This window comes from Schistocerca serialis, chromosome 2 (assembly GCF_023864345.2).
Source record: "Schistocerca serialis cubense isolate TAMUIC-IGC-003099 chromosome 2, iqSchSeri2.2, whole genome shotgun sequence".
NCBI lineage: Eukaryota > Metazoa > Arthropoda > Insecta > Orthoptera > Acrididae > Schistocerca > Schistocerca serialis.
In genome coordinates this window covers 814,785,089-814,857,177 of record NC_064639.1, presented here as the reverse complement: position 1 = coordinate 814,857,177, position 72,089 = coordinate 814,785,089, and the positions used below count along the sequence as shown (strand labels likewise).

At 43.3% G+C, this 72,089-nt stretch overlaps 1 protein-coding gene and 1 non-coding gene across 2 annotated transcripts; one reads left to right on the top strand and one right to left on the bottom strand.

Annotated features, from left to right (window-relative positions):
• Positions 1-26,691: 26,691 nt before the first annotated feature.
• On the top strand, positions 26,692-65,392 carry LOC126455718 (uncharacterized). Its single transcript, XM_050091487.1, has 8 exons — positions 26,692-26,797; positions 42,390-42,530; positions 51,406-51,729; positions 61,176-61,412; positions 63,196-63,291; positions 63,387-63,506; positions 63,674-63,757; positions 64,907-65,392. The coding sequence occupies exons 2-8, from the start codon at positions 42,423-42,425 to the stop codon at positions 65,117-65,119; spliced, it is 1,182 nt and encodes a 393-aa protein (XP_049947444.1). The 5' UTR covers positions 26,692-26,797; positions 42,390-42,422; the 3' UTR covers positions 65,120-65,392.
• On the bottom strand, positions 59,387-59,458 carry Trnae-uuc (transfer RNA glutamic acid (anticodon UUC)). Its single transcript has one exon. It is a non-coding gene; the product is annotated as a tRNA-Glu (tRNA).
• Positions 65,393-72,089: the final 6,697 nt, after the last annotated feature.

Genomic DNA, 72,089 nt, shown 5'->3' with positions numbered 1-72,089 from the left:
GAGTATAGATTTAAGTGTCAGGAAGTCGTTTCTGAAAGTATTTGTATGTAGTGTAGCCATGTATGGAAGTGAAACATGGACGATAAATAGTTTGGACAAGAAGAGAATAGAAGCTTTCGAAATGTGGTGCTACAGAAGAATGCTGAAGATTAGATGGGTAGATCACATAACTAATGAGGAGGTATTGAACAGAATTGGGGAGAGGAGGAATTTGTGGCACAAATTGAAGAAGGGATCGGTTGGTAGGACATGTTCTGAGGCATCAAGGGATCACCAATTTAGTATTGGAGGGCAGCGTGGAGGGTAAAAATCATAGAGGGAGACCAAGAGATGAATACACTAAGCAGATTCAGAAGGATGTTAGGCTGCGTTAGGTACTGGGAGATGAAGAAGCTTGCACAGGATAGAATAGCATGGAGAGCTGCATCAAACCATTCACAGGACTGAAGACCACAACAACATCATTTGCATGTGTTATAGAAAATTCTAATTACAGCACTCTATTACATTGATGAAATAATACAGCCGTACCAAGTTTTATGAGTTCAGTGTAAATAGCTATCATTACGACGATTCTTAAAGAGGCAGTTCAGAGGTCATTTTCTACTGCCGGTTGCGTTCTGAAAATTATAGCCAGGAAAGTTTACATTCAGTCGTACTAAAACTCTTTCAGTAAATAAAGCAAGCTTAGCTCTTAATTACAAAAAATTATGAAAACTAAATTGTTACACAATAGAGATATTACTTAATATATGTCCGAGAAAGTGGCCATTTAGATGCTGCTACCTGTGCCTAGAGCGGTGGATTGCAGATGTTCCGTTCCGCGGTCAGCTGCACACCCACATACTGCACACCCACATAGATACAACCAGTGAGGCAGAGAAAGAGGCACTTCACACTGAGGTATCAACCTGTCTTGCGTCAGTCATACGTCTACATACGCTGTGCCTCAGATGATGTCACAGCCAGATAGCTAGCAAAAGTGTTTTCGGTAAAAGCAAGAAGTGGACTCATGAGGAAATCTTTAACACAGTGCAGCGCTTTCTTAATTTCTGAACTCATGAGGACTGTACACTGTCCAGGATCGCTTAGATTTCACAGAAGTAACTGTGTGCCGCCCGTAATGTTGACAAAAATGGTTCAAATGGCTCTGAGCACTATGGGACTTAACTTCTCAGGTCACTAGTCCCCTAGAACTTAGAACTACTTAAACCTAACTAACCTAAGGACATCACACACATCCATGGCGGAGGCAGGATTCGAACCTACGACCGTAACGGTCGCGCGGTTCCAGCCTGTAGCGCCTGGAACCGCTCGGCCACTCCGGCCGGCCAATGTTGACAAAACCGCTTGCGAAGTGGTGAGATTATTTCCCACTTTTAAGGCGAGCAGTTAACTTTGATGATTAGAAGTCTGGGTGATAGACCATTTGACTTGGAACTTCTTGTAGAGATCGCTCTCTGAACTGTTAGTAGTGCTGTTTCCATTAGGTACATTATCATTATTATCAGGAATATTATTATGTTTTGCGTGTGTGAACTTACACTGAATATGTCAATTAGTTAAAACTTCTATTTATTGTCATAGTTTCTGATCCCACTGAGGAAATAGCAAATAGGAAAATTTTCTTTCAGTGAATACAATGAGTAATGTGGACTTGCAGACTGTAAATTATGGTCAGTATGTTCACCGCTTTCTGGCTGACCGCAAAAATAGTTTTTAGGTTCTTATTAAATGGCAAAGATAATTTACCCGCCGCTCCAAACACTAGAGCTCGGGTTAATGGACTGTTTATGGACTTCTAAAAACACTTAGATTTGATTGCACACCGGCGCCTAGTAAACAAAATACCGTCATACGATATACCCGGACAGCTCTCTGATCAAAAATGTCCAGACACCCATGTCATGCGGGATTGATCAGTAGATGTCATGAGACCAGCCAGCATAAAAGGAGGTGGAGATCACTCTGTTGTCAGTAGAATGGGTTGGTCAGAAGAGCTCAGTGACTTTGAACGGAGAATAGTCATTGGAACAACAGATCTATCAGGGATATATCAACTCTCCTAAAGCTTTCTAAAGTGCACTGTTCGCGATGTGACAGTGAAGTGCAAACGTGAAGGAATAACCACAGCTAAATCAAGGCCAGGAAGACCTCATGTACTGACGGACACGGACAAACAAGCATTGCACAGGGTGTTGTAAAAATTCGCACGAAATCAGCGGAAGGAATTACTCGTGAGTTTCAAAGTGCTCCCAGCACTTCAGCTTGCACAATTTCTGTGCGTTTGGCGATAAAAAGAATGGGGTACGATGGTCGGGCAGGTCCTCACGAGCCACTCATTTCTGCAGTCTGTGCTAAGTGTCCATCAAGATGGTATAAATAGTGGTGTCGCTGGACAGTGGATGGCTGGAAACAAGTGATTTTTAGTGACGAATCACGCCAAACCTTTTGATGTGGGTTTGGATTTGGAGAATGCTTGGAAAACGTGCAGTTGAAGTACCAACAGAGAAGTACAAAGGAGGTGGTGTTACCGTATGGAGTTGTTTTTCATGGTTAAGGTATGGTCGCCTTACTGCATTTAAGAAACGCTAAATGCAGAAAAACATGAACGCTTTTGACAGCACTGTGTGCTGCGTACAGGAGAGGAACAGGTTGGCGACAATTATTGTTTGTGCCAGCAGGACAATGCACCCTGTCAAAGTAGCATCTGTGAGGCAATGGTGGACAATGGCATTCCTGAAATGGACTGGTCTGCCCAGAGTCCCAACCAAAACCCCATGGAATCTCTCTAGGATGAGTCAGAATATCGATTCCATTCTAGTCACCACCGTCCAACTTCACTAACTTCTCTAGTGGGCTGCCATTCCTCCACAGTCATTCAGACGCAGCATTGAAGGTGTCTCCAGCAGAGTTTGTGAGGCATTGTTCTCTTGAGTCCTCCTCCTCTCATTTATACATCGTCAGATAAACTATATTCGAATTACGCGTTTTTGGTACTAATTTTCATATCAAATTGTTTACTGATCTCGCAGTGGGTGTCTGGGTGACTTAAGTAGTGTAATATTAGTTTGCTCTTTTATTTATTATTTTTTCCTTTAACTTTAATAATTTATTGTGGTGCATGATGTCTTGGGAGCCGTCTTTCCGGGCAGAGGTTCTGCATTTACTCTTGGACTGAACAAGGTGAAGTACGTATCAATAGACCACCGTGAATGGCCTTAACAACAAGGAACGCGAAAGGCCGACAGGTAGCCACAGTGGAGAGATAGAGATCCGTCCATTTGCACTATCAGTGATAGGGCGCCATCTGGCCTCTCCGACGTTTGGGAGATAACAGACAACCCCAGAGTTGACAGTGATATGATCAGACTGGGTCCTAACTTGGGACGTTCGACAGACTGTTGCCAGTGGTCGTCGTCTCGCAAAACAGTTTAATGACTGAAGGAGGCAGACCTCTCAAAACAGCCGCCTTTAACCTCGAACGCCCGGAATCGCCGAAACCATACTTAGAATAATCACCCATCGTGGTAGTGGACACGTCTACGACAGAGCATAGTATGGAGAAAGGAAACGTTTGGAACAGTCACCAGAGTGAATTTCAGTTGGAAATGTCTTCATCATAATGTAGGTGCACTAACAAGTGCTCGAGTTGCGAAAATGGTACAGCTGCAGTACGAATGTGTCTCTTGGACTGTTCGCATGTGGGTTACTGTGTACACTGTGTGTAGTGATATCATGAAGAGAATTCATCCTACGAATGTGGCCCAAATATTAGAGACAAAGCTGCGACGTGCTGAATCTGGAAATGAAATCTGGATCGACGATAGAGAGTTCGTATTAATTCAGAAATACAATTCGGATGACACAGAGATACATGACGTTACGCTAGAAATACCACTGGTTTTGAAGCAGAAGAAGAACCTGAACCTGAAAGCGGCATCTCCAGAGTAACAGGTACAGTCCAGTCAAAGTGAGTACGAAATATCTCCACCCAGTCGACGCCCAGGTATTAGAAGATGCTGATGAGAGCGTATTAGAGAATATTTCTTAAGATTATTACAATCGTGGCTTCAATTCCCATAGCAGACTAATGAGGCGCTATTAGCGCATTAAATGTAAATCAAATTACAGATTAATTCTAAATTATGCGTCTAGCAAAAGGCAAGTAATAGCTCATTTCAAAGGAAACAGGCTATTCATTATTGGCAGCTGCAAATGTGGGTACTAGAAACGCCGAAAATGGTTGGCTTGGCCAATTTCAAATCGTCGACTTCTTTTATCGACAATCTTACGGTTGCATATGGCATTTTATCCAGGCATATTACTACATTTGTTACTCATAAGGGCATAGAGGACGATAACTGTATTCGATAAAGGCATAACAGTTTGTGCAGGAAGTGAACATGTCTATGACGGAGCAGGGTATGGAGAAAGAACATGTTTGTAACAGTGATCAGAGTTATTTCCGGTATGATATATCTTCATCTCACTGTCTCACAGAGGAGAGAAAAGTATAGCTAGCATGTTGCAGTCTGCACATAGCTCCGCCAACAGCTACACAATTGAAGTGGCTTTATCACTGACAGGTAGACTAGCAAATAAGTTGTACATCTTTTTTCAAGACTTCCGTCCCAAATATTTCAAAGAAACTTGAAACAACCCGGCCACGAAACATTCATGTGAAGGAAAGGAAAAGTGGAAAAATAACTAAAGAACACATGAAACGTTTTCCAACTTCAGTTCTTGGCGAACATGTACCAAGTGAAAAGAGCCTATTGCTGTGTGATTCCTGGTTAGGTCACACAGATCGTGCCCTTCTCGATGGAAGTTTTCCAAACGAAGATGTTACTCCGAAGATATTACCACCAAAAACAACAAAATATTGCCAACCCCTTGATGTTTACTTCTTTCGGCGATATAAGGATTGCTGATTTTGTACGACTATAATGTGCCAAACCATAAGGGAAGATACACTCCTGGAAATGGAAAAAAGAACACATTGACACCGGTGTGTCAGACCCACCATACTTGCTCCGGACACTGCGAGAGGGCTGTACAAGCAATGATCACACGCACGGCACAGCGGACACACCAGGAACCGCGGTGTTGGCCGTCGAATGGCGCTAGCTGCGCAGCATTTGTGCACCGCCGCCGTCAGTGTCAGCCAGTTTGCCGTGGCATACGGAGCTCCATCGCAGTCTTTAACACTGGTAGCATGCCGCGACAGCGTGGACGTGAACCGTATGTGCAGTTGACGGACTTTGAGCGAGGGCGTATAGTGGGCATGCGGGAGGCCGGGTGGACGTACCGCCGAATTGCTCAACACGTGGGGCGTGAGGTCTCCACAGTACATCGATGTTGTCGCCAGTGGTCGGCGGAAGGTGCACGTGCCCGTCGACCTGGGACCGGACCGCAGCGACGCACGGATGCACGCCAAGACCGTAGGATCCTACGCAGTGCCGTATGGGACCGCACCGCCACTTCCCAGCAAATTAGGGACACTGTTGCTCCTGGGGTATCGGCGAGGACCATTCGCAACCGTCTCCATGAAGCTGGGCTACGGTCCCGCACACCGTTAGGCCGTCTTCCGCTCACGCCCCAACATCGTGCAGCCCGCCTCCAGTGGTGTCGCGACAGGCGTGAATGGAGGGACGAATGGAGACGTGTCGTCTTCAGCGATGAGAGTCGCTTCTGCCTTGGTGCCAATGATGGTCGTATGCGTGTTTGGCGCCGTGCAGGTGAGCGCCACAATCAGGACTGCATACGACCGAGGCACACAGGGCCAACACCCGGTATCATGGTGTGGGGAGCGATCTCCTACACTGGCCATACACCACTGGTGATCGTCGAGGGGACACTGAATAGTGCACGGTACATCCAAACCGTCATCGAACCCATCGTTCTACCATTCCTAGACCGGCAAGGGAACTTGCTGTTCCAACAGGACAATGCACGTCCGCATGTATCCCGTGCCACCCAACGTGCTCTAGAAGGTGTAAGTCAACTACCCTGGCCAGCAAGATCTCCGGATCTGTCCCCCATTGAGCATGTTTGGGACTGGATGAAGCGTCGTCTCACGCGGTCTGCACGTCCAGCACGAACGCTGGTCCAACTGAGGCGCCAGGTGGAAATGGCATGGCAAGCCGTTCCACAGGACTACATCCAGCATCTCTACGATCGTCTCCATGGGAGAATAGCAGCCTGCATTGCTGCGAAAGGTGGATATACACTGTACTAGTGCCGACATTGTGCATGCTCTGTTGCCTGTGTCTATGTGCCTGTGGTTCTGTCAGTGTGATCATGCGATGTATCTGACCCCAGGAATGTGTCAATAAAGTTTCCCCTTCCTGGGACAATGAATTCACGGTGTTCTTATTTCAATTTCCAGGAGTGTACATTTCATCATCAAACCCACTCTGTGATTTACAATCAATTTTCTGCACCGAGGTATTCGCCTATGTTGCAATACGCTTGGCGGACGGCAGGCTGTGACACTGGCATACCCATATCATCATATGTAAACGTAATTAGTGTGCCTTTTGATTCTGGGCTGCTTCAATGCGAAAGTGATTCTGAATGCAAAAAGTGGCTTTAGCAAGGTGTGAACTTCGTTCTCTTCTACTATTTTAACCACTTCATCGAAATCCTGCATCTGGACTACGAGGAGTAAAATAACCGCTATCAGGTCTGTTTTGTTCTGTTATAATAACTTAAGCGTTGATTGAAAATGTAATGATACACTGTAGTCATTGAATTGCGTGTATTTCGCTCCTAGGGTATTAATTAATATTCTGTTACTTCGTATCTCTCTATTAAAATATCACTTGTGGTAGAATGCAACATTTTGCATCATGGAAATGACGCAACCACTGTTTTTTATGACCGAGTGTATTCTAAGCACGGTTTCGTGCGGTTCCGAGAGTTCGAGGTCAAAGATGTTCCTAGTCAGCCAAATAAATACCATTCCCAGCCATTTTGGTCGCGGATCTGCATTTTCTTAAGGGTCGTCTGATTGGCCCTTCTACGAAAGTCCCACTGGTGGCAGATTAAAAATTGTTACGGAGATTTTGGTTTGGAACTGTATCTGCCATCTGCCCTGCTGCTGATGCTCCGAAGCTACGTGGCTGGCCACAGGTACATTTTGATTTCACTTCGGAATCAGGTTTCTGTAAGTTAACACTTGGTTCTGACAATTCATGTTCGAGCATTTCGAGTTTACGATGAGCTCTAGCTTGCCAGACTTAGAATCAAAGTTAGCTGCTTTCGCTGGGAAGAACAACCGACTTCATCCGGCAGCATCGAGGGTATGCGAAGGTGAACAACATTAGTGAGCGATTTCCATATGTCGCCCATTCCACGATAGTGACGAGGAAAGCACAAATTAATCAGCTGGAAAATGTGCTGTTCAGGACACTGGATATTTGAGATCGGGCGGCATATGCAGTGCGCTGTTGGAGGATGCTGCAATCTGCCGACTGGAAGCTCTAGACTACATATTTCTTCAGGTTTTGTAAGGGAAGAAAGACCATCCTTCCACTCGGTTTTGTAGAAGAATGTCAGGTGCATTTGTTTCACATATGTAAAGGGGCAATATATGTGTCGAACTTGTGTTTTGCTATCGTAAACAATGAGAACTTGACTTAGTATAGTTCTTCCATTTTACCTATTCAATTATTCTGAGTCCCTTGTTTATGAAGACATTAATGTGCGTGCATTAAATGTTATATTCTTGATAGTGAATTCGACCTACAGTAAAGTCGTATTTTATGTAAGCTCAAGTGCTGCAAATATCTGACAACGGTATTCACTAAGAAAGAGATGAAATCAGTAATACATCTCCAAGTAAATACAATTATTGGCTCGAATACTTAAATCAGTTAGCTGCTGAAACGACAGATCTCATTGTTATCCTCGTGGATAGTGGGGTAGTACGCTCTAAGGCGGACCTAGCAATGATTATATAATTTATTCTGCGCTCTCCTCCGTATAGTCCCTCCCCCCAGCTCATCCTATTCTGATGCACCTCGGTACATTAATTTCAATGTTAACAGTGTTTGTCTGTAAACCTTACTTTATGGTATTCAGTCTTCATCTGCAGTCAAAACTTTTGCAGACTTGCGTATTTCGCAATCGTCGAAGTATCAGCTCGTCTTGTTTCACCGATAATATTATTATTCACTTAATAGTATAATTTCATTACGTTGCAGGTTCGCTCTCATTTGAGAAAAAAAGTGTCGAAAGGACGATGTATTCATAAGCAGTTTCATGTTCGCTAAAATTCGTTACTAACAATAAGACAACCAAAGACAATGCTTAGCTCTCTGATTGTTTAGAGGCTTAGTAAAACATGTACATTAATATTTCTAACTGCTGAATCTCACCTGAGTAATGATATGTGAGTCGCCCATGTTACAATTTATTGGGGAGGAATTTTTGGAATGTCAATTACAACATTTGTCCGAAAGACCTTGGACCTCCATTTCAAAGACACAGTAAGGCCTGTATCTAAAACTATGCAGTGTTTCAGTATCTCGCCGACAAATATTGAGCGACAATATATCACGCACTGAGGACAAGCTTTGTTTTGTTAAGGAACGGGTCTTTTAAAACGTATATACATTACGCACATTGGTGAGAGTACATAATACACTCCAGTCAACTAGTATTTGTTACTATTCCAAGCTTTCGGTGGGCCTTAAAATTAGTCGTTGTTTACACGTGAAATTCTGGATATTTTGTAAGGATTACTGTTTGAATTCATGACGTGATTACGTACAGGGTGGTTATAATTTAACTTTCGCTACTTGAGAGGGCCGCCATGAAAAACGAGTAATAGTACAATGAAACTTCGTGGAAACATTTGTGAGGACTTGCAGAAGAGAAATAACAAACAACTGAAAGAAACACATTTTAATTTCCAAATCAGAGGGTAACATTTGTCAACTGTGTACCATGTTTACGTTCCAGGCTACAAACATTGCTCAATGTGTCGACCATCCGCATCCACGACAGCATGGAATCGCACTAGACACTGCTCCACTGCTGCCCGAAACACCTCACGTGTGATGTTGGCTACCACCCTCGCTATGCTCAACTTCAGTCTCCAACGCGTGTTACGGTACCGTGTATAAACCCTGTCCTTCAGGTATCCCACAACCAGAAATCACGAGAGTTCAAATTTAGTCATCTTGGTGACTAAGCAGTGTGGAACAATCGGCCAATGACAGTTTTCTCCAAATGTATTACGGAGTAATAGTGTGATCTCGCGAGCAACGTGCGGTAGAGCTCCGATGTGCAAAACACTTCTCCCCACTGAGCATGGATTACAAAGGCGAAGTGGATCACAGTAATGTGTACCGTTGACGCTGGATGTCCTTGGGGTCTGAGTTTCTCAAAGAAAAAATGGACCAATCATGGAATATACCGTGAAGCCACACCACACAGTGACGCGTTCACTAGGCAGGGAAATTTAATGAATGTTCGTTGGCAGTGACGTTCCCCAAATGCGACAATTGTGAGTGTTCACTGCCCCAGTGTGCATAAGTGTGCTTCCACACTGCACAACATGTCGTCGACCTCAACCCTTGGAAATGTCTACTCGAATATCTGCGTCACATGGCAAAAGCTTGAAAGTAATGTGAAATTTGTGTAGATGCCATTTCACAATAGTTTGCAGAGCTTTTCAAACGGTGGACCATGGAATGACCAGCTGCCGTAACACAGTTGGTGTACTGCTTGAAGATACTTTTTGGCGCAATTGACGCAATTTTTGACGCGCTGGCTTTTTCCCAGGAGTAATTCCCAACTCTCCAGTTAATTCGAACTTCCGAATTATGTTCCTCAACACCGATACGGAAAGAGAACCTTTTCATATTCCTTTAATGCGTATACTCGCGAAGTCAGCGATACAGCTGCTGTTGTTTTCATAAAACAGCTTTACAGATAAAGCCTCGCTCACCTTGTCCAGAAACATCTCTACTGTTTGAAACTGTCGTTCATCCTGATGCTTGTCGCCGTACCAGTTCCGGCGCCTAACGCCACTAACATGGCAAATCCTGCAGCGCACTGTCTGAACATCATTCCTATAAAGTTAGGTACCCATACGACAAATATTTTTCCATCTACACTGCCTCAAGCAGGGAAAGTTTAATTATAATCAACCTGTATTGTGGCGATAGTCGATGCAAGAAACGCTCGCATCCACGCACATCGGTTTTGCAGACATGCACACCACTGTATTTTTTCATGCATTTTATCGACGCCTTCAAGAAACAGGGAAGCCTTGTCCTGAGGACCTAGACCAGTGGTCGCCAAACTGTTCTGCTCTAGAGCCAATACTGACATTGTGGAGGAGCATCTCGGACCGCATGTGTACCGATCTTATTGTTAACTGATAACCTACATAAATTAGTATGTTACGAGCCCCTAAAAAACTAGCTATGATAAGGGCGCGATGAGTTTGCCACCGGTCGCCAAGTACTGATCGCACCTTTCGGAGCACCTCATATCAACTGTTCGCCGCTTCAGATTGTTGCCATCCTCAGCGACCCCAACCTGTGAAACTGTTATTGCCTGATGAAGTGCTCTTAAACTGTCTGCGCGTGCGGCTGATTAACTGATTAATAACAGTAATTGTATTTGTATTTAAATGCATTAAACAACATGACACGCGAGCACAAATGTTTATTAAATGTTTTGAAAATCATTTTTTCTCCTACCTAGTGCATTGTTTTACTATGGCCTCAATTTAATTTCAAATACCTTGATACACTAATTATGTAAGGTATTTGAAGATGACCTTTTTTATAATCTGAATTCGTCACGTCATTTTACTTCCATATGAAATTTATACCACAGCAGTTGATCGTTACGAGGAATACACACGGCCGTGAATTGTCAGCACTGGAAGACAAACTAGAACACATTCCCCTCACATCGCAATGACTGATCCATCTGCCTCTGCACCCAGTTTCGCCTTTGACGTGGCCAGTCAAGTTTATGCGCGCCTGTAATAATTCCTGCAGTACACTTTTGATTCGACGAAAGAATCAGGTACAGCCAACGGCACCAGATGGTAAGTATTTTTTATTCGCCGGTTTCGGATATACGTAAGTCCTTCTTCTTGAGAAGCTTCAATTAAAATTAAGAATTTCTTAAAATATCACTGTCTCTGCAAGGAGGAGGAGGATATTAGTGTTTAACGTCCCGTCGACAACGAGGTCATTAGAGACGGAGCGCAAGCTCGGGTGAGGGAAGGATGGGGAAGGAAATCGGCCGTGCCCTTTCAAAGGAACCATCCCGGCATTTGCCTGAAGCGATTTAGGGAAATCACGGAAAACCTAAATCAGGATGGCCGGAGACGGGATTGAACCGTCGTCCTCCCGAATGCCTCTGCAAGTATTTTCATTTGTTACGGAGCTGGAAATTAATTCTATTAAGAATCTCTTAGCATTAGTTGACGTTTCGAATTCGAAATGGTTCAAATGGCTCTAAGCACTATGGGACTTGACATCTGATGTCGTCAGTCCCCTAGACTTAGAACTACTTAAACCTGACTAACCTAAGGACATCACACTTATCCGTGCCCGAGACAGGATTCGAACCTGCGACCGTAGCAGCAGCGCGGTTCCGGACTCAAGCACCTAGAATCGCTCGGCGACAGCGGCCGGCTTCGAATTCGACTATTAGTTTCTACACGCATATTACTGCTGAGAACTGTGGGCCGCATGAGTATATGATTCGGATTGCAGTTTGACAAACACTGACTGAAGAGGCAAAAGACTCGACGTAAGCACACAGCATACTGATTCTGCTGTGATGCAGAGGTCTAGTAAAGCACCTCTTTCATCCTGTACGCCTGCTGTGGGCGCAGCTCACCTAACCACATGGAATTTCTCTCTCTCTCTCTTTTTGGAGGGCACGAGGGGAGCAGATGGGGGCCGTCGGTCATCGCAGCAGAACATTGCACCAGTCTCATCTGAGAGTAGGACCTACACCCAATTCTGAGATGTTGAAACTTCCCGGTAGATTCAAACTGTGTGCCGGACCAGGACTCGAATACAGAATGTTGCCTTTCGCGGACAATGCTCTATCGTCTGAAGTATCCACTTACGACTCACAGTTTCACTTCCGCCAATTCCTCTCGGCACAGGCTGCTTACTTGTAGGAGGGTAACAACAGTTTCTGCAAACAAAAGGTAAACATCGGGAACAGTATGTCTGCTATGACGAGCAACCTCTGCTTACAGGATGATGGAGCTCACAGGTACACCCTTGCAGATGCGCGAACACAGCTAATCATTGACTATGGATGTCGTTGGATGGGACGAGCAGTAACCATTGCGAAGGCGGCGCTTTCGTCTGATTTGATGCAGGGTTATATTTTTCTTTCGAATTGGGGGGGAGAGGGGTTTCAAATGGGTGGTACACAAAAGCACATTTTCCAACAGAGCTGAGCTAACGACCGAACTAACACGAAACAGTATCCCTCCATTGTTGATTGAGTTGGTCTGTCATTGTTAAAAAGACATCGATAATTTAATGAGGCTCAGGGAACACTGTTTTAACATTTCATAAATTTCCTGAATTTATTCAACCCTATCTTTAATTAAACGTAATTTGTTTGAATCACTTTTATTCAGTGTCAAAAATTTCAGCGAGAGAAATTTCAGAAGGGCATCCCGTACCTAGGGCCACGTTTAACGATGTTTCTATAAATGAAACGTCAGGGGAACAACAAATACAATTATCACTCTGCTGTCACTAAGAAATTAACTCACTGAGACCACCGATAGCTGAAGCATACTGCATGAACCAGTTGTGAGATCCTTGTCAGCTGCTGCAAATGCATTCCGTTGCAGCTCATGTACAGCTGTATGTGACAGGAAGATTGAAATTTCATTGTCGTGCTTTAGTCCGTAAGGCTCTGTTCCGAAAAAGGAAAGTGATTGTGAGAATCATCTCGCTGTCGTCTCTCACAGCGTCAATAGACGATCCACACAGGCTCCATCTCTGATTATGCACACCGTCCACAATGTGCTCCACAGAGAGCTGAAAAATGACATGTGTCTACGGGTTAATCATCACCGGCCATGAGGTCCTTTCCAAAACGATGCCTGACCCACATGCGTTTTAAATGATAGCGAAAACATTATGACCGCTGCCCACAGTGACGTTCGATGCTGCCTGGTGGCGTTGCGGGCACATTACGCGGTAACGAAAGTATGTAAGCGAAGAAGACTCAGACAGGGTATCACCGCAGCGAAGATAGGGCTGCAAATGGGGAAAATCCATTAGATAAGCTACTTTGCCAAAGGGCAGAGCATCTTGAAAACGGCGAAGCTGGTCGATTGTTCACACGCTACTGTCGTCAGCGTCTGTGGAAAGAGGCAGAAGGACAGTGGAATTGTCACTTGCGCTAAAAGGTTGGACGTTCACGATTCATCACAGAACGTGGGCTTCGGAGGCTTGGCTGCTGGATGAAGTAGGACAGATGGTGATCTGTGGCAAAAGAACACAAAGCTGATACACGCACAAATGTTTCGGAGTACACCGTTCCTCATACATTGTTGAACACGGAGCTTCGCGGCAGAGCACCTCTACGTGTTCACATGCTGACACAACGACATCGTCAGTTATGATTGGAGTGGGTACGGGACCATCGGGATTCGACCGTCGATCAACGGAAACATGTCGGCTCTTCGGGTGAATCACATTTTTGCAACACTAGGTCGATGTTCGTCTCTACAAACGCCGTTCTCGAAGTGAATTGTGGCTCGAAACGCGCAGCGCGCCATGAACGCAGACTGGTGGGAGCTGTATTTGCAATGGGAGACATTCTCCTGTGCTTGCATGGAACCTTTGGCAGTAATCGAAGACACGGTGACAACTGCGAACTATCTGCATCCCTTCACGCTTGATGTCTTCCCCATCGGCGATGCGATGCCACCTTTCAACAGTAAAATTGTCCGTGTCTCGGAACTAGAACCGTGCAACAGGGGTTTGAGGAATATTAAAGTGAACTCACGTTGATGCCTCGGCGACCAAATTCGCCTAATGTAATTCCTATGGAAGCCATATAGGTCGCTGACGGGCACTGTCACCGTGTACGCAAATCAGTGGCCTGTTATTTACGCGAATTACGTGACCTATGCGTACACATCTAATGGCACATACCTCCACAAACTAACAAACTATCAGATCCCTCAGACACAGAGTCAGTGCAATATTTCGTTCCAAAGACGGACTAACAAGCTATTAACCAGGTGGTCAAAATGTTTTGGCTCTACATCTACATCTACGTGATTACTCTGCTATTCATAATAAAGTGCCTGGCAGAGGGTTCAATGAACCACCTTCAAGCTGTCTCTCTCTACGGTTCCACTCTCGAACGGCGCGCGGGAAAAACGAGCACTTAAATTTTTCTGTGGGAGCTCTGATTTCTCTTATTTTATCATGATGACGCATTTCTCCCTATGTAGGTGGATGCCAACAGAATGTTTTCGCAATCGGAGGAGAAAACTGGTGATTGAAATATGAGAATATCCCGTCGCAACGAAAAACGCCTTTGTTTTAATGATAGCCACTCTAAATCACGCATCATATCTGTGGCACTATCTCCCCTACTTCGTGATATTACAAAACGAGCTGCCCTTCTTTGTACTTTTTGATGTCATCCTTCAGTCCCAGCTGATGCGGATCCCACACTGCACAGAAATACTCCAAAACAGGGCGGACAAGCGTGGTGTATGCAGTCTCTTTAGTAGACCTGTTGCATCTTCTAAGTGTTTTGCCAATTAATCGCAATCATTTATGCACAACAGTGTATAAACACAGCAACATACTGATTCAAGGGCAGTCTTCATCTACTCAAGTGGAAAAGGGTAGTTTCGTGGCTAAAACTGTCGTTAGACGGGAAAAGTTAGAGCACCGTTCACGTGGTGCTCTAAGACTTTTGTGAAGTCACTTCCCGCTATTTCATGTGAAGAGCCATTTCCTCGCGTAAAACACAAAATAAGTCCTGCGATACTTCACCGACGTGCCACCTAGAGCAGAACCAATAGGAAGCAAGAACGCTCCCTACATCACAAGCAGAAAAGGAGATGCTATATTATACTTGTCGTGTTCTGTAGAAAGCCATAATCGGTGGGTTTTATGTTATACCTTACACTGTATGAATATCTGCTGTTTCTAAGCACCAGCACATTGATTGTCTCGAGAACGAGTCGTTTTTGGTACGATTTCTTGTAATAAAAAGATGGTAAACGTCATATTAGTGGTTAAGGCAACAGCACTTTGAAGATTCATGAAAAACATGTCGTTCTTGTTAGGATTCGTTATAATCAAATGTCAGTTAATAACATTCCGGCGATAAAAGCCTTCAGAAGACCGTAACATAAAATGCACTGTCTCTTACTGTACAGCTTTCGTGTAGTGTAGTTTATACAGGTGCCACGCTATAGAACAGAGGCAACGGAGTTCACGTTCTGCAGTAACAAATTTTTTTTCATATTTGCATTTTCGATAAGGTAGCGTGACTTTCTAATGAAATTAATAGAAATAATATTGATGTTGTGCGCTCTCTGTCAGAAATGAGATTTGGTGAACATTTATAAGCTTATGTCGTTATTGACACGTGAGCCGTGCACGGCTCGTGTTCTTGCCATTTATTGTTTGTCATCTTCTATTACGGTACTGCCACTTCGTTTTCTTATTCCATTTGCTGGCGTCACTAACTTCCTGCCTTACTTGCTCGTGAGCGGCGGCAGCAGCAGCAGCAGCAGCATCACGTATCGATAAGTGCACAGTCTCGTGCTGGCGGTCGTGGCGCTCGCTTCGCCCGCCAGTGCGCAGACGCCCGAGGCAAAGTTGTCGTGTTCGACGAGGGGGCTCGCTGCTGCTTCACAGCAGACTTGCCGCCGTCGCTGCTGCGGCCGCTGTCGCTGCCGTCTGGCGGAGAAGTACCGCTGCTGCTTCGCCGGCAGCCGTCCACCACCGCCGCCAGCGGCGCCGCGCCCTGTGCGCCGCCTTCAAGGAGAAGCAAATTTGTCGCTAGATTTGTCTCTCGCAAGTACGGGTAGCGTCTAGCAATTCCGGACATCTGGAATTTAGGGCTGGTTAGAGTTAGGGTACGCTGTAGAGCTAGGGCCCCCTGCTGCGGCGGGGTCAGCCAACACCTTTGAGTCGGTGTTGGGTCAGCCCGCGTTCTGCCAGGCCAGGCCAGAAATTAGGGTTAGTGAAGATTCTCGCGATCAGGTGTGTCCATCTCACTATTAGGGTCTACCAACCACCTCAATGTAATGCCCAAATACATGCCACCACGTGTAATGGAAGAAACGAGGAGCAACCAGACCACTCAGAAACCACCAGTAACACCATCCCCAAGCGATAACGACCGATCACAGGAAGGGGCCGAAGGCGACTGGCAAAATGCCAGATCACCTAGGCGTAGGCGATCATCCACATCCTCTCCGGAACCGGTTCGAAACTGAAAACCTGTACCAGGTCCTTGACCTAATAGAAGAGCTCCCTGGCGTACTGGCCACACAAAATGAGCCCAAAGAGGGAAACCAGTCACCAAAAACTACACCACAAGAGGAAGTACCACACGATAGTGAAAGCCATATCCCACACACACGCTTCTCCACTATACCACCGATCATTGTCCACCAGCCGTGTGATTATATCAAACTAAACAAGATCCTGAAAACAAAACTAAAAGGCCCCCTAAAAGCAATCTTCCGTGGGGACAACACCAAGTATCACTTTGACTCTGTCGAAGATTTCCGCGCTGCGGAGAAATTCCTCAGAGAGGAAAATGTTCCTCATTTCACACACCAGCTGGCCACAGACAGACAAAGGAGATTCGTGATGAAGGGCCTCCCCCCGCGGACGCCCGAGGAAGACGTAAAAACTGCAAATGAGGAAAAAGGCCACGAAATAGTATCAGTGTTTGAGTACAAGAAAAGGAATCATGAAACGAGGGAGCTGATTCACGAAGGAACTTATCAAATAAACACACCACCCAGACACGAAGCCGACCGCCTGTATGATTAGCGCTTCCTCCTGGGGATGAAGATTCGTATCGAATCACACAAGCCCAGAATTGGACCAAGGCAGTGCCGCCGCTGCCAAAGGTTCGACCACACGGCGAACTACTGTACTCTTCCCGCCAGGTGCTTGATTTGCGCCGGACTACACGAGGCGAAAGATTACACTAAGCCGCGATCAGTGTGCGCCAACTGCAATGGTGCGCACCCTGCAAACTACAAAGGCTGCGAAGTATATCAAAGCAAGCTGAAATCCTTCCTACCAACTACACGAACTGTACAACACACACACCCACCAAAGCGGGCTAGCCAGCTCCAAAATACAGTGCAGCGCCAAGGAGCACCTGAAACCACAGGAACCCAAGAGGCCAGGCAAACTACCACCCAAACACCACAACCAGAAAGCAGCAGGACTCAGCAGCAACTCGATCAAGCAACAGCCCGCACATATGCAAGCGCAGTCTCACCGAAGCAACTGACACCAGTGCACACCCAGGTGGAAAACAGGGATAATACCAAGACGCCAATTCAAGGGCTCTCGAAACCACCGCCTATCCCCAAGTCTAGGGAACATGTGCCAATCCCGAAGCCAAGGGAGCCAGGACACCGCCCAAAATCCACCGAAGTCGAGCGTGTGCCACCATCAACAACTGAGTCAACACAACTAGAAACTACACACCTCCAAAGAAGTCATCCAGCGGAAACCACAACAGTACCCAATCAGCCAACTGCTCCTGAAACTAAACAACCTACCACTCCAGAAACCGAACAACCAGCACCACCTCAAAACACCGAACAACCAGCACCACCACAAAATACAGAACCAGGCCTAACTCCCTTTCAAACTGAACTGGGAGCAGATATAGGCGAAATACTCAACACCCTCAAGGTCTTTGACAAGCAGCGACTGCTGAACACAGTCAAACTCACCGCCCAAAAACTCCGAAAATCAAATGACAAGGCCACCAAAGCGCTAATACTGATGGAGGCAGTATTCACCATCATGGAGCAGCTATGGCGGGCCGCAGATCACCCAAACGGAACATGACATTATGCATCTGGAATGCCAATGGCATTAAAAGCAAAAAGACTGAAGTACAAGCATTTATCACTGAAAACGACATCGATATAATGCTCGTAACTGAAACCCACCTACGTGCACCTGACACCTTCAGATTAAGAAACATGGCCACTTACAGAACCGATAGACAACACCAGAGAGGCGGTGGCACGGCGATCTTTATCAAAAACAGCATTACCCACGACACAGTAGAAATCCCTGCACTAGAAGAAATAGAAGCCACCTTGTTAAAAATAAACACAACCCTCGGAGTTCTGCTGGTTGGGGCTGCGTACCTAGCCCCAAATAGAGAACTTCGGGAAAACGAGCTACGCCAGATATTTGACCTCCATCCAAGGGTGATACTCGGAGGCGACTTAAATGCAAAACATCCCTTCTGGAACTCCCGAGTGGCAAACCCCAAGGGCAACAAATTAGTAAGCTTAGATGAAGCACTTCAGATCACAGTCTGGGGTCCTGACGACCCCACCCACGTCCCGCTACTGCCACAATAGAGGCCTGACGTCCTGGACATCGTTGTGACCAAGGGAATTGCAGACAACATCCACTTGGATGTGCAGGACGAACTATCCTCTGACCACAAGCCTGTATTGGTTAATTTCCACAGACTCACGCCACCTCCGCCACCACAGCACCAATCATTCAAAACCGACTGGGACTTATGCCGAATTTCCCTAACGGCGACCATCCGCCCAGATATCCAGCTCAGAACAACGGACGACATCGACTCAGCGATCGAATCACTCACCACACAGATCCAAACAGTTTCGCGCCAGTCAACAACCATTACAAACCAACCTAGAAATGAGTTCGAACTCCCACCCCTCCTTCGTGATCTCCGTCACATCAAAAACAAAGCCAAAAGGCGCTGGCAACAAACTCGCGACCCAAGAGACCGTACTACTGCAAATCAACTAATGCGCGAACTAAATAAACGGTTAACGGAGTGGCGTGCGGAAGTATGGGCGGACAAAATGGACTCATTTAACCTTCAAACAACCGACGAGTGGAAGGTAGTAAAGAACTTAAGAGCCACCTAACCACCCAAAAGGGCCATGATAGGTAACCAGGGCACAATTTACGACGCCTTGTCGAAGGCCGAGTTACTCGCTGACACCTTTGAAGAGCAAAACACCCTCCCATCCCACGACGTACAGACACGCGATGACCAAGACCTAGAAGACAGCATCAAACAGACCATCGACACGTTGAGGAGTACGCCACCATCTGCAACACCGCAGCTCACCACCCCAACTGAGATCAGAAGGGAAATACGAAAGAGAAAGGGGGGTTCCGCACCTGGTCTCGATAAAATATCGCACATGCATCTAAAAAATCTTCCACGCAAGCCAATAGTGCTCCTGACCAGGATTTTCAATAAATGTTTGCAACTGTCGTATTTTCCCTCCTAATGGAAAAGAGCTAAACTAATTACCATACCGAAAGCTGGCAAAGACCCCAAAATCCCCTCAAACAACAGACCTATCAGCTTACTACAAACCATGGGGAAGCTGTTCGAGAGGATCTTACTACAGCGTCTCCAACCATCCCTGACTGACAATAACACACTAAGAGCCGAGCAATTCGGTTTCCAAAAGAAGGTGTCAGCGGAACTCCAAGTGCTCCGCGTCACCGAACACATCGCTGCAAACATGAACCTGCAGAAGTCTACCGCAGCCGTGTTCCTTGACTGGGAAAAAGCCTTTGACAAGGTGTGGCATGACAACTTAATCTGGAAGATACTACATCAAACATCTATCCCAGACGTCTACGCCAAGCTACTTGACAGTTACTTAAACGAGAGGCATTTCGTGGTCGAGGTGGATGGCAAACGTTCCTCTCGTCGCCAACTGAAAGCGGGCATCCCCCAAGGGTCTGTCCTGTTGCCAACTCTATTTAACATCTACGTCAACGACATTCCCTTGGAGGCAGGAGTCCACATCGCCCAATTCGCCGACGACACGGCGTTCTACACCAGTGAACATCGGCAGAACATATCCATCGGCAGACTACAACGACAGATCAATAGCGTGGAAAACTGGTGTAGAGCAAACAAACTTCATCTAAACGCTGCTAAAACAACCGCCATCTATTTCATCCGAAAGCGACCAGTCCTGCAGAACCATCTGCGGCTTAACGCCCAGGAACTACCCTGGAGGGACGAGGTCAAGTACCTTGGCGTGACGCTGGACAGAAGACTGTTGTACCACCATCACATCAGAGAGAAGAAGACAAAAGCCCTGAACCTAGCCAAGGCGCTCTACCCTCTCTGTAAGAGCAAGAACTTGAAATCAGAAACAAAACGGACACTATATAAGACAACGGTGCTGCCCACAATGACATATGGATGCTCATCATGGGCAGTAGCTTGCCCAACAAGGAAATGTGAACTGCAGGTAGTACAAAACAAGGTGCTCAGGTGGATCCTAGGAGCACCCTACTGGACTAGAATATCCCAACTACATGAACAGCTGGAGATGGATACACTTGATCAAACAATTAGGAAACTGACTACAAAAATTTTCCAAAATATAGACAACATGAGAAATAGCTGCAGACACCTGACAGACGTAGGCACCAAACGACCAAAAACCTGGCACAAACAGAGTGTGCCACGATCTATCACAGAGGACCCCACAGATTAAATCAGGAAATACACCCCAACACCCAGTCAGAAGCAAAATTCAACCACACAAACCACCTTAAACCAGACCAAGTAGATCGTATTGCGAGAGAGAATCTAGCGGCAAGCAGACGCCGAACTACCGTGGACAAAGAAGAAAGCGGCATCCCAGCCGCAACAAATACCAAGGACCAAGAAGAGAGGAAAGGAAAATCAAACACCAAGCCTTCTTGCAAGGCGCAGTACCCCACCAAGGGCAGCGGATTGGTGAACTTGTAAGTTCAAAAATCACAATCCTGACCCCCAAAGTGAATAAATGGTGCCCCAACAGCACTACCTAAACACAACTACATCAATACACGGAAAATCGGCGAAGCCGATAAGCCTGTTCAACAACACTGTGACACTAAAAACAAAACTGTCGTACCATCTGTGGAGCGACTGATAGTATTTCCGGATCGTCGTGTGTCTGGCAGTCAGTTCGGGACGGACCAGCAGTGCAGTCGGGATGCAGCAGCAATGAAGTCGAGAACGGAGCGCCGGTGAGGCGCCGACAGCCAGTGCTCGGCGACGCCAACTGCTGGCGACACACATGAACTGTCCGACGGAGGGAGATTGGCGCGGGACGACCGTTGGGTGGTCGTTCGGTTGGTCGTCTCATCGGCCGACGTATTTTTCGTCCTTTCACCGTTTCCGGGCCTGGGAGTTGGTCAGTTGGCATGGAGCAGCGAGGAAATCTCCGCGGCGCGTAGTTTAGCCGGGCCCGCTGGTGGCCTCTATGCGGTGTCGGAGTGGGTGGTACTGTTCCCATTGCTACGAGGTTCGTGACTCACTGATCCTGGACATGAAAGCTGAGTTTTTGCTTAATCTACCAGCAGTCACGAATGTTCACACTGTGTCGTTTGGAGTTTGTTATTGGGATATTCCCACGAGCAACAACATGTGTGTTGAAGTTGGCAAATTTTAGACACCCTCAGGTGGAGTTTAACTGCACTTGGTTATTTGAAGCGAAGTGCACCAGCAGAGTCTTCTGCCTTGTGACCATTAACATTCCGGTTACCTGCCTTGGCCATTGTAAATTTAGGCAGTGTATTTTCCTCATCGTGTTGTCGCTGTCCAGCATGGTGTGTAGCTTGACAGCTCAGTGTATAATTGGTTGTGGCCGCCAATACCTTCCACGTTGTTCCATTGAACTCCCTGTTTGGTGCTGATCGGGTGAAGCGGAGGTTATCTTGTCGGTGGGTCTGTTGAGTGTCTGTCGCTTGGGCTGTCGTCGGATCGACAATGGTTGGGCCAACTGTCTGTCTCACTTAAGCAAGTGTTAGTGTTTGAAGTCCAGGCCGACCCTCGAAACTTCTGAGCATCCTTGGGTGTACTGCCTTTTCTTGTTTGTTCTTGTTGTTTGTACTGGTATGGCTTCTAGCCAATTTTTAAATTAAGATTGTTTTGCCCTTAAGGTGTCAGACGGCTTGAGCCTTCAGCCTAATTTAAGAACTGTTTTACGTAAAGCCTTTGGCAATTTTTTAAATTTCTGATTTTGGTTGAGCTTTAAGTTATTGGCTTTCAGCCGTTTTAAATTAAAGTAATGCCATTAAGGCATGAGATTGTATGGCGCATTCAGCCGCTAATTAAGTTCCAAAACTAAAGCTGTGTTTTTTTTTAATTTCTTGGCTTTTGTAACGTTTGATCAAATAAAAGGTTGTATGTTCCAGTGTAAAGGAGAACCACTTATTTTGCCCCCTTTCCACAACTTAAACTACCTGTCCTGTCCTGCGGGTTTAGTAGGACGTTTCAGCATGAAACTTTCCTTTTTGTCTTATTACACGTACACGGGTACTGGAGTTTTTATTCATCTACACCACAGACAGAACCACGTAAGTTTTAACAGAGCTAGCGTAGAAAGTTTATGTGCGTCTGTTTTCGTGAGCTAAATGTATGATTTGCGAGCCAAATAAAACCGATAACTGCCGATGGAGAGCACAGAGAGCAAAATCATGTTAACCGGCTCGTCCCGTGTGCCAACGAAGCCGTCTCTCATGACGTTGGATTTCCCCACTTGTGTACACGTCAACGTTATCAGTCGTATCCCGTGTGACGACAGCGTAAGTGTAGGACTACATACACTACGTGATAAAAGTAACCAGACAAGTCGCTGAAAATGACTTACAAGTTCGTGGCGCCTTCCATCGGTAATGCTGGAATTCAATATGGTGTTGGCCCACCCTTAGCCTCGATGACAGCTCCCACTCTCGCAGGCATACGTTCAGTCAGATGCTGGAAGGTTTCTTGAGGAATGGCAGCCCATTCTTCACGGAGTGCTAACTGAGGAGAGGTATCGATGTCGGTCGGTGAGGCCTGGCACGAAGTCGACGTTCCAAAACATCGCTAAGGTGTTCTGTAGGATTCAGGTCAGGACTCTGCGCAGGCCAGTCCATTACAGGGATGTTATTGTCGCGTAACCACTCCGCCACAGGCCGTGGATTATGAACAGGTGCTCGATCGTGTTGAAAGATGCAATCGCCATCCCCGAATTGCTCTTCAACAGCAGAAAGCAAGAAGGTGCTTAAAACATCAATTTAGGCCTGTGCTGTGATAGTGCCACGCAAAACAGGGGTGCAAGCCCCCTCCATTTAACGCGACCACACCATAACACCACCGCCTCCCAATTTTACTGTGTACACTACACACGCTGGCAGATAACGTTCACTGGGCATTCGTCATACCCACACCCTGCCATCGAATCGCCACATTGTGTACCATGATTCGTCACTCCACACACCGTTTCTCCACTGTTCAATCGTCCAATGTATACGCTCCTTACACAAAGCGAGGCGTCGTTTGGCGTTTACCGGCGTGATGTGTAGCTTATGATCATCCGCTAAACCATGAAATCCAAGTTTTCTCACCTATTGATGTGGAGTACCTGGCAGTAGGTGGCAGCACAATGCACCTAATACAAAAACATAGTGTGTATAAAGGTTTGAAGTTGAATCCTCATCAGGTCGATCCGTCTCACAATGAGACGATTTTTTTCTGCCAGCAACGAGTCTTTAAATCCTGACCTTTTTTCCCCCTCTCTCCAAAAACTACCCTACAAGCTCCTCCCGTAAAAGTGACCGCAATAATTACACCTCGCAAAGACGCATATAAGTAACCATTCGTTTTTTGGTCTCCTATGACATTATTTGGATGTCACTATGGTGGAACATAGGGTATCTCAACGACGTCTCGGCCGTTAATACCGGCTTTTCCAAACCGGAGCCATTTCTGTTACTTTAACCGTATCAACAAGATTCAAGCTGATCCTACTGCAAAAATTAATGAAATCAATATATTAAAAACAATAGCATCAAACAATGCTTATGACCCAAGCATAATTGAAAAATTAGATAAAAACATTATATCTAACAAAGCAAAACCAGCAAGCCAGACCTCAGTAGCAGAAGAAACCAAATTCGTTTGTATGCCGTTTCTCGGCAATATCTCATACAAACTTGCTAAGCTATTCAAACCACATAATGTCAAAATAAGTTTTCACACTAACAACAAAATACAGAACAAAATAGTCCACAACACCAAAAGAGCCAGCACACCCTACCAAAAATCTGGTATATATAAATTAAGATGTGACAGCTGCTCCTGCTACTACATAGGGCAAACAGGTAGAAATTTTGAGATCCGATACAAAGAGCACACTGATGCACTTCGCCTAAACAACTTAAATAGATCCACTTTTGCTACCCATCTAGCAGATAATAAACATTCCATAACAGACATTAAAACTAACCTTCAAATCCTACACACTGTAGACAAGGGATTCAAAATGGATCTTCTCGAACAATTAGAGATTTTTACCCACAAACATAATTCCCCACATACCATTTTAAATGAGCAGACAGAATTGGCGAATAACTCCTTCTTTCAGAATTTTAAGGATTCTTTGAACTTAAAAAACTAAACAGTCATTCAGAAACAAAATGCCCCCCCCCCCCCACACACACACACATAAAAGCTTGTACCACTTCTGCCCCCCCCCCCCCTTCAGCTCTCTTCTCTCTCCACATCATCCTCTCAACCCCCCCCCTCTCCTTTCTCCTATACCCCCCCACACCCCCCCCCCCGCCAACTCCTTTTCCACACCCTTTCAAGTACCAGCATCACTTATTATTTCAAGTTAACCATTAACCTCTCATCCCAGACATCATATGCCAAGATCAGCCAATGGAAGGAGCAAGAAATTAGCTGTCATAATACTCTCAATACCAATAATCTTAAATGTAACTGAAATATAATGTAAAAAAATCTAGTTTTTTATATACCTGTTAAAATTGCACAGTTAATTTATAAATAAACATTTTACTAGTTTAAGCTAATTTACATTTATTTTCTATGTAATAAAGACAAATCTCTTGTCAATGTGTGTGATGACTAATAATGCCTCTGGTCAACTTGAAATCTTTGATACTGTAATTATATTGCAATCTTTGGCTTGTTTATAATGTGTAAATCCTGTATTCGTATCTGTGGCTAAGTGTGTTCAGCGATGTTTACGTAAAACAAGATATATGTTTCCAACAGTGCCTCATAAAAGTAATATACATCTAGTGAAAGTTTTAACTTGTGAAATTGTGAAAAACAAGACACAATGGTTTCAAAAATACGTCCTAAAAGAGATATATATACCTGCAGAAAGATTTATCTGTAAGTAACACCTCAAAACGTAAATTAAACTGTAAATATTTCGTGTAACTGTACCACATGTAGTGATTATTTGCTCTTATACGTTAAACATAAATTATGCTGTAAATATTTCGTGTTACTGTACCACATGTAGCGATTATTTGTTCTCGTTTCTGTCTAGCCACAGATACTCAACCACCCACACAATGGGTACAAAAAAGCACTAAATGTATATACCATCTGATGATGAGTTGCTAGGCAGCTCGAAACCGGTCATGGTTAAATAAAATACATCTACATAAAAGGCGACTGGTTGCAGTAATTTCTGAAAACCTTTAAAAACTTTCAGTTGATCTTCAGCCATTCTTCAGTTTTCCTCCGGAGGTTAGATACACCTCATTGTAGTCATTTCCCCTAGCACGAGAACAGCATCTTGACTTGTATAACGGTACCTACAGCTTAACGTGGAATCCTGTTCAATGTGCAACTTGGCATATTTCACTTGTACAAATCATTGAAAGGAGTAGTAAATGACCGAAAGATGGAGGAAGACAAAGACATACCATCTCCAATATGACTATGCCTAGGAACGCAGTGTGAGGCTAAAACCAACCTTCAAACTGTAGACAGTTTCTGTTAGTAGTCGTTTTAGTTTGGACTCGCTTTGGTCGACCGAAAAAACGGTTGCAGATGTATGTGAAATCATTCCAGACGTCAGCACGCTTGTCACACTGTAGCAACAAAATACAGTCGGACGTTTTCTGTATTGGCAGGATAATACTACTATCCAACGACCTTCGTATATAGTTCCGAAAAAATTTAGATGGATTTCCTAGACTGGTTTGCTTAAATTTCCAATCTCCAACTCATGGGACGTCTTTGAAGTAAACGTCAGCGTCTGTAGCGTCCCAGATCCATTTTTCCTACTAGCCCAGCAATAAACGCCGTCTTCAGTGTTTCAGAACTCGGTAGGAAGTATTATCCCGAAGATGAAGCACTGTAACAGAAGCGAATGGAGGTCCCACAAGGTAATAGCCGTATGACTGACGTCTCTGGAACCGAGAGGAACGGGTGTCCTGAGACGTGGGTCCCCGTGCTGTGGACTCCTGTGGAAGGAGCGTGAGCTGACGGCCGCGGGCCCCGCACGCAGCACGCCACGGTGACCCGCCGAACGGCGGCCGCAGGTGGGGGCTGCGGGTGAGTCAGTCACCCCGGCTGACCGCTGTTACCTCCGCCGCTTCGCTTCTCTTCTCACGACGGAGCCACCACGACCCGCTATAAAGCGGCCGCCGGCGCCCTCGACGCCAGTTTTCAACCTGAGTGCTCCGCGGACGGCCGGCGCAGCACACACACACAGACACAGGTAGGCGCTCCTGCTCACTGCCTGCGCTTGTAATCACTTGTCAGTCCAAGATCCTAGTCGCCTGCAGTTCAGAGCTGCATAATATCAAAAATAATCGGCCACGATACTTCTACACCTATTTATGCAACCGGATCACCACGGTTCCTAAAATATTTTAGGAAAGTCATATTCACCGAGATAAGTTGCTGGTTGGACCAATGATTTTGTTTACAATTAGTTTCGATTCCACAGATAACCACCAGGTATTAAAAGATGTTACTTCTGCATATTTAACAGATAGTACTTGTATGGCAATCACACATTCGTGAAGTGAATGTGCGTCTTGAGTGCACAGGATTTGAAGATTGACAGTAACAGATTCGTAATAAACATGTTTCACAATTTTTAACGTGACGCCATACGACTATCACAGCCATGATGCTGTTTGTCGTTATTAGTTAAAACAGAAATCCACAGATTATATTCCGTTATTGACGACAGTTGAGTATTCTGGATTGGTATGTTGATGTGTGTAATGGATACGGGTAACTGATAAAAAAAAAAAAAAATAAACCCTCTGAAGTCTGTCTTGGTGACTATGGCAAGCTTCAAACGTCTGTCTAGATTTCTTGCCCGACAGCTACGGAACTGTGCATACAAAAGGGTACCCCCACTGATATTTATAGGGGGTGATCAAAAGTTTCCGTTTGAAGGCTTTGCTGAAGCTTATATGCAACGTAGCGCGACTCCTATGCCGATATGTAAGCACTCAAGTGGCGACAAGGGATTACTGTAGCATTCGGGTCTTTCTGATGTGCGTGCGGTAAATGCGGGAAAGTGAACTATGCCGACGTTATTACCAAATGCGTCCAAACGAGACCAACGTGTTGCTCTTCTCTTCTAGGCTGTCGGAGAACGAACACCGGTAGACATCCATCGGAGAATAAGAATGTGTACAGGGCAGCATGTCTGTCGGAAACCGGGAAACTGTGACATGCTCCTTCGTGATAACGCACCTCCCCATATCGCCAATGTTGTAACGCGGAAGTGAGGTCAGCTCAAGTGGGAGACACTCCAGCACCCGGCCTATAGTTTTCATCTCTACCTATACGGTTACCACCACTTGGTTCCCTTAGGAAAGACCTTGAAAGATCGATCATTCCTGTCAAACGATGACTTCTTCACGCAGCACGGCACGATATTTTACCAAGAAGGTATCTTCAACCTAACTTTTTGTCCGCCCCTTATACATCAGTCCGTCTTCGCACACTACTATGGCTGTTGTTTAGATGCAAACAATCTCCTGCCCCGCCGTCGCATAGCAAATGTTAAGTTATCCATTCCACATCAGCAACAAAGGATTTATCACATTTATCCGAACCTATATGTAACAATCTTCGTGTTCGTACTAGACACTTGACTTGCCAAGTAATTTTTTTTTTTTTTCCTTGGTGAGACAGCAGCAGTATGCTAACACAGTTTCCTCCATACTGACGTCCAACTGGCGCCGTAAGAGATCATGAGACGAATGGCTACTTATAGCATTTAGTCGTCTCCCATTCAAAGGAGCCAACCCAGTATTCGTCTTACTAGCTTTACAGAAGAAGCGGAAAACCTAAACCTGGATGTCAGAATGCAGCTCTTCCCGAATGTGAGTTGAAAAACTTGACGAAACAGTCATCGCCATCAGTTGATTTCTTAATCAAAACAGCCGGCCGGTGTGGCCGTGCGGTTAAAGGCGCTTCAGTCTGGAACCGCGTGACCGCTGCGGTCGCAGGTTCGAATCCTGCCTCGGGCATGGATGTGTGTGATGTCCTTAGGTTAGTTAGGTTTAATTAGTTCTAGGCGACTGATGACCTCAGAAGTTAAGTCGCATAGTGCTCAGAGCCATTTGAACCATTTTTTGAACCTTAATCAAAACACGTCCTCGAAATTTTGAAAGTACTTTTCAATGAAATAAGCGGCATACTTCTTGACGCGCTTGCATGTCCAAATTTTAAACCGTTCCAGTGACATTTTACAGGTAAACATCGGGTCATTCATGATTTCCTTTGCGTAGGTATAAATCAGCTGTGTGACCAAACTAATATTCATCACACACAAAGTGAGCAGTATTCAAATACAAGTATTATGATTTAGTGCAATTTATTTCCTACATGAATTACACTTCCTCATATCTTGCTAACGAACTGAAGACTGCCAATTTATCTATTGTCAAACCTGGGTCTTCATCCCATTTAACAAATTTTGCTGTTATATACGTGAACATCATGAATGATTTCCGACTCACTGGCACTGTAGCTCTAGACTACTAACATGTGGCTACTAAATTTCCACGCGAACTTCCTGAAATAGTTACCAATGTTATTAAGATACGCCAATATTATTAAGATGTTACCTTATATTTAGACAAATGAACGATATCAAATTCATGTGTTCGCATATTAAAAGAGAGCACCAGTAAGCAGAAAAGGATAAGACAGCTGCAAAGGGTACAAAATCGGCTATGAGTTTGTTAGGGAATCAGTCAACCACTCGCAAGAAGTTATTAGCGAAAGTACGACAACTCTACATTATGAGCATGGCTTCAAGGGAGTAATAACTACTGCGTCAATTCCACATTCAGACATGTCTGTAAAACCAAGTAAAAAATCTTTTTATCGACAAATCTTTTTTATTTCGCTACTTATGACTGGTTTACTTACGAGTAAGGTGCGACTTTTACAGCTTCTGCTACTTCTATTACTAACATCAGGGGGGGCGCCCCTAAACAGCATAAAAATATAAGTTCATTTGCACACAGCAAATGTGCTGTGACACCCCCCCCCCCCTTTCCCTCTCCTGCTCATTATATGGGCAACCACGCTGTATACGCGGTTGACCCGCAACGACCTACGACTTCGCCATCCTCTGCTAAAAAATCACATCTCGCTGGGAAACGTACAAACAGTGAAAAGCGAACTCTCAGATGCTGCACTGTAGATGGTATGCGACTGACGTCTTCATCAATTCGGACGACTGCTATGCCTCCTGGACGAAGTGCCAGTACATTCATATGCACATGGAACCGCTCCTCAGCCGTGAGCAATGCATATCAACCACCATAAACAGGACTTTTCCAGCGCACGACTGATGGGCAGAACGGATTCCGTACCGGTATGACCTCCAAAGGTCGGTCAGTGACATCTGCGGTGTCAGCGCAGCAATGGAATACAGTTACCACAAGGTCCTCTCCTTCAGCAAACATTACACTATTAAGGCTACCGCTGACTACTAACCAGCAATATTTTCACCACCAAGAGTACAATGGAGTACTGCCAAAAAGTTGTATTTCTCGCTAGTGTGTCCTTCAGTTGGTCATCCTACGTTACATGTGCTGATTTAACATCAACTGGAAAACTTTCCCGCGAAAGGCAAAGGTCCCAAGTTCGAGTCTCGGTCTGGCACACAGTTTTAATCTGCCAGGAAGTTTCACGAACAACATACTTGATCGCAGCAGGGTGTGAGAAGCAATGGGCCATAGGTTATCCATGACATCATTCTGAATTTCATGTGAAGCGATTACGCGCAACGACACTGATCTTCGTCTCTAGAACGAGAGTAGACCTTGGTCACAGATACTGGCTGCCTATACAGCGCTTCCCACATTAAATGAAGGTTGTTCAGCGGCCAAGACCTTGCTTAAGATTCAGGTGCCGGAGCAAACACCTGGCGTGTTTTGCAGAGCGCCTTGGTCACTGACTCGGCAGGCGACGCTACGTGCGCGGAAAGTGGTAGGCAGCGAAAAAGCCATCACGTTTGGCTCAGACTTTGTGCCTTCCCTGAACTCTTGAGTAGCAACTGTTTAATGGAAGAGACTGTGACGATTGCTTGTAGTGTTGATTTGTCTTTATTGTGGCAATGGCAGAAGTTGAAACCCCAGGCCAGCATACAACCTTTTCATCATGAATAATAACCGAGACTGTTGAGTTAAATGTCCCCATTCAAAGGAAGGGTCTCTCCACAACATATTACGGAAAGATTTGGAGTTCAGTCCAGACCCTTGGCGTGATGTATGGTGGCAAAAGCTTTCCGACACAATTTATCCTGCACTTACTGGCCAGATACTGGTTAAAGTACTTTTCTCCCGCAATGAGGATACAATTGGGCAACCAAAAGGACGACTGCCACAGCACTAATGAGTGTTAAAAACCTCAGCTACTTGTAGCGACCAGTTGTGATTACGGGCAGCAAATGTCTGTCACCAAACAAACGACTCTTCCTTTAAAAAAGTTTCCCTAAGAGCGAACCGTGAGACGTACGCGCACTTCATCACAAAAACAATTACCTGAAAACATATAGAAATAGACCGTTGCGAAAATTATTTAAACAACTTAATTACCATGATTACAACAGCACTTTCGGATTTCCTGTTGCGAAGTTGGCCACAGATGCTCGATAATAGTCAATTATCAATTTCTGAGCTGGTCACGTGACCTAGTCAAAATGCGGGCACAGGTAGCTCTGTGATTTGGGACATTATCTTCTTGGAAAACGATATGTTTGATGTTGAACACCTTCCTCTTAAACTTGACTTTGTGGCACATGATTCTCAAAAACAAAAGCTAACCTGAAAGGACGATGATTTTGTACAGATGACGAGTTTCTGCAGGCATAGTACGATGAATGTGTGTATCTACAGAAAACAAATGGATAAAAATAGTTACGATGAAAGAAGGAATATGTTCAGTTTAGTAGAAAATTTCTTACAGAGTAACGTAAATTTAGTTGTACAGCGAAACTTCTCTAGTACCCTCTGCACAAATGCAGTTTCAAAGTTAAGTGATAACATTTTTATTAAAACGTATTAATTACTCCATTTTCTGACACTTGCTGATGCCGGTCAGGTGTCCCGCTGTTTCAGCCTTTTAATCACAATCGAAATGTCGAACATATCCTATAGTCGCAAAAGTTGAGACTATAGAATGTTGGCCACGTATGTGACATGTTTGGAGATCATTAATGTAAAAATTGTAGGTTACTAATATTGAGTGGCTTAGAAACAAGTTTTGCGTTTCACTACATCTTCATAGACAAGGTCCAATCACATTAATGTGAACACCTGTGTTCGACGTCAACCTGTGCAATAACCGCTCACAGATAGCAGCAGTAGCAGTAGAGGACACACAGAGTGTCTGGGGACGCGGAAAAAAGTGCACTGGTTGTAATGCGGAAACGGAGCGATTTATTTGACGCCTAAAAGAGCGTGATCATTTGCTTTAGGGTCAAGGGTGGAAGCATTTCCGAAACGGCTAAATTTGCAAATTGCTCGTGAGCCGCATGGTTAAGGTATAACGTGCATGGGAAATTTGCGCTATCCAAAACCGGTGCCGAGGCAACTATGGTGCACACTGGATCCGTAGATGACAGGGGTGAACGACGGTTCCGGAGTAGTGTATGTGCGAATAGACGTGAAACTGTTGAGTAACTGATCGCCCAAGTGAACCAAGGGGCTACGAAGAGTGTCTCCTCAACGACTGTTCAGCGAACTTTGCCGCATATGGGCCTTCGCAGCGAGCACCTGAATTATGCACCCATGCTGACTGCTGTTCGTCGTACGCCAATACCACAACTGGACGTCCACTGAGTGGCGACACGTGATATTTTCAGACGAATCGCGTTTTATGCTCCGTCGGGGAATTGGCCATTGGTGTGTACGGCGAGAAACGCCTGAAAGGAAACACCCTGCAACAATCGCCGTACGGGTCGAGGCCGGAGGAGGTAGCGTCATTGTCTGGGTAATATTTTCGTGGCATTCTCTGGGCGACCTCGTCATTCAGGAAGATTCAGTGGATCAACACAAGTGTGCATCTCTCCTTTGGGATCATATTCACTGCTTCACGCAGTTTGTTTTTCCTCGGCACGATGGCATCTACCATACGGCGATGAGTTTACCGTACTCTTCTGGCCACCAAACTACCCAGATTTTAATCCAATCGAGTCTCTGTGGGACCGCCCCGATTGGGCTGTTCGCGCCATGGATCCTCAACCATGAAAGCTAGCACAGCTGGGCACGTTACTCGAATCGGCATGGCTCCATATACCTATCGATACCTTACATAATTTCGCTAACTCTCTTCCTGCACGTTTTGCAGCGGTCTGCAAAAGGAGATTGTTCAGGCTTGTGACAGGTGGTCATATTAATGTAACTGGACAGTATAAATTATCCGTAAGCCAATGTACAGTGGTTCGTAGCAACATTGGCGACTTACTATCCTATTCTGTTCGATTATGGAACGAGGAAAAAGTTATTGTCCATATACTTTTATATGCCATACATTATTCTCGTCGCCTCTACGAACAGTATACGGTGGAAGCAGTTACCCCACAATTATCCTCGCGAACATGTTGCCTGAACTTAGCCATCTGTTTCGAGAGACAGCGTCGTCTTTCCTCTAAAGGATTCTCGTTTAAGTTTCGTGGTCTCTCTGTTAAATTTCTGTATAGACTATACCAACATATTATGATCGTAGCAGTACGGCTCTGAATGCACTCGCAGTGTGCTGCCATGCCTATTTCATGAGGACTCCCAAACCTTCGAACATTACTCGAGAATTGGTCTCGCTGACATCTTGTGCTGAATTTACTTGTTAAAACCACTTAATATAGCGTTCTGCTATTACTCGTATTTAATGTGTATGACAGGCTCCAGACGTTTAACTTGTGATTAGGGATTACTTATTCTCTCATTCTGCTGTGGTCCTTAACTTACATTTGTCTGCATCTTAACAGAGAAGTCACTCGTGACACTAAATGGAAATTCTGCTACGTCGTAGTGCATCTCCTTTCTATCATCCAGCAACGATACTTCCCCGCAGACAACAGTTCCCTCAGCGAACCATCTGACAGTGCTGTACTTCTGAGTTACCTACATGTTCCATAGGTCATTTGGACGATTCTTCTATCGAAATTATGTTTTAAATAGTCACTTTACAGGATCTGTATGTACTTTACTAAGAACACATTACAGTATTTTAGTCCTCCTCACGCAGCTACATTTAAAAACAAGTGTTTTTTCTCCAGGCTGTCAGTTCCTAAAAGGGAAACTCGACCACGGAATTGAAGGCGTTGTCCAGGAGAAATGATTTTAGGTTAGATTTTTAACTTGTTTTGCCATCTATCAGACATTTTACGTTACTGGGCACATGATCAAAACCTTCTGCTGCTGTGAAGTCATTTTCGAACTACCGATAGCTTTAATAATGTATAATAAATGTCATTTTTCCTCTATTGTTTTACATATGGACATTACTATTCTTCTCAAATTGTGATGGATTATTTACGACGAATTTCATTACGAACATATGTATTGCGATGGTGCAGTCAAAATGCCATGAACAGGTGCCTACACTACGACATCTGGCGAATACCGCATATTATTCTTACTCCTCGGTTTTGTGTAATCAATACTTTCCTTCTAAGTGACTAGTTACCGCCGAAAATTATTCAATAAGACGATATTGAGTGGAAATATACAAAATATGTCCAGAGGTTGATCGTTTGTTTCGAAGACTGGTACTTATATGAAGAGCAAAAATACCCGTAAATTGCTTGAGAAGCTCAATAACACGCTTCTTCCAGTTCAAGTTTTCACCAATATGTACACTCCAGAATTTGGATCACTATACCATCCTTAATGACCCATGTACACATGCATACCAGTTATTGGTACGGCTCTTTTTGTTGTGCAGAACTGAATATAGTGCGTTTTCTCAAAATTTAGGGAGAGTGATTTCAGAGAACTGCTTAATTATTCCAGAATTGCTTAATTATTCTTTGGAAAACTTCGGTAACAATCTCTTCTGTTGCTTCCTTCCTTACTGACCCTATCCAACAAATGGCTTAAGCTTACTGAGAACATTTGTGAGCCTATTTCGCGTCCTGAGGCATACTTGATGTTACTTTCCCTTTTGTTGAACATTTTTCGCCTAATACAACGTACTGCTCATGAACGAGTAACTGAGTTGCCACTCCGCGAAGTACCGGAATTCTTCACCAAGTCTAGTTTGCATGTTTACTGATATCAAACGCTTCAGTTTCCAATATTATTGTTGTTTTATTCACACGAATTTGATTCATCTGAGAGTCATTCTGTAGCGTGCTAAGTAGTTACGCCGAAAACAGGAAGGTCAAACGATGAAATAACAAACAAAACACTTGATACATTTGAGGATGGCTAGTGACTGCGTGGAAACTGGTTTTGTGACTAAAACAACATAATACCTGGCAACTGAATGCTTTAATTTCAACAAAAATCATGGATTCTGATAATCAAAAATTCTTCAAGCAAACCACATATCTATGAGCATACTCTGTACGATCATATCTTTATTATTAGTCGACAATATGGTGATAGTGTGGAACGCCTATCGAAAATCTATAGAGGCAGTGCATACATCTGCTTCTGCAAGATACACTATACTTCAAAGTGGCAGACGGTGCGTTTGGCACATTCTCCCCTCACTTCCCTGTGGCATTCGCGACATGTACGTGAGAAAAACCGCTGTCGAAAAACCTTCGTATGATCTCTAATTTCTCTGATTTTCTCGTCGTGGTCATTTCGCAAAATATACAAGTATATGGGAGAAAGTAATATATTGCGAGACTCTTCTTCGAACTACGCTCTCGGAACTGTAACAGTAAACCTCTTCGTGATACACAGCGCCCCTCTCTCATCTTCTACCGAAGGAATTTTCTGAATGTTCCCGTAACGCCCGTAAAGAAACCTGCAACTCTTCGTTGAGTCTTCTCACTCTCTTCTACAAATCTAAATTGGTAAGGGTTCCTGACTGACGAGCAGTACTCAAGAATCGGTCATACAAGTGTTGATTCTTTCATATTAGCCAGTATGCTATGGTTTGGAAACACAGTCCATGCCTCTGGTGTCGTCACGCCACACTGGAAAGCCAGTAGGTAACATGATATAATGAACTTTTGAACGTACCTTGCAAATCAGTACTAAGAGTTGGTAAGCTTCGTTCCATTTGGGTTTATGAACAATGAGACAATGTGGAAATAGCTAATGCTTACCGTCACTGATCGTCCCCGCTGCCCCACCTCTGTATCAATGAGCGTCTGAAAAGAATACCAGCGATCATTGAATAGTGGCGTGGGAGAACGAGCAGTACAGCGATGACGCAGGGTTTTCGCGGCCTATTTGGTGATTCCAGGCGCACTAGCGCACTCGCACCTGCATGCCTGTGCTTGGGACGACTGTGCGTCAAGTCATTCCAACGGCGCGGCTGGTAGCGAGCCAGAAACGGAGGCCGCAGGCTCGCGGGCAGATTCTTGAGACACTGCCACCTTACCATTAGCATAGCGCTCGTCCGGGTTCGTTAGTCCGTAACAAAACAACTGGGACGGAGATCGAAAGCCCAATGCTCGCACGGAAAACGCTACATCAAGCGGGAACCAACAGCTTCCAGGCAAGTGGGTCAAATATGGTTAGAGAGCGAGTATTATGCACTGATTCTCATTCGGATCCTTAACGGATGCTTTCTTCCTAGTAATGCACCCCGTGTAAAGCTCTCGCGCACGAAATTTGAAGCTTCTTGCTCACAAAACGGGGAGTCTGGAGTTTTCAGCTCATGACTCCAGTTAATTTGGCGGCTACCATTTCCTTGTGCAGTTAATGGTGAATAGATGTGGAAGAAACTATTTGCTTGTGGATTGAACACAAGCAGATGAGATATCGAAGAATAGTACCACTACATTGTGTTCACCCATTTTTAAGAAGCGGAATTCCTTTAAACTTTACCTTTTAATTTAAGCAGGGTTGGAGAACTACGAACCAAACCCTTTCAATCGCTTCAGAAAATCAATAAAATTTAAATCTATGATATACGTTCGCGTACTGTACGAGATGCAGATAAGTTTCGAGCTTGATTTTTTCAGATTATTTCATGTATGAAGGAAAAGTAGAATGATATCATAAGAGCTGGCCACGTCCATTAGGCGTTCGGAATAATGCTTACTAACACATACTGCACGCTTCACGCGGATAACACAAATATACATTCCAAATCTTTGTATGGCCTCAACGAATGTCGTAACTGGGTAGCTGCGGTACGACCACGACTAACAGAACGTATCGTGTGTGCGACGATGAAATTATTTAGTCCCCTACCTACAAGAAGACTAAAGGCTTCCTCCTACACCAATTGGTATATTTTTGTAGGTTAAAGACTATACTGGGTGTTTTTCTTAGGCTTAATTTATTTGAGGGGCATCAGACGCGAGTTACTTTTAAGTATTAATTATAAAATGAATTACTTTTTCATGGTAGTGGGCGCTTAGAATAATATTAGCACTCGCTGCGTCATATATTCTGGTACAAATGGTTCAAATGGCTCTGAGCACTATGGGACTTAACTCCTGAGGTCATCAGTCGCCTAGAACTTAGAACTAATTAAACCTAACTAACCTAAGGACATCACACACATCCATGCCCGAGGCAGGATTCGAACCTGAGACCGTAGCGGTCGCTCGGCTCCGGACTGTAGCGCCTAGAACCGCACGGCCACTCCGGCCGGCTTATTCTGGTACATAACTTTTCTTTACAGTCCAGACCGACAGGCATTGGGACACTTGGAACGTGTGCGGTGTTTTGCCAGGGCTGGCGCCATCAGAGACAGCAAATGGAAATACGCTCTAAGACAAAAAACAAAAAGACGCGCCACGAAGGAATTATCCGAATAGGACAGAAATCGGTACATGTCACATGTACAGACAAACAAATGATTGCAATTTCAGAAAAACGGATGATTTATTCAAAAAATAGAGCTTCACAAATTGAGCATGACAATAACATGCATGCAGTTATTCGGATTGGCATTGACTGTTACAGATAGTGGATGTCTTCCTGGCGGATATCGTGTCCAATTCTGTCAACTGGCGCGTTAGCTTGTAAAAATCCCGAGCTGGTTAGAGGGGCCAACCCATAGTGCTCCGAACACTCTCAATTACTGGGAAGAGGTCCGACGATCTTGCTGCCCGAGATAGGGTTTTGCAAGTGCGAAGACTAGCAGTAGTAACTCTCGCCGTGTGCGGGCGGGTATTATCTTGCTGAAATGTGAGCCCAGGATGGCTTGCCATGAAGGACAACAAAACGGAGAGTAGAATTTCATTGGCGTACCCCTGTGCTGCAAGGGTGCCGCGGATGACAACGAAAGCGGTCCTGCTATGAAAAGAAATGGACACTCAGACCATCACCCCTGGTTATCAGGCCACATGGCAGGCGACAGTCAAGTTGGTATCCTGGTACCCCACCGCCGTCCGGGGCGTCTCTAGACACGTTTTCGGCTTGGAATCTCATTGATTGTCTTCAATGATTAGTCCCGCTTCGAGCTGTGACCCGATGACCAGCGAAGGCATGTCTAGAGAAACCCCAGAGAGCGGTGAGATACCAACCGATCGCACACCATACGACCCGACAGCCAGGAGTGATCGTCTGGGGTGCCATTTCTTTTCATAGCAGGACCGCTTTCGTTGTTATCCGCAGAACCCTTGCAGCACAGCGGTACGTCGACGATATTCTACGCCCCGTTTTGTTGCCCTTCATGGCAAGCCATTCTAGATTTACATTTTAGCAAGATAATACCCGCCCGCACACGGCGAGGGTTTCTACTGCTGGTCTTCGTGCTAGCCAAACCCTATTTTGGCCGGCAAGGTAGCCGGATTTCTCCCCAATAATTGAGAACGTCTGAAGCATTATGAGCAGGGCCGTCCAACCAGCTCAGAATTGTGACGATCTAACGCGCCAATTGGATGGAATTTGGCACGATATCCCTCCAGATGACATCCAACAGCTCTAGCAATAAACGCAAAGCCGAAAAACTCCTTGCATACGGGCCAGCGGTGGACTAATGCGTTATTCACTTGCTCAATTTGTGAAGCTCTTTCTCTTGAATAAATCATCCAGTTTTTCTAAAATTGTAACCATTTGTTTGTCTGTATATGTAAGTCAGATCTATCAATTTCCGTCCCATTAGCATAATTCCTTGGTAGCGCGTCTTTTTTTCTTAAAGAGTGTGTAAGGCAAACGCTCTTCCCAGTATACAATTTGGCATCAAATAAAACTTATCAAAAGTTTGGTAAGAAGTGAACCATTTGGAGTTATTTCTATTTTACTGCTAGAACACCAATTAGCCAGAAAAAGCTTCGCCCACGACACACCAATTCTACGAACCGCATGGGTTCTCAGAAATTATGTATTACTATGTTAGGAGGCACTCCTCCCACACAGCTCACTGCTGTCCCATACAAACGCGCCATAAATAGTAACGGTGCTACAACAGTACTTTCGTGCCTTTAAAGTAACTGTGTGACTGACGTAGCAAACTTGCTCAACGAGAATGTGTGTGTATCGAGTGAAAAGAACCGCTTTCTTCACTCACAGTTCAGATATTAGGGCAAGTAAGTAACCTCGATCAACTTCATACTTCTAGAAGACTTTACTGTCTGCTTCAGGTTTTCATCCCATAATAATCAACTAAATAAAATACTTAAATGATTCGTTTGGTTGCCCGAGTGGTTTCAGGTTTGTTTTCTTCGTGGGAGAGTAACAGAAATACTGATTTCAACTGGTAGACATTCAAAAATTCTAATACCTCACAGATTTTCAGGGCGGCACCTCCAAACATTCTCCAACCTCTGCAAACCGAATCTGTGAAAATAAAACATGAATAATAACATATTGTACAGTGGCATACAAACAATTACTATTCCCGCAGTCCACCCGTAAATGGAAGAGGGCAAAAACCTTAATTTATTGTACAACAGAAGATAGCCTCTGAGACGCAATATCACATATTTCGATTCGTTAACGAAAGTGGAGGTTCCACTTATATTAATCCGCGAGATATGACGTAATTCCCTGTAGAGAATTTATGAATTACGCAACAGTTATTTCCTTCATTGTACTTATCACAGAAGCAAAACGAGATTACGACACTCGAGATTCCTTCCCCAGTTTCAAAATTTGATTTATTACAATACTTTGCAGTCTCTTGTAGTTCCTATAAGAATTTTTTCGCTATTTTGATTCAAAAATATGGCTCAACAACGATTGTTCTGAAGCAATTAAATAGTTAATGTCACACTTATTCTGGGTGTTTGGAGAGCAAAATGCAGGAAGACAGCACTCTTCCGGGAAACATGGAATAGAGACAATTGCCTTTCTCTGACGATGCGGTGGCTTCGAAAGCGAGTGTGTCTAGTTCGAGCTAATGGAAAGATCTGCGCCATCAATGCAAGCCCGGTGAGCAAAATGAGCCAGTACCCATACATCCTCCTCACCTGCATCATTGTTATAATCTTGAATGTAGCATTTGAAGCACCTTGCTTGACGTGAATGGATTACCACGAATGTAAGGAAACGATAATAACAAAAAATACAATGGAGAGCTCTACCATAGAGTCTCCATATCGTGGGCGATCGACAACAATCATGACTACTAAACGAAACGCTGCAGACAGGTTTGAGGTCTAGTGTAGAACAGCCTCCACGTGCAAATTCGTGAACGTAAATCTTTTCATAAGTTCTAGGTAAATAAGGTTTCAGGGCAGTGCTATCATCGGGGATTCGCTAGTAGGCCTACGAACGATTGGTGTTCTGTATCTTGAGATTCCTAAATTAGTACGATCGAGCAGTTGGTTATATATGTAACATCGAGATCACCTTGTTCTTCAGGCAAAATTGGTTGGCCCTCCCCTCCAAGTGTGCTTCCACTGTGTTCGCGAACATACACAGAATTACTCACAGTGTGACCAAATTGGCACGTTTCGTTGATGTGTGTAAAGTCTTAGCAATAATTGGATTTTATTGACGTAAGGCATTATAACACACCAGAAACATAGGACGTAAAAAAAATTCTGAAATTTCAGATTTGATACGTTCTCACACAAATAGTTAATTCGATCTGATGACACGAATAGGAAAAAATGGCAAAAGCCGACAAATCAGTAGACTTACACAGAAGCCAAGTACGGTATAATATGGTAACATAATCAAGAGAAATAATTCTTAACACAATCACGAGAAACAATTTAAGTCGTGCGCTCATATTCCTGTAGAAGACACAGTGTATAGCAATCACAGGTGCTGGCAATGCGTATTCTGCTGTACCTTATACCTAGCAGAGAAAAACGTCAACTTCTTCTATGAAGTTTGTTTTCTGAAAAACAGTTCCTTTCATGCTGAACGTATTATGTCATTTTCCACTAGCAAAAGGTTTATATTTCGCAGTAGAACTGTTTCATTGCGGTTGAAACAAGCATGGTGGTCACGTGTGGAAGCAGGTCAGCTTTGCAGGTCAGAACGTCCGATTTCATCCCTGTATCTCATACGGTGAGTCGATGTGATGCAGCAATAATAATAATAATAAGACTGTACCAGCCATTCGGAGACAGATGTTTAAATTTTGGCCCAGTTATTCTTATTATGCTTTCCAGATTTTTTTAGTGGTTTGGTACATCATGGACAGCAAATTATTTGAGATAAAGTGTTAGGGCATCTAGACAACTATGTTAAACAGGACTGGACATATTAATGAAGCCACCACCCTGGCGTTCATCATAAATACCAGCGTGAATGCAAACACTGTGACTAGGATGACAAACAGCCGGCCGATGTGGCCGAGCGGTTCTAGGCGCTTCAGTCTGGAACCACGCGACCGCTACGGTCGTAGGTTCGAATCCTGCCTCGGGCATGGATGTGTGTGATGTCCTTAGGTTAGTTAGGTTTAAGTAGTTCTTAGTTCTAGGGGACTGATGACCTCGGATGTCAAGTCCCATAGTGCACAGATCCATTTGATGACAAACTACCCTTCACTCCTGCCCTACCTCTTACTACCACAAATTACCCTTCATAAACTATACTATTGTCAGAAATCAGAACTCCTGTCTGTGACAACCGCGCTTTCCACGGGACTGTAAGCCCAAATAAAAAGAGGCCTAAACGTAACCGCTAGTGACAACGTATCTATAACGCGGTTAAGGAAAGTTGCATTGCACCGTTAGGTGGGACACCTTAAGAGGAAGGATCAGGTGTAAAGTCGGAAAAGTTTTTTCTGTCTTCGTACACAATAGCAACTCCCGTTCGTACAGTTTTTGAATTTTAACTGCAATGACCAATAAGTGCGTGCAGAATTTAATGCTGGATTTGTTTTTTTCTTTTTTTATGACGATGAGAGAGAAGTGAGAGGGTTAAATCCTGTGCTAATCTACTTCTCTCCAACAGCTTCAAATGGACTTCCGCCAAGCTTAACGTCCCCATCCGACAAAGGAGTCACCATGCTCTCACTCTGAGACGCTACGAAGAACTTTGGGGTTTAACCCAGGAAACTGGTGCACAGAATGATACCCGCCACTATCGGCCACATACTAGCGGTGAAATTTTATTCTGAGCGTCTAACTGTGAACTGAGCGACACTGCAGTAGCTTGCGTTAGTGACTGCTGAAGCGGTGGTTTGTCATGCTGTGAATGACACAGTTTAGGAACCACTATAAGCCATGTTACCTTTACAAATGCTACGAGAAAACCGACCCAAGTTAAGAACTGTAATACTGTGTGCAGGGATCCCTCTGACAAGAGCGCTACACAGCCGAGATGCAGCTGGTGGCAGCGGCGGCGGTCACGTGGTTGGCGGCAGTAGCCGCGGTCGACGCCTTCGGCGGCGGCGAGGACAGGTTCATCAGGAAGTACGCCATGATGAAGGTAAGTGGCGCATGCAAAGCGAAGCGCTGGATACAGCTCTGCCGCCCATTTAATTTTTCGAAATCCCATCAGCTGTTCGCAGTTACCAATGACTAACACAGAAAATTTTAAGACACACAAGACACATACACATTTCCCGCAACTAATAATGCTTTTCAAACAGTGTACATTACATCAATAAAGTGTGTCCAAACCCTTGAAAAATTCTAGAGAGTGCATGTTATTAATGTCCTCGAACGAGCACTTGACAAAAATTTACAAACGAAAAATTCAAATACGAATGATAGAAAAACTAAATTTTCCAAGCGTCTTCCTAGGAATAATGCAGCTCTGTTTCTTGGTTTTTGCAAACAAATATCTGCTGCGATAATCTACCAGGACGCAGTTCCATTTGAATACAGTGGAGCCTTCTACCATCGCCAATGGTAAGGCATATTGTCCTTGTACTGCGTGTTTGGAACGTAATCAGTGCCAATGTACGCCTTTACCACATGTTCCGTTGCTTGAAAAACCAGAAATCACTGCATAATGATCCACTGGTTATGAGGCAGAGATGCCGAAACTTGTTTGCGCTCTAACAATAACAAGATACCTCTGTAAATGCAAAAGCCAAACAACAGACAAAATCTCACCAACTGGTTTTAGCAACTTTCCGGCTTCGCGAAAAGAACGAATTTTTGCAGTTAAGTAACTTAGAAAGTCATCATCTTCCATCACGTATGTCGTCTCCGAAATTGAATGCCTGTTTGGGTTTTTCCACGAGCTGAATTCTATACGTATTGCAATATGTGAAAGTACGTTATGTGATGCCAAACTACGTGGCCCAGCGCATTTTTAACTCTTTAGCTGATGTATACGTGGAAATAATGGTTGATATGCGCTGCGCAAATAGGATTGAAGCTCACATTACGCGGATCAACACGTTATTTTTTGCGGAACGCTTCAAAGCGGACACAGACATGTGTTTTTTTCCTTGATTCTTTTCAAGAGCTGTCGAATGCCGCTAAAATTACTTCCATATTCCGATAGATAAAAATTTATAGTTATTAACTACGCTACACTTTACTTCGCTCTGCACGCACTACCACTAGCGAAAAATTGTTTCCAGTAACTTCTTTCCTCTGTGAAATATCACTGTTGTTCATGTTATGTGGTATCATGTATATCATACGAGAGTTTCATGAACAACAATGTTCTTATGGAGATTCTATCAATCATTTGTGCGGGGAGAACAATATCTGAATGACAAACCCATGGGACTTACTTTGTTTCCTCTATCCAGTATTACCGTTGGGTTTTGCCATAGATTTTCAGTGACGATACTGACTTTTTTACGGGAACACTTTCATGGAACGAAAATTCGGGTTTAACGTCCCATCAATGATAACATCGTTAGAGACGGATTTGAAAGCGTTGAGGAATCCAGGCATTCGTCTCAAGCTATTTAGACCCAAATTTGAATGGTCAAAGGGCAATCTGAAAACCGTTCCTCCCGAACGCAAGGTCAACTTTTTCACCCCTGCAGCATCTTGTTCGTATCGTATTTCGTAAGCATTTCGTATGTCTTCTATGGTAGAAGCGCCTAGGATACATGTCACGTGCTGCTATCGACGAGTAACTATTTTTATCATTAAATCATGGCAGGAGTTGTGTGTTGCAGTCCAGCTACTTATGGCAAATAAAATTATGGCTGTCTTATTATAAGACAGGAGAGAAACTTCCACCTTCACTAAAATGTCAAAGTAACACAAGAATGCTGCCACACCTTGTGTGTATGAGGAAGTAATAACGATGCATAACTCTTCTGACAAGCTGTTACCGTGTACAGTGTAGGGAACCAGACACAGTACTTACAGTGGAAGAGTGCGGGAGTCACGTCCCACTACTTACTGCAGAGTGTAACATGTTTATGTTTGTGAGTTAGTAACATTAATAAGTGATAGCACTGAAAAGGATTTGAAATGGTGTTCATTTTTTTTCAGGCAATGTAAATAATGTTTCTAACTCGAGAACACCAGAAGTCCTCTCCTTCTCAACAACCAACCCATTAATATCTTAACACAAGCCTACGAACTAACTGTCCCAGCCTTTCAGATTAGTCAGACGTGATAAAGTTCAACCGAGTGAAGTGTAAACCCTTGGGTACAGCTACTTGGTTTAGTTGTGGCTCGCAAAATCGGTTTTCGTTAACTAATTTTCTAATACGCCTACTGACTGCTAATGTAAACAGTCCAACATCTTTCTTCTCCTTTTTCCTGGCCTTTATCCCATACCTACAACTGGTTCGACATGTTATTCTGGATTTGGCAATGTTAGTGGTAGAGGATGACCGGATGTCCTTCCTGTCACCAGCATCTCCCCAGGACCAAAACTGTGTACCTCATCTGTTGGCGTCTAGTGTTATCCACGTGAAAGTGTGAGAAAGTTTTCGAAATGTTTGAGAATCGTGTAAATAAATCTGGGTGTGGGAAACAGCCCAAAAATCACATTCATGCTGGCCAGCACACCGGTCCTCGTTGCTAAACCGCCATGTCTCCCCGAAGCCCGAAAGCGGAGTGCTGACGCGCGCGGCTATCCGGACAGGTCATAAAAATTATTTTCGAAATGCGATTCTAGTTGCCGTATTTCCTCTTCCATAATCGATCTTCAATCCCACAAAAACACTCAACAATGTTAAAAACATGCTTGGATTGTTAGGTATCGCGTAATCTAGACGGAGAACTTTTTGTGCGGCGAAGGAGAATAGGAAATGCGTTGTAAGATATGTAAAAAACCGTCGCTCCACGAAGGAATTATCCGATTTGGATGCAAATCGGTAGATGTGATGTGCATGTTCAGACAAGCAAATGATTACTATTTCCATAAAATTTGATGATTTATTCAAAAAGAGCTTAACAAATAGAGCAAGCCAATAACACATTGGTCCATTTTTGGTCCTTATGCAAGCAGCTTGGCACTGATAGATACACTTGTTGGATATCCTGTCCACCTAGTGCGTTAGATCGTAAAAATGCCAAGATGCCTAAAGGACCCTGTCCATAATGCTCCAAATGTTCTCAACAGTAGAGACGACATTGCTAGCCGAGGTAGGGTGTGGCAAGCACGAATACAAGCAGTAGAAACTCTCGTCCTGTGTGGACGTGCATTATCTCGTTGAAATTTAAGCCCAGGATGGCTTGCAACAAAAAAGGGCGTAGGATGTCGCCGACATAGCTCTGTGCTGTAGGGTTATTGTGAATGACAAAGGGGTCCTGCTATGAAAATAAATGGCGCCCCAGACGATTACTCCTGGTTGTCGTGTGACGCCCGACAGTCAGGTTGGTATCCCACTACTGTCCGGGACGTCTCCAAACACGTTAATCTCTCATTGACTGGAGTAGAACCACCTCACTGACGAGTCCCACTTCAAACCAAGCCCCGATGACCAGCGAAGACGTGTCTTGAGACGCCCCGGACAGCGGGGAGATATCAATTTGACTGTCGCCCGCCATACGGCCTGACAACCAGGAGCGATGGTCTGCGGTGCCATTTCTATTCATAGCAGGACTCATTTAGTTTTCATCTAGAGCACCCTTACAGCACTGTGGTAGGTCGACGACATTCCACGCCTCGCTTTTGTTGCCCTTCATGTCAAGCCATCCTGGGCTTACACTTAAGCAAGGAAACGCCTGCCTGCACAAGGCGAGAGTTTCTACTGCTAGTCTTCGTGCTTGCCAGATCCTTCCTTACCCTGCAAGATCATCGGATGTCTCCCCAACTGAGAACGTTTGGAGCATTATTGGCAGTGCCCTTCAACCAGGTCACGATTTTGAAGATCTAACACTGGACAGAATTTGGCACGATATTCCTCAGTAGGACGTCCAACAGATCTTATCGTCACATCTACCAATTCCCGTCCCATTCCGATAATTACTTCGTGGTATGTCTTTTTTTTTGTCTTGGAGTCTTTTACACTGGGTAAGACGTCATCCATCTCTTATAAATCATGAAGGAGGAACTGTTATCGCCCTAACCAAACTGGAAACCAGAACAGCTGCCTTCCAAGGTACAATCGTATAATTCAACTGAACGTCGGAAAACCCAGATATGACAGAGCTAGCAAAATCTGTTCAGGTCTTAAGATGGAAACACGGCAACGGAAGACAGTGACGCATCTGTAAGTGCTGTCGCGCGGCTAGCTCAGACGGTTTTGCCGAACAATGAGAAATAACGCACACGCAACAGAAAGAGCGCCAAAAAATAAGAATGAAGCTGTTCCTTTTAATTTTACTTTTATGTAACCGCCAAGTCTTTCCTGGCAGGCTTGTTGTACAAACTGTTCTCGGTGCAGACGTCGCGTTAATTCCCAACGAATATACGAGATTTCAAAAACATCCGCCATTGTTCTCCCCTCAACTGACTGTCAGACAAGAATTTACGCGACAAGCGCACCGAGAGTCATTTACATTACTTTTACACTACAGGTCAGAAGATTTAGATCACCTATCACAACTATTTATTTGTCTTTAAAACTGGGATTTCGTTTTGATGTTCTATGATATCCCAATTCTGATAATAAAACAAGTATCAACATGCAAAGACTAAGCGCCTCCGTTGTGTATTTGACTGCTTGCTCGCATAGAAGGGCTCTGATGAGTATCCACAACACCGACGTGTCTTCAGCTAAGACGGTTCCATTCGAACGGGCCTCATTCCATCAGCTCCTTGTGTCGCTATCACTTCGCATTACGCTACAGTACATTGTGTGCATCTAGCAGTGTGTTTGTATACCTGATCAGATTCATACTATATTACCTCCTGATGGGACGGAAGCAGGAAACCGGAATTGAAAAACGCGTTATAACTGTAGCTTTGCATCCGAAAGGTTACTCTAGTAAGACAATAGGAAGAAAAGTTGACGTAACGCTATCTACAGTGCTGTATACATTGCAGCGGTACAAGTAAACTGGAGCCAATGCAAGTGTTTCGCCATCTGGAAGACCGACCCCGAGTCACAACATACAGGGAAGATACAGGGTGTTTCAAAAATGACCGGTATATTCGAAACGGCAATAAAAACTAAACGAGCAGCGATAGAAATACACCGTTTGTTGCAATATGCTTGGGACAACAGTACATTTTCAGGCGGACAAACTTTCGAAATTACAGTAGTTACAATTTTCAACAACAGATGGCGCTGCAAGTGATGTGAAAGATATAGAAGACAACGCAGTCTGTGGGTGCGCCATTCTGTACGTCGTCTTTCTGCTGTAAGCGTGTGCTGTTCACAACGTGCAAGTGTGCTGTAGACAACATGGTTTATTCCTTAGAACAGAGGATTTTTCTGGTGTTGGAATTCCACCGCCTAGAACACAGTGTTGTTGCAACAAGACGAAGTTTTCAACGGAGGTTTAATGTAACCAAAGGACGGAAAGCGATACAATAAAGGATCTGTTTGAAAAATTTCAACGGACTGGGAACGTGACGGATGAACGTGCTGGAAAGGTAGGGCGACCGCGTACGGCAACCACAGAGGGCAACGTGCAGCTAGTGCAGCAGGTGATCCAACAGCGGCCTTGGGTTTCCGTTCGCCGTGTTGCAGCTGCGGTCCAAATGACGCCAATGTCCACGTATCGTCTCATGCGCCAGAGTTTACACCTCTATCCATACAAAATTCAAACGCGGAAACCCCTCCGCGCCGCTACCATTGCTGCACGAGAGACATTCGCTAACGATATAGTGCACAGGACTGCTGACGGCGATATGCATGTGGGGAGCATTTGGTTTACTGACGAAGCTTATTTTTACCTGGACGGCTTCGTCAATAAACAGAACTGGCGCATACGGGGAACCGAAAAGCCCCATGTTGCAGTCCCATCGTCCCTGCATCCTCAAAAAGTACTGGTCTGGGCCGCCATTTCTTCCAAAGGAATCATTAGCCCATTTTTCAGATCCGAAACGATTACTGCGTCACGCTATCTGGACATTCTTCGTGAATTTGTGGCGGTACATGGCGGTACAAACTGCCTTAGACGACACTGCGAACACCTCGTGGTTTATGCAAGATGGTGCCCGGCCACATCGCACGGCCGACGTCTTTAATTTCCTGAATGAATATTTCGATGATCGTGTGATTGCTTTGGGCTATCCGAAACATACAGGAGGCGGCGTGGATTGGCCTCCCTATTCGCCAGACATGAACCCCTGTGACTTCTTTCTGTGGGGACACTTGAAAGACCAGGTGTACCGCCAGAATCCAGAAACAATTGAACAGTTGAAGCAGTACATCTCATCTGCATGTGAAGCCATTCCGCCACACACGTTGTCAAAGGTTTCGGGTAATTTCATTCAGAGACTACGCCATATTATTGCTACGCATGGTGGATATGTGGAAAATATCGTACTATAGAGTTTCCCAGACCGCAGCGCCATCTGTTGTTGAAAATTGTTAACTACTGTAATTTCGAATGTTTTTCTGCCTGAAAATGTACTGTTGTCCCAAGCATATTGCAACAAACGGTATATTTCTATCGCTGCTCGTTTAGTTTTTATTGCCGTTTCAAATATACCGGTCATTTTTGAAACACCCTGTAAGTTCATTTGTGTGCAGAGTAAACGTCAGAGGACTCGCACTGCACCTGAAATTCGAGAGAAAGTAAGTAGTAAGGGAGCAGCTCCAATCTGTCTCAACAGTGTAACGCTATCTTAATGAACAAGGTTTAAAGGGGTGTACAGTGGCCACAAAGCGTTTATTAAGCAAACCAAAATACGGTTTTGCAATGGGCGCAGCAACGTAACAACTGGAGCATGTGGCAATGGTCCAAGGTGTTATTCACTGACCAAATCTAAGTCTGAAAAATTTGGAAGCCAACGGTGAAGCATGGTGGACGGTCGATCATGGTGTTGGGAGGTTTTTTGGGTGATGAAGTTTGTGATACAGTAAGAATTAATGGAACATTATAGTAGGAAGGATGTCACAGGATGCTGATCAACAATGTAGTTCCATCTGGCAAAAAACTTCTTGGTCGTGGGTTTGTACTGTAGCAGGACAATGATCCCAAATATGCTTTTAAATTGTGCACAGTGTGTGTCAACAGAAAAGAGAAATATGGGGTGACGAAGAATATGATTTGAGAAAGTCAGTCAACTGACTTAAATCCCGTCGAGCTCTTATAGAATGAACTCGACAGGGAAGTCAGAAAATTAAGGTTATCTAATGTTGAAGATCTACGGAATAATTTACAGGTATGTTGGACTGCAATGCCTGCAAAGACAGTACAAAACCTTAGCTCCTGAATGACAATAGTTTGTGCAGAGAGTCAGCCCAAACAAATAATGCTCATAACGTCTTTCATGCGACGCCCAGTGTCGACGAAAGTGACAGTTTGTTTCCCGTTACAAAGAAAGTTAATTTTAAAACGGAATTTTACGTGACCATTCGTTTGAGCGCTCCCAAATTAGACCAGTGCGATGTATGTTTTATCGATATGAATTAACAGAGACAGTAAAACAGGGTCCCGCAGCGACCCAGCAGCGCTGGATGCGGTAAAAGTCAGCGCACTGCTGTCGCTGCTGGAGTACTGGTTATTCATCGAGTTTTACGTCCCTGTTGATACAGTTAGACGAAACATATATCGCCTTAGTCTAATGGGACCGCTCGTTCGAATGGACGCGTAAAAATTTCGCTTTAAAAATCATATCTTTCACGGTAAACAAACCGACGCTTTCCGTTGACAATGGGCGTCGCATAAAAGACGTGACGGGCATCATTTGTTCGGATTGACTCAAGCTACGCAATGCAAAAACGTAATTGCAGAATATGCGCCTGGCGACTCTTTAGAGAGACACCCTGTATTGTTTTTATCACGAGTGATCGAAAAATTTTGACCAGAAGTAGTGTCATCAAATATTTGTCTTTATTTCCTCCACGATATCTTCGTTAGCCGCGCGGTCTGGGGCGTCTTGTCACGGTCCGCGCGGCTCCCCCGGTCGGAGGTTCGAGTCCTCCCTCGGGCGTGTGTGTGTGTGTGTGTGTGTGTGTGTGTGTGTGTGTGTGTGTGTGTGTGTCGTCGTCTATGCCGTAAGTTAGTTTAAGTTAGATTAAGTAGTGTGTAATCTTAGGGACCGATGATCTCAGTAGTTTGGTCCCATAAGACCTAACCACACACATACACATACATACATACATCTTCTTAACCCTAGAGCGGGCTCTAATTTTCGTAACAGGAACGGGCGCTTGACGTACTTTGTACACAAGTGAAAAATAGCTGTTTTTATGTTACCAAGGTAAACATGTACGAGTAAAATCACAGTTTAACTAAACAACAATAAAATGAACTTATTTGAGCTAAATCGTTGTTGAATTAAACAACAACAAAATAAACTTTCATTATGTCACACTGTTGCCGCGTACAAGTGTTACCCCACAGTAATGACCCACTCGAAGCGTTAAACGGCGCCATTGCATCAGGTCCCAGCCAAACGCTTTTTCAGTTTCAAATTATCTCGTAGGCAACTACCTCATTATGGGGTTGTGTTGCTAGCTCGGAATCTGGGGCATTTTCTTGCACGTTTCGCGAATTTTTTCTCAGAAAATTCGTTATTTATTTTATATTACTACTGCTCACTTGAATGTATGACAACGCCACCTACCATTGAGTTTGATGAAACAATAATGAAGGAACAGTAAACAACTTTATTTACGGATAGCGCGCTTTATACAGAAACACGCTGCTCGAGGTTACACATTTGCATTCTTTGAACCCGGCTACTCTATTTTTCACTTGCGCTTTCTTCCCTACAAGTTCCTCAATTCGACGCAAAGCTCCACACGCGCTTTCAAGGCTGCCACCTCCCTATACAGTTTCCAGTGCAGTCACTACTATTGTGCTTGCAGGTGTACGAGAGCTGCTTCGGGGCCGACGTAGTGCGCGAGGTGCGCCAGGAGATGCGCGCAGCTTGCGCCAAGTGTGCGTCCATGGCGCAAGGCTCGCCAGCGCCTGCCGCGGCGCAGCAGGAGGCGCGTCCGCCTCCACCGCCGCCGCCATCGTCCGCCCCCACGCAGCGGCCCCCGCAACGCCCAGCGCGCCTTCCCGTTGCAGTCCCCGCCCCCGCCGTCCGGCCCCAGCTGCAAGCTGAGGCGCTGGAGGCGGCCGCTGCCGCCATGGACGCCGCCAAGTTCCAGCATGCCATACTAGCTCTTAGCAAGCGCCTGGGCCCGGTGAGTTTCCGACGTCGTGAGTGGAGGTTCACTTGTATTGTCGAGTCGCTACAGACCACTATATAAACTACAGCAGCGGTAGCATCTTTGTGTTCCACAATACACAGCAAAGTTAGAGGAAGTTTATCACAAAAGTTAAAAAAAAACTTCACAACATAATTTCTGGAGCAATGTGCACTAACGTATTACAGAACACAAATAAGGATCTACGTAACTTAAAATTAAATTAACTAGATACCATAAATTACGTAAATGACAATGCCTTCAATGTTAGAACTATGGAACTGAACTTGCTTTCTGACTACAGGAATCAGTACAGTGAGCTTATATCGTACCACTAAAGGGTCCTGCACACGTTCAATATTTATTGACAGCACTAGTTTGTCAAACCTTCAAGATACAGGGTGATTCAAAAAGAAAGAACAGATTTCAGCTCTTTATTATACAGAAATTATAAAAGAAACACATTGTGTATGGTAGAAGAAGCTTCAAATTTTTATGTTCGCACAGACACTATAGCATACACTCAACATGAGCATCATGCATTGCTCGAGAAACATCGAGACAATAATCCATTTCATTCCGCACATGAGTCAATGGGTCTCTATTTATTTAATCGACAGCTTCAACAATTCGATTATTCAATTCTTGAAGAGTAGCTGCCATAGGTGGGACAAAGACTCTTTTTGAACCCCAACATGGGAAAAAAATATCGCATGATGTGAGGTCTGGTGACCTGAGAAGCCAAAAGCAATGAACAAGATCTTGTGCACCTCTTACAACCCAATGTTGCAGTATGGTGCTGCTAAGGTAATGCCGCACTAAGAGAAAGTAGACAGGACGCCATCGTGCATAAAAACGAAATCATTGGAACATGTCCTTATATGACATTCGTGTCACAGTTTCCTCCACAAAAATGAAAGGTCCATAAATTTTGTGAAACGGCGCAAAACACGTCATTTTTTATGCATCTCTTTTATGTGTGGCGATGGCGCCATGATTTTGTGACCCCCAAATTCTTACATTATTGCGGTTTACTTTACCCAATGGACGAAACGTCGATTCATTCGAAATGATGAGTCGTTGAAGCTGTCTATTCAATAAACAGGGACCTGCTGATTCCCGGGATGTTTCTCGAGCAAATCATGGTGCTCATGTTGAGCGTGCGCTATAGTGTCTGTGTGAACATAATACTTTGAACCTTCCACCATCATATGCATATGTCTCTAGCTTTTATAATTTCCCTGTAATTAACAACTGAAATCCGTTTTTCTTTTTGAGTCACCCTGTATTTTGAAGGTTTGACAAACTAGTATTGTCGGTAAATACTGAAAGTGTTCAGGCCCCTTTACTCTGTACTGAATTCCTGCAGTAAGAAAGCAAGTACAGTTCCATAGTTCGAACATTGCAGGCATTGTCACTTACATAATCTGTGAACATAGTTAATTTAAGTTACTTACATCCTTCTTTATGTTCAGTAAAACGTTAGTGCACATCGCTTCGGAAATATTTTGTGTAACTCACACTATACACTCGACATTTTCATCAGACGTGCATGGCCGCCCAGTGCTCTTCTCTTCGCTTATGCAACCAACGTCCAAGCGTTTTGTATGCGAATCATAAACCTGCTTGTGCTGACTTCTTAGTGAATCGACGACGGAAAAAGCATAGCAGTTTAACAATGGTTTGACTTCGCGCCATTTTGCTACAAACAAACAACAGTGCAGCTGTGTCTAAACCTTGAACCTTCTATCAAATGACATGCGCAATGCGTTACTATCTTTTATAGTTCGTCTGTAATAAACAACTGAAACCTGTTCTTTCTTTTTAAATCACCCGATATTGAAGCGACCTCACACCATCAAAGACACTGGCCAAAATTTCAGTTGACAACGTAGTTTTACAAAGTTTAAGATATCTAACATCCAAAACAAAGCGTGTGCTCCAATTATATTAACTATAGCTTGCTAGCAACAGAAAACAACGAACAAGAAGAAACGGGTCCGAGAGTGGTTGGAAATAAGAAGCGACTGCTCAGATGTTATTTTCCTGACTGAAATGAGAACCACGGACCCGAAAGATTTCATCAAATATTATCGGATGAGTCCTGCACCATACAACAGGTTATCTATATCGACACGAGATAAAAATTGAGAGGCAGAATACGTTAATAAGAGAGGCAATCACAGTCGACGAGAGGTTAGGTGAAACTTCGATGTTTCTGGCGACAGGTAGAATGCTCGCAGTTTAGTTCTATAATACCAACGAAAACAATTTGTAAAATTCTATGGAAACCCGTGAAGCACTCTACATCTACAAGAATACTCTGCAAATCATATTTAAGTGCCTGGCAGAGGGTTCATCGAACCACCTTAACCACAATTCTCCATTATTCCAATACCTCGAACAGCGCGCAGAAGAAACGAACAGCTGTATCTTTCCGTGCGAGCTCTGATTTCCCTTATTTTATTATGATGATCGTTTCCCCCTATGTAGGTTGGCGTTAGCAATGTATTTTCGCATTCGAAAGTTGGTGACTGAAATTCCGTGAGAAGATCCCGCCTTTGTTTTAATGATGTCCACCCCAAATCCTGTATCATGTCAATGACACTCTCCTTATTTTGCGATAATACAAATATTGCTGCTATTCTTTGAACTTTCTCCACGTACTCCGTTAATCCTATCTGGTACGGATCCCAGACCGCGAATCAGTACTCAAAAACAGGACGACGAGCGTAGTGTAGGCAGCCTCTTTAGTAGAACTATTACATTTTCTAATGTTCTGCCAGTAAAACGAAGTCTATGGTTAACATTTTCTATATTCTTCTCCAGTTTAAGTTGTTCGTAACTGTAATTCCTCGGTATTTAGTTGAATATTCGGCCTTTAGATTTGACTGATTTACCATGTAACCGAAGATTAATGGATTCCTTTTAGTACTCATGCGGATTACCTCACACTTTTCATTATTTAGGGTCAATGGAAAGCAATCGTATCTTCCTGGCAAGGATATGTTCAAACAATTACCGTACAACATTATCTTTCCGTTTCATTCCCCCATTTGCAACTCGTATCTTCTTTAGAATGATTCCCCATTAAATTCCCCCATATGGGCCGCAGGTTGCCAGCGGTACAATCATTACTCTCTTCAGCCACATACTTTAAAAGTATAATCGAAGACGAAATAAATATGATTAAATAGTTCAATGTTCCCATTCCTCTCTGCCCCACTTACATGCTTTCCTTACTGTCTCACGTGCCCGCAACGCCACCAGGCGGCCTCCAATCTCGCGGTGGGCAGTGGTCATAAGGTTACGGCTAATCACTGTGTATTCTTGCGTGTCAAGCCAAAATTCACAAAATCATACAGACGAAAATACCTCAAATAAAGGTAAAACACATGCTTTTGTTAAGAAAATGTCAAATCAAAACACTTTCATCCATATAAATTGCCAGTTTTATTTTATTTGTGCAACAAGTTTCAGCATTACATTACGCCCTCTTCAGGCCTCTGCCGACGTGTGGGAAGAATCCCACCTCTTGTCCACTAGAAACAGGGGCCAGCATTTAGTCATTGTTATCTATAAATTTCTTCTTAACACAGCGATCCCTTCGATCATCGCTTGCAGACTGTTGAAGATGGCGTGATGTAACACTGAAACTAGTCGCACACATAAAACTGAAAATTTAGACTGCTGAAGGTGTTTTGATTTGACATTTTATTTTGAACAGCCTTTTATAAAATGGACATACAGATATTTCTGTTAACAAAGTTGTTGTTATTCCCTGTACCACAGTCGTATTATCCGATTTTCAGCTATTCTAGGAATCATACCCTTTTGCCGGAGAACGATGTCCTCTTTCTGGATAACATTTATTTTGGCTTGCAGCCACACCAACACAAAACAACGAGTGCAACAAAATTGTTGCTTGCAATATCTGGTAAGGACAGACTGGGTACCTGTCAATTTGGTAAAGTGTTCACAATTACTATTAGGCGCGTCATCAGAAGAACCCGTCATAACATTTTCCGTTAAGAAAGTGGCGGCCATCTAATCTATGGTATGGCACCTTTTCATAGTAATATTTATAGCAATACAGACCACTTAAATTTCAACTTCGTATTTGCCATTACAGCAGCACTTAAAATTTCCCCTCCAGTAACAGTTTTGCGTGTTTTTTGTTACTTAGCTCTGAAAACATAAATTTGCTGGACTAACCTTTTTTGTTCCATGAGTTAATGTATGACTCAACACAACTTCCTGTGAAAAATGGTCAAGTGTTAAATCTGCAATCGAGCCAGTAGTTTCATGGCATTTGTCTTTTTCTGCTCCCTTTCGCTCACCCGAAAACCTACTCAGACTAGTTCTGGCAACTTCCTGGCCTTGTTTTCGCCTATATTTTCCTCGTTTTCATCTTGTGGTAAGCACTAAGTTCAAACCTCATCGTGGCAACTATTTCTAACATTATTGTACTTCCTCAACCACTGTGTGGTAGAACGTTTTGTTTCATAACAGCAGCACATAAAACTACTCGGCGCAACAGAACTCATGTCATGAAGCATGAGTAGCATTTTTAATGAGTAACGGAAAAGATAAAATTTATTCCCATGCCAGGAATCGAACCCTGGCCTGCTGAGTAAAGAGCTATCGTATAGACCACATTTGGTATCACAATAAATAAAATGTTCCGCGCTATTATGCCGTGGTCTAAAGGATTTCACTTTAAAACCCGATTTTTCGTCCCCTTCTGCGGAGGGCATTTTCAAGAGGGATCGTAGCTTTGATGAATGTCCGATTCACACTCCGGCTCGCTAATGGCTACAGCAACATTCCGCTTCCGCGCAGTGGCGTGACATCGCGCGTTTTGAATACGCGAGCACAATTGGTCATTGTCAATTAGCGTCGTTCGCTGTTACTATCATCCCATGGTGGACGACTTCTTCTTCAGCACCAAAATACAAATGTCACTCAATTTCACGCCCTCCTCCTTCCTATTGAGATTCCTGGGGTGTTTACAATCTCTATGGGCTTCTGCCTTGCGTTGTGTCGGCTTGTGGCTGCCAATACTTGAGTCCAATCAAAATGAATGTGGTGGTCTCCTGTCTCCCCTCTTCTGCAATTGCCGTTGTGCTCTTGTAGTCGTTTTTTGACGGTTCTTTTTGTCGTACCCACGTACATCTTCCCCAATTACACGGAACCCTATAAATACGAGCTTTTCCCAGCAGTTGGCGAGCATCGTTAGCCAGTTTTAGGTGACCTTGTATCTTCCATGTAGGTATGTAGATTACTGGGATGTTCCACTTTTTTAGGATTTTTCCTATGCAGTCAGTCACGTCCTTAACGAATGGTCGGAAAACTTTCGTTTTCACTGGCACTTGAGCATCGCTATAATTTCTACCCTGAGGTATCAACGCTCCTTTCACCTCAGTGAACGAATAGTCATTCTTCAACAATGCAGCCGGCCGAAGTGGCCGTGCGGTTAAAGGCGCTGCAGTCTGGAACCGCAAGACCGTTACGGTCGCAGGTTCGAATCCTGCCTCGGGCATGGATGTTTGTGATGTCCTTAGGTTAGTTAGGTTTAACTAGTTCTAAGTTCTAGGGGACTAATGACCTCAGCAGTTGAGTCCCATAGTGCTCAGAGCCATTTGAACCATTTTTTCAACAATGCCTTGGTGAGATGTTTTAATTCTGCGTCAAGCAGCTCTGGTTCGCAAATTTTCCTTGCTCTATCCGCCAACGTTTTTATGATGCCTCGCTTTTGTTGTGGGTGGTGGTTCGAATCCCGCTGCAGGTAACGATCTGTGTGCGGAGGTTTTCTGTAAACCATGCGACCCAAGCCACAACCTTCTATTTTGAATTTAATCTTCCGCCTGCCTCCTTCTCCTCCTTCGTAAATTGAATCTTCGGACCGACGCCGTTTCGGATGTTTGTGAAAACAATCCATTTCCTCCCTGCCATGCGGCCACAGAACAAATGTATCATCCTCGTGGTGGAACCAGATGTTCGGTTTCTTGTTCGCAGTTTCCAATGCCTGCTCCTCGAATTTTTTCATAAAGAAGTTCGCTACACCTGGGGTTAACGGGCTCCCCATTGCGACACCATCCATCTGTTCATAGAACTGTTCGTTCCATTTGAAAGTTATTGCTGTTATCCTATACCCATTCTTTCAAAAACAATTGGAAGTATGTTTCTGTAGTTCCTTTTGTGACCTGAGCACTTCATAATTTTATATAATTTGCACTTCATACATATGTGGAATTCAATTTTACTGTCATCTCCCAGATCACTAATGACGTAGTTCAAATATTACCCCATGAACCAATGAACGACATTGTTTTTTAAAATGGGGAAGGTATGGAGCCTGCGACCTGCAGAGCATTATAGGTACCTATAGGCCTGTTGAAGATCTTATTAGAAAAGCTAGCTCTTCTCTGAGCCATTTCCAGTTTTGTATATTGCTGGCACATTTAAACCTAACCTTTCATTTATGTTGACTATATTATTTACAGTTCTATACCATGCTGTACATGTTTCACACGAAAGACTGCCCATGTCGATATTTTTCCATACATCCCATTCGATATTTTTGCATTTCCTTTCTATTTTGTTTCTCCCTTCATGTTTCTTTCTGTGCAATACGTCTCTGGACGTTATACGTTGCGAAGTAGCGATCTCATTGTTGAGAGACCTTATTTCCACAAAATACGCCCTTTCATGCAGTAGCCAACGGTTTATTTTTTTGCACATCTACCGACCTTTGGATACTTTTGAGCTTGGGAATTTCAAATAATTTAATTGCAATGTTGTCTGCATTTTCTTTTAAAATAACTGTGGTCCTTCTGTGCAGAGGCCTTGTTTTTTATGGCAACTAATCCTAAATCTCCGTTTTTGGGATCCAGAGTGGCTGTTCATGTGTCTACACTGAATACCTCTCCTTTCCACAGGTACTTGGTGTTGGTTGACATAAACTTGCTGGTTATCAGTTTGGGTAACGGAAGCAGTTGCGCGGATTCATTTTATCCTCTGCACTTGGTTTGTATTATGGTGTACATACACTCTTGTGACTCCCTGAATTTGTCCTGAGGTATTTCTCCAATATCATCTTCAGTGGCCAAGAGGTCAGCGTTATTTGGTGAGCCCCGTAAATTTAAAAGTTTGCTTTTATTTTTATTGGTATTTGCTCCAGACACAATTTCTAAAGTGGTAATATCATCATAATTTCTCAGTACAACCGCCACATCATCGGCATACGCTCTTACCCTCTTTGTTCTATGAGTTAATGTATTACTCAACACAACTTTCTGTGAGACATTGTCAAGCGTTAAATCTGCGATTGAGGCAGTAGTTTCATGGTTTTTGTCTTTCTCTGCTCACCCTTTCTCTCACCCGAAAACCTACTCACACTAGTTCTGGCAACTTCCTGACCTTGTTTTTGTCTATTTGTTCCTCCTCGTTTTTATCTCTTTGTTCCTCATTTTTGTCTTGTGGTACGCACTAGGTCCATAGCTCTTCATGGCAACCATTTCTAATATTATTCTACTTCTTTAATCAATGTTTGGTAGCATGTTTTGTTCCATAACACTTTCAGATGCAACTGAACTCATGCCACGAGGAATATGCATCACTTTTAATGAGTAACGGCAAAGATAAAAATTTGTTCCCATGCCGGGAATCGAACCCGGGCCTGCTGGGTGAAAGCCAGCTATCCTAGCCACTAGACCACATGGGAGCCACGATCAATACTAATAAGTGCAAAATATATCAATCAGTAAGTACTTGCGTAGTATGTACTGAATACCTAAAGAATGAATGCTTAAATGCCTTGCGTGCTGTAATTTGACCTAAATTCTATTTAATCAGTATAAATAGTAACTACAAGATAAATTTCGTTCAAATATGTTACGACAATATCACAAATATAAATCGTCCATGACTTATCTCTTGGCATGTTTACTTTTAAGTTAGGGTATTTGTTTCACATATTCTGTAATTTCTTTTTTGTTTTTCTTCGTATTGGTGCTTCGGAAGCGGCGGAAAAATATCTTTTGCTAATGAGGCAAACAACGACTAAGCTCTATTACTGAAATGGAATGCAGACATAAACGCAATAAAAAAAATTTTCCTCATTTTTCTTGTTTTATGAGTATACAATAAAACAAAAACACTTATATTCATGACCTTATGGTCAATACGAACTGAATCTCTCACTTAAAAAGTCAGAAGGAAGCAACAGGCAACAGGCAACATTCAACACCAAGAAATCATGGAATCGGATTATCTGCCAATCACAAAAAATTTAGAAAAACAGCTAGTAACATTGTTACTGTTATAGCTGCTGGCATCAGAGTTGAAAGAATAGTCAACAATACTTTGAAATGGGGAGGGGGGGGGGGGGGGAAGTTGAGCAATTTTTATCTATATTTTCAAATCTAAAGCTACACGTTTGGCAATTTTTTGTTTTCTGCTGCTGTCAACTACCTCTTACTTTCGATTCAGTTCGTTAGAATCCATATATCACACCATACACAATAATATATTATTTGTCACAGATAATAGCACGTGACAAAATTTTGCACTTATATGATACGAAGTCTAATAAAATACCGAATGTATAGCACAAATTCTCACATATAATAAAACTAAACACAATCTATTGCCAGACTGCATCAGCATAATGGGTTACATTACACAAATCTCCATCATTTACCAATGACAAAACATAGAGTAAAAAATTAATGTGACAGGAACACATCTAAATTTACATTTTTACTATGTGTGTCACTACAAAGGATTTGATGCAGAGAACTGTATGCCTGCTCTCTTTAACTCCTGTCATTCACAGATTCTACATGGGAGTGTAGCATCTTCACCCCACCGTAACATAAACATCCAAAGTCGCTAAAATATAAAATGAAAAGAAATGCTCAAAACTCCCAGAGAAGCAAATGTTCTCAAAATTTTAACAGCATCTGTTCCTGTGTTGTATAACAGCTCTCTTGTAAAGTATCTCACTGAATGTAGCTTGATAATTCCTCATACTATCTAAATAAACCCATCAACATTACGCATCTCTCTCCATCAAACTGAAGAGGTAACGAGCAATAGATAGGAATATGGAAACCATGAAATATTATGAACAAAGCTTCCTCCTCTCTACTTAAAACGTCACATTAAATTTTTACAGTGCAAATATGCATTCAAAGATTTGGATAAAGGTATCTATTGTTGACTTCAAAATATTAATATTTGCAAATTACAAACTTTCCACCAAAAGAAAATTACACACCAGAAGATTATGTACCAGACATTAAAAGATGGCTATTTAAAATAGAAACCTTTCATTATTTAGAATAAATGAGTTAATACTAAAATTTTAATAATTTACAGTTAGGAAGTGGCCATCAAATTGAAGCAAATTAGGTAACTGAAGTTAATCTTTTTTCTAGCAAACCTCTCCACAGATTCCACAAGCGTTTGGGTACCCAAGTTACTATCCCAACAGCCAGTCAGTTGGAGCGGCAACTGCTTGGTCACCGCAGGCTGCATTCAGCTCACCACCTGGCTATCTGGCATACTATCAGCCTCCCACACCACAATTTGCTGCCTACCAAGGAGGTTACTACACCACAGGGCCAAGTGCAGACATGTACCCACAAGGTCGTGCCATCAACCAGCGCAAATCAGTAAGTGTAACGCTCGATTTTAAGTGGAAAACACACACACACACACACACACACACACACACACACACACACACACGCACACACACGCACAGAGTGAGTGAGTGAGTGAGAGTGTGTGTGTGTGTGTGTGTGTGTGTGTGTGTGTGTGTGTGTGTGTGTGTGTGTGTGTGTGTGTGTGTGAGAGAGAGAGAGAGAGAGAGAGAGAGAGAGAGAGAGAGAGAGAGAGAGAGAGAGAGGGGGGGGGGGGGGGGTGTTTAAATTTCATGCAAAGCATTTACACAACTTGTGATTCTAATTTCTCACAAAGCACCCACCTGAACTTTACCATCAGGTGTCACTTTACAATGGATTGTGAAGGTATGGAGGTATGAACTGTTATTACAAACAATGAGAAATAGATCTCACAGACTGCTACAAAGTTTCTGAGAATACCATATTGTGTTGCAGTGAAACAGTCATTCACATTTCACCAATAACGAATGAAAAATGTTCAGTAAATCTATAACTTACATCCATTTCTGAACATATTGCACATAAATCCTTATTTTAAACAGTCATGAATGAACCAATTCCAAGTCACATTTTTATTTGTCCAGTGTCTCTAATTTATCAGTGTTTCACCTAGAGAAAGGGATACATCCAATGACTACTAAATCAAAACAATTTATGGTATATTACTCAAATGGTCCATGAGTCTTAAACTACTTTCTGTAGACGTCTGTTTGTAGTTCTTCATACTTGAAGAAATGAAACAAGATGAACTAGACTGTTGCAGCTACATGCATCAAATCCAAGTCAACTGCACTGTTCTAAGTATATAAAATCAATAGCAAACAAAAAATAAGTAAACAACAAATTCATAAGCTAGAAAAACAACAAAAACAGGGTGAGAATTGAAACATTTATGGCTCCATACAACTGCACAACTCACTGTCAATACGTCACTTATGAATTCTACAGAGAAAAGCAGGGAAACCAATACAAAGGAGTAAATATGAGATTTGAATTTCTGAGAATTGAATGAACTGTTAGTGAAGAAATAACATTGGAAAACCAATTATGTGTAATACATGCACAAGATGGATAAAACAGAGAGGGGAACGGAAAACACAATTACAAGACATAAAGTGAGGGAATGTATGATAAAAGCACAATGTAATGATGAGAAGCTGTTTCAGTGAAGGATTAAAGATCAAAATCAGATGAAGAAAATGAGAGAGACGTGAAAGATATGCCGAGGTTGAAGGTAACAAACTATAGCCAAATAGCGCATATTGTAGAGTTAAGTGAAATGCTATAACTGAGATGTTATATTCAAATGGTCTCAGTAATGAAGCTGGAGCCCAATGTTTGCTTGTGTGTTTCAAAGAATGCTGTGCAGTCTGGTACAGGATGAGGCTGGCATGCACATTTAAGTGTGAGTTTCACAGGTGTCAAGGATGGAAAACAAACGAATTAAATTTTTAAAAAAAGGTCAAAATTTTTTATTCTGTTTCCATGACATATATTTCTGGTTTTCCCAGAACTTAAGATTTCCTAACTTTTCTAATAACTCATCTACATCTATTTACAATCAGCTTACCAAGTACAAGTCTGGGAATGGGCTTTTCAAAACTGGTATCTTTCTCATGGATAAAATGAGAGTAGTTTTGACTACATTATTTACTATCCTGAAAAATACCTGTAAAATTTTCTTTCCTCACAGAAACCATATAACATAACTGTCTGCATATGTGTAACCAATCACGGATTTTAAAATCAATGAATATTTGTTTTCTTTCAGCGAGATCTTGATCTTAGAGGACAGCTAGAAACCTTGACATCCAGGATTAGTGGAAAAGTCAAGAACGTAACATGTGTAATGCAGGAACTGGGATATGTAAGTAATTTATTTAATATTAATAAAATTAATGAAATGGCATCGGTGGAAGTAGTTTTCAACAAAAACTAATGAAAATATTCATTCTGGATTAGCTTGACGAAAACCTTGAACCCAACTATGCAAAAATAACTGAAAGGATAAATCAACTGCCAATCAATGATGAACTAAAGAAAGACATGGTAGATGGAGTAGAATACTGCAAGCAGTTCTCTGTAAGTACTGACTGTTCACTATTCAGGTGTAAAAATGGCGTATACAATTAGTGAAAGTTTGCTAAATTGACTCAATTACTTCAGACCCATATTTGAGTTTAGAACTGAATTAAATACACTGTGGTTCATCATTTAGGCTACTTTTGAACTGCTGTGTTTTGTTTCAGCAATGTGTACCAGAAACAAAGAGAGATAAATTACCTTTATCGAGAGAACTGGCAAAACCAATGTTTTTCTTCAGATGTTACAAGGTGCGTACCTACTGCCTGTATATTTTAAAAACTATTAAATATAGTTACTGTATCTTAATGAATCATCCACTCCTTTCTTTTTCTGGGCACATATCCAACAGCACATGTTATACTACCAGTTCATCATCTTCCATGTTACCCACATATATTATTTATTTTTTCTTGCAGAACTGTTGTCTGTAGAAACTAGAATTGACTTGTAACCAGATACCCACAACACTGTAGATTTCCTTGCATACAGAGTAACACAGCTGTGTACATCTCGGTGTCAGCAATTTGGTGTCTTTCTGCATGCCTGTCAATCCAATAATTTGTTAATGAATGATACATATGAAATAGCTGACACATTACAATAAACTAACTGACAGAAAGTTTTGAATCATATTCATTATTTCATCTACTGTTAATAAAACTGTGTGTTGGTGAACTGTTACACACATGAAGGGTGTGAATATAGGCTATGTCTTTTGGTATAGTGGTAAAGCATCTGAAATATGAAGCCATCTTATACTTCACATAATGAACAATTTACCAAAGAATCATATTAATGTGAGTAACAAAAAATTCTTATGACTGTCAAAGCTTCTCCTTAGGTATCTTTTGTGCTCATCAATGAAGCATCCATGAAAATTTCAATATATTGGTACAATGCTTTTCCTCGACACTTAGTCCTTTTGTTTTATAAATAATTCCGTAACCTATTTATATTAGGATTCCTAATTTGGTATATTTCTATCCATGTCTTCCTCCCTCTCTGTTACCTTCCATACTTTTGATCTTTTTTGTTCTATTTAACGTTTATTGCCACTTGTATGTCATCAGCTTGGCTTTGCTTCTTCTGACCCAGCTCTGATGTTTCTTTATAATTATTACCCTACTGACACTGTCTTTTGTTTCGCAGTAATGTTTACTATGAAGTAGGGGGTGTTGCTTTATTTAGAAATATCATTTTCTGCGTTAATAACAAGGATTTGTAACCATTCTACTATTTTTTCACTCTCATTGAATGTTACCATGTAATTTACTGCACATTCACAAACTGGAGTCTTTTTATCAAATGGCTCTCCATGTAGTTACAATGTCTTCTGAAGACATTGACCAACTGATGTTGATGAAAATTTGTAATAAGACCAATAACTCTTATTTCAGCACAAGAAGCTGGAAGCGTGTGTCATGAAGGATGTGCGAGAGAGGTACAGTCAGAATGATGACATGTCTGACGTTGACAGTATGTCTGGTGGTGAGCTGCGATCCTTCTCATCTGCACAAGAAGTTGACAGGGATGACTACGAAGACATGGCTCTTGCAATGTATGAGTTCATGTATGGTGGAGATGGAACTGACTTTGATTCTGTAGCATAAAAGTTTTTCATGTAATTCCTTGAACAGGATATGATCCACATTGGCACAGCTCTCTAATAAGAATTGATGCCTAGGGCGTCAGGGGGAAATGCTGAACAAACAACTGTTAAAGTGTAATTAAACTTTGTTCATGAGCCACATTTTATCACTTAATCACAAAACATTTTCTCATTCCTTAATTACAATGTGACATTAATAACATTGGCTCATGAATGAAAATTGTTTAATTGCTTATTATTGTTTTTAATAAAATATATATTACCTTAAAAATAATTATTGTTGTTTTCCTTCTATTTCAATTAAAATAATTACTTATTTAATTATAGAAAATATTTTCATAATTTTTATGACAATAAAATTTTTGGGCATGATAAAAATTCTTGGGCATGATAAAAATTTGTGAAGTGTAGCACGGGCACATTTGTTAAATTCTTACCAGTGCACCAGTCAGGCTGTTGACAATGAAACATACACAACAAAATTGATAAGGCCAAGTGCTAAATAAAAGATTTTTTTATGACTCATTATGAAAATATTATTTGGAGATACTGCAGCATGTGTAAGATTTCATTCAGTAAAATAAGTTTGATATTGGTCGAATGGTAGACTACGGACTGTGGAAATAATTCAGAACATTAGATTATAAGGGAAAGCATATGAAATAAGAAGGGAGAAATTATGCCATTGCAACAAGAATCATTCTATAACAGAAGTTAGATGTTTCCAGCATTAATGCAACAAATGACTAGCTTACTTGATATGATTTACAGAGAGTATCTGATTTCAGTACAGGGAAATTATGACTGGCATTCCACAGCTTTTGGCCTCAAATCCTCTCACTTTCATTACTACACTGCAATAATTTCAATGGTTACAGGACATCCAAGAAAACGCTAACCCAGCACCAGGAACCAGGTGACATGCGTTTGGGACTATTACACTAGGAAAAACAGAACATGCTCAATAAATTCACATGATAAAATATTTAACTGGAAAAATTATATTGTGGGTATTCTAAAATAACTAGATTCAGTGTATTTTGTCATCAGAATAATTTCTTACAACTCCCATACTGTACATCTTAACAGACCATTTGTAAGATATTATTGTTGTTGCAATCGCTACACAACCTTAAATGTGGGCATGATGACAATACTGTTACATGATAAAATGCAATGAACTTCAACAGTATCGGACTCCAATTCAGATGAGGCTTTTCTGGTGAGAACTGTCACTTCAGCAAATCCAGCCATCATTCCGGCCTCCTCATTTAAACTTCCAGTATTTTCAGTCCTCCACTTGTTCTTGCGTTATTTCACTCCCCGAACCCTGTTTCCATCCTATCCAATTCTTATCACTCACTTCCTTTGTACTTCAACACTGTTTCTTACTTTGTTTTTAGTGTCTTCATGCTACTCTGAACTTGTTGTGTCCTCCACCTTCCACATTATTTTCTCAGTGGTTTCCCAGAATTCTAAAATCATCATACTCCATCTACCATTCTCCCTGCTCCTTACCTCTTATGAGTTTTCGCCTTCAGTCACCCTGAATACTTCTCTATCCACCTCAACTTTACCTGTAGCTGCCTGGAAGGCAGTACTGGTAAAAGGGTATTTGTGCATGATAAGGCACCTTTAAGAAACACTACTGCATTCTCTTAACCATATGTGTGAAATGCTCTGTCTAAGCATTCCAATATGTATTACTAAATGACCATGTTCTCCACTCATCTGCTGTGACTCACGCTTAACAATTACTTTAATTTTATATTTAATTTAATATGGACAGAGCTGCCCATTTTTTTAAAAAGCATTGTTGTAACAACAAATTTTAGTTTAGATTCTCTTCCGATACAGAAACAATGACTAAAGATGCCTGTTGCCCTTCCCTTGAATTAAATGATGATTTGTCTTGTCTTTACTTATCACTGTGTATGTAATTATTGCGTTCTTAAAGGAAAAACTAATAGTAAGCACCTTGTAATAAAAATACTGCTCTTAATGGTAAGGATGTATGTCTGCTTTAGAGTTGGAATTTTTTTCTGAAATTTAGAGCCATTATCAAGTTTATTGTAACATGGGAGTTTAATTTCTCAAATATGTGTGAAATATTCCAAGGACCTTCATTTTCGTCACTTTAGACATCAATATGCACTGTTAAGTACAGTGTTGTTTATTTCTTATTTGGTCTCTTGAGGTATGGGCGCTTCAATTCCAGAATTATCCTGGTATAAAAGCCTGAAACTTAAAGCCTGAACAACCACTTTTTGCAGAATAGACCACTGCAAAATGTTCAGGAATAGAGTCCATGAGGCTCTAGAAAACACCAATGGAGATGTGGAGGAGTGCTAACTCCACTATGTTTCTCGACTGAGGATCCATGCTGTGCACAGTCTGATCAAGGTAGATTCTCAACTGGGAGCCCAGGGAGTGTGGTGGCCAGTGAAATACAGTATACTAACCCTAGTGCTGTTCGAGCCACATACATACACTGAAAACCATTACATGTTACATTGTACTGTGGATAGGTGCCCTCAGGCCAAGGAAAAACAAACTCCATGTAGGAGTGCACATGGAACCCAAGGATAGATTTATACTAGGGATGACCCACTGTGCCTTTCAGTATCACCTAGAGAATGCCACAATAATATTCCCCGGACATAATGCTCCCTCCTCCAGACTAGGTGTTTGCTTTCAGACATTTCACACCATACACGCCAATGGCCACCTGTCCAATGGAACATTAAACATCATTCACTTAAAATCACCATTTGTCATCACTCAGTGGGTTTACAGTTCTGGTATTGGGGTGCAAGTTCCAGCCTTCGTCACCAATGAACAGCAGGCAGCATGGGTGTATGAACCAGGCATCTGCTGTGGTGAACCTTACACACCACCATTCATTGAACAGTCATTGAGGAGACGCTGTTGGTAGCTCCCTGGTTTATTTGGGCAGTCAGCTGCACATCGATTCACCAGTACACATCTCCATAGCAGTCATTTATGGGCTGTGGTGCCCCACAGTTGCCTTGGCGCTGATTTTGGATAGCACCATTTTGCCATATGTGGTACACTTAAACCACAACAGCACATTTTTTATTTCTTTTATTTTTTTTAAGAGATTACAAACTTAGTCATTTAGGAAAAGCTTCCACCCTTGTCCTGAAAGACAATCACCATGGCCTTTTGGACGTCAGGTGAATCACTCTCTTTCTGAATTACAACGATGCACTGTTTTCCACCTCTCCCCCCCCCCCCCAACATTCTTTATATACCCTCCATTGCTAGTGCTGTCATCTGCGAGTGGTTATAGAACATTGATGTCGAAAATAGGCAGTGGCCACATTAATGTGGCTGCACCACGTGCAAGTCACAACTGATCCATCAGCTGCATATAAAAACAGGCCCAACCTGACTACCACAGGGAAAGTTTAAACAACACATCAGCATACACAACCTAAAATTTTTACAAGTTCTCGATGATTGCAGCCAAAACATCAGCATGGTCCAAGAACCCCCAAAATGATATTGACTCAACTCCAAAAACTTGACAAGTACTGAGTGCACACACACAAAAAAACTAAATTCAAACCAAAGCATGTGAGTGATATGCCATACAGCCTGTTACAGGTAAAGGATCCGTAGTGGTTGAAAACTGAAAGCTGTTTCAGCCTTTAGCCCACTCTCATACACTGTATGACTGGACTTTCTATAATTAACAGCTATCAGCCTCAGAATTTGCACCAGTACAATATTACAGTTTCTGTATACCCAATGGTACCTTAAATGTCATTACACATGGGTGATGCACACTTTCATGACATTTACTTAGAGATGTCACTGTGAGCTTCAAGTCAAATAGTTCTCACACAATTAATTAAAATATGATATGCAAGACTGCTCGATTTCACTATATTGTTATTGTGCCTAAATTTACAACTCACAAACAGGTGCATGTAATTCTTCTAGAAACTGTTTTCCCATAACTTTGACAGAATTCAAATTACAAGCAATTTTAGTTACAAAAACATTAATCAACTCAAAATACCCAAATAAATAATAAAATATAACATAAAGATGATGTGACTTACCAAACGAAAGCGCTGGCAGGTCGAAAGACACACAAACAAACACAAACATACACACAAAATTCAAGCTTTCGCAACAAACTGTTGCCTCATCAGGAAAGAGGGAAGGAGAGGGAAAGACGAAAGGATGTGGGTTTTAAGGGAGAGGGTAAGGAGTCATTCCAATCCCGGGAACAGAAAGACTTACCTTAGGGGGAATAAAGGACGGGTATACATACACACACACACACACACACACACACACACACACACACACACACACACACATATACAGACACAAGCAGACATATTTAAAGACAAAGAGTTTGGGCAGAGATGTCAGTCGAGGCAGAAGTGCAGAGGCAAAGATGTTGTTGAATGACAGGTGAGGTATGAGTGGTGGCAACTTGAAATTAGTGGAGATTGAGGCCTGGTGGGTAACGGGAAGAGAGGATATATTGAAGAGCAAGTTCCCATCTCCGGAGTTCGGATAGGTTGGTGTTGGTGGGAAGTATCCAGATAACCAGGACGGTGTAACACTGTGCCAAGATGTGCTGGCCGTGCACCAAGGCATGTTTAGCCACAGGGTGATCGTCATTACCAACAAACACTGTCTGCCTGTGTCCATTCATGCGAATGGACAGTTTGTTGCTGGTCATTCCCACATAGAATGCATCACAGTGTAGGCAGGTCAGTTGGTAAATCACGTGGGTGCTTTCACACGTGGCTCTGCCTTTGATCGTGTACACCTGCCGGGTTACAGGACTGGAGTAGGTGGTGGTGGGAGGGTGCATGGGACAGGTTTTACACCGGGGGCAGTTACAAGGATAGGAGCCAGAGGGTAGGGAAGGTGGTTTGGGGATTTCATAGGGATGAACTAACAGGTTACGAAGGTTTGGTGGACGGCGGAAAGACACTCTTGATGGAGTGGGGAGGATTTCATGAAGGATGGATCTCATTTCAGGGCAGGATTTGAGGAAGTCGTATCCCTGCTGGAGAGCCACATTCAGAGTCTGGTCCAGTCCCGGAAAGTATCCTGTCACAAGTGGGGCACTTTTGTGGTTCTTCTGTGGGAGGTTCTGGGATTGAGGGGATGAGGAAGTGGCTCTGGTTATTTGCTTCTGTACCAGGTCGGGAGGGTAGTTACGGGATGCGAAAGCTATTGTCAGGTTGTTGGTGTAATGGTTCAGGGATTCCGGACTGGAGCAGATTCGTTTGCCACGAAGACCTAGGCTGTAGGGAAGGGACCGTTTGATGTGGAATGGGTGGCAGCTGTCATAATGCAGGTACTGTTGCTTGTTGGTGGGTTTGATGTGGACGGACGTGTGAAGCTGGCCATTGGACAGATGGTCAACGTCAAGGAAAGTGGCGTGGGATTTGGAGTAGGACCAGGTGAATCTGATGGAACCAAAGGAGTTGAGGTTGGAGAGGAAATTCTGGAGTTCTTCTTCACTGTGAGTCCAGATCATGAAGATGTCATCAATAAATCTGTACCAAACTTTGGGTTGGCAGGCCTGGGTAACCAAGAAGGCCTCCTCTAGGTGACCCATGAATAGGTTGGCGTACGAGGGGGCCATCCTGGTAGCCATGGCTGTTCCCTTTAATTGTTGGTATGTCTGGCGTTCAAAAGTGAAGAAGTTGTGGGTCAGGATGAAGCTGGCTAAGGTAATGAGGAAAGAGGTTTTAGGTAGGGTGGCAGGTGATCGGCGTGAAAGGAAATGCTCCATCGCAGCGAGGCCCTGGACGTGCGGAATATTTGTGTATAAGGAAGTGGCATCGATGGTTACAAGGATGGTTTCCGGGGGTAACAGATTGGGTAAGGATTCCAGGCATTCGAGGAAGTGGTTGGTGTCTTTGATGAAGGATGGGAGACTGCATGTAATGGGTTGAAGGTGTTGATATACGTAGGCAGAGATACGTTCTGTGGGGGCTTGGTAACCAGCTACAATGGGGCGGCCGGGATGATTGGGTTTGTGGATTTTAGGAAGAAGGTAGGGGTGCGGGGTGTCAGTGGGGTCAGGAGGTTGATGGAGTCAGGTGAAAGGTTTTGCAGGGGGCCTAAGGTTCAGAGGATTCCTTGAAGCTCCGCCTGGACATCGGGAATGGGATTACCTTGGCAAACTTTGTATGTGGTGTTGTCTGCAAGCTGACGCAGTCCCTCAGCCACATACTCCCGACGATCAAGTACCACGGTCGTCGAACCCTCGTCCGCCGGAAGAATGACGATGGATCGGTCAGCCTTCAGATCACGGATAGCTTGGGCTTCAGCAGTGGCAATGTTGGGAGTAGGATTAAGGTTTTTTAAGAAGGATTGAGATGCAAGGCTGGAAGTCAGAAATTCCTGGAAGGTTTGGAGAGGGTGATTTTGAGGAAGAGGAGATGGGTCCCGCTGCGACGGAGGACGGAACTGTTCCAGGCAGGGTTCAATTTGGATAGTGTCCTGGGGAGTTGGATCATTGGGAGTAGGATTAGGATCATTTTTCTTCGTGGCAAAGTGATATTTCCAGCAGAGAGTACGAGAGTAGGACAGTAAATCTTTGACGAGGGCTGTTTGGTTGAATCTGGGAGTGGGGCTGAAGGTGAGGCCTTTGGATAGGACAGAGGTCTCGGATTGGGAGAGAGGTTTGGGGGAAAGGTTAACTACTGAATTAGGGTGTTGTGGCTCCAGATTGTGTTGATTGGAATTTTGCGGTTTTGGAGGGAGTGGAGCTGGAAGTGGGAGATTGAGTAGATGGGAGAGACTGGGTTTGTGTGCAATGAGGAGGAGGTTGAGGTTTGCTGGAAAGGTTGTGAAGGGAGAGAGAGTTGCCTTTCCGGAGGTGGGAAACCAGGAGATTGGATAGTTTTTTGAGGTGGAGGGTGGCATGCTGTTCTAATTTGCGGTTGGCCTGTAGGAGGATGCTC

What these genes read in the sequence shown, in the direction of transcription:
- LOC126455718 (XM_050091487.1), top strand. Translation starts at nt 42,423, where the DNA reads ATGCAGCTGGTGGCAGCGGCGGCGGTCACGTGGTTGGCGGCAGTAGCC. An exon ending in TTAGCAAGCGCCTGGGCCCG is followed by an intron (nt 51,730 to 61,175) that starts GTGAGTTTCCGA and finishes TCTTTTTTCTAG; the next exon opens with CAAACCTCTCCACAGATTCC. An exon ending in TAATGCAGGAACTGGGATAT is followed by an intron (nt 63,292 to 63,386) that starts GTAAGTAATTTA and finishes ATTCTGGATTAG; the next exon opens with CTTGACGAAAACCTTGAACC.